At 44.5% G+C, this 72089-nt stretch overlaps 3 protein-coding genes and 1 non-coding gene across 4 annotated transcripts; 2 read left to right on the top strand and 2 right to left on the bottom strand.

Annotated features, from left to right (window-relative positions):
- Positions 1–795: 795 nt before the first annotated feature.
- Positions 796–4729, bottom strand: LOC119317722 (rhamnogalacturonan I rhamnosyltransferase 1-like). Its single transcript, XM_037592217.1, has 8 exons — positions 3791–4729; positions 3100–3167; positions 2900–2988; positions 2611–2776; positions 2220–2509; positions 1934–2138; positions 1648–1805; positions 796–1470 (listed from the first exon to the last, which is right to left on the bottom strand). The coding sequence occupies exons 1-8, from the start codon at positions 4065–4067 to the stop codon at positions 1227–1229; spliced, it is 1497 nt and encodes a 498-aa protein (XP_037448114.1). The 5' UTR covers positions 4068–4729; the 3' UTR covers positions 796–1226.
- Positions 4730–36977: 32248 nt separating this feature from the next.
- LOC119319841 lies at positions 36978–37105 on the top strand. Its single transcript, XR_005154664.1, has one exon. It is a non-coding gene; the product is annotated as a U11 spliceosomal RNA (small nuclear RNA).
- Positions 37106–37447: 342 nt separating this feature from the next.
- LOC119317721 lies at positions 37448–40662 on the bottom strand. Its single transcript, XM_037592216.1, has 6 exons — positions 40153–40662; positions 39977–40077; positions 39283–39380; positions 38427–38635; positions 38271–38326; positions 37448–37801 (listed from the first exon to the last, which is right to left on the bottom strand). The coding sequence occupies exons 1-6, from the start codon at positions 40541–40543 to the stop codon at positions 37742–37744; spliced, it is 915 nt and encodes a 304-aa protein (XP_037448113.1). The 5' UTR covers positions 40544–40662; the 3' UTR covers positions 37448–37741.
- A 28151-nt stretch (positions 40663–68813) lies between these two features.
- LOC119317720 (dof zinc finger protein 4-like) lies at positions 68814–70092 on the top strand. Its single transcript, XM_037592215.1, has one exon. The coding sequence runs from the start codon at positions 68939–68941 to the stop codon at positions 69812–69814; it is 876 nt and encodes a 291-aa protein (XP_037448112.1). The 5' UTR covers positions 68814–68938; the 3' UTR covers positions 69815–70092.
- The last annotated feature ends 1997 nt before the right edge of the window (positions 70093–72089 follow it).

Genomic DNA, 72089 nt, shown 5'->3' with positions numbered 1-72089 from the left:
GCTACTTAGTAATAGTGGCAAAGAATGGCTACTGAACGTGCTGCTTAATTAATTGTACCAATGCATAGCGTGACCGTATGATTATGCTTATTTGGCGTATTTGGCAATTACGGAATGATCTTACTCATGATAAAGAGGTTATCCGATGGCCATTACGGAATGATCTTACTCATGATAAAGAGGTTATCCGGAAACTGGATCAGCTCAGCCTCGGCTTCTGAAAATTCAGTGATCCCATGCTCCCGTGCCAGCGCAATGCAATGAACAGACTAGACGTATATACCAATGTTAAACGCGCCCGAGGTTGGTTGCTCTTGCGTGAAGGTAAATTCTCCATCCCGATCCCACTTAAAGCAAGGCGGGCGCACGAACCCCGTCGCACGTTGGCGACGTTACTGGCTCCTTGCACGATGCACCTAGGATCGGGTTACACTACACCGGGAGAGCTCAAGACGAGGCAGTAGTGCCATATTGCTGAATTCCTACGATTGCTCTTTTTTTTGGACCGGAAGCTCCTACGGCTGCTCTTGCATCAATGTTAATCCCACCTTAATCCGCGTTTCCTATCCCGGTCCACACTGGAAACGAGATGCCCGTATGCGCACGCCAACAAGTGGACGAGCGCAAATACATGTATAGCATTTCGATGCACCAGGGTCGTTGACAAGAGGACGACTTGTGTTCATTTTACTCAAAACTTTCAGGTTATATACTGTTATAATCTAGCTGATCAAGCAGTATAGAGGTGCAACTTCTGGAGGAGATACAGAGGAAAAGAAGAGGATTGCTATGCCATGATGTCTCTGTTCTTTGTCACACTTTAATTCGGGCATGTTTGGATTACACTCGATCAGCCCCAGTTCCACCGGATGCACAGAGAAACTGAGCTAAAATTCCCTGCCAATCCGAAGGAATCGGGTCTGGACAACGCGATAACGCAACATAAAAACTTTCCTGTAGGAATGATAAGTGTATCGTCTTGCCCTCAACATCTATACAAGAATATCAGCCCTCTTTCAGAACCTATCCCCCCACCCTATAACATCTACACATTCAAGTGAGCGGCTCTGATCTCTCTGCCCCCAGCCACAGGCCTTCCTCTCTAGCACAAGCTCAGCTCCTCAGGACGATGCCTTGCCATTTGCCGCAGGATAATCCCAGTTCAGCCATGGCATGTCACAAAAGAATGGCATGAGCTGGTGCACTCTGTGCCGGCAGGGAAAATGTCACGAGGCCCGGAGAAGGTCGGGATCGCGCAAACACTCCTGAGGGTTAGCATAGAAGTAGTCCTCTTCCTTGGGCTTGTCAGGAATCACCGTCCTTCTCGAAGCTGATCCCATCCGGTTTGCATGGACGGACTTGATTAATTTAGAGAACTCATCCCACGGCAATGAGCCGCTCTTATACCGATCGACCAGATCAACGATAATTTTTCGGTCCAATAAGATTGTTTTCTTGAATCCCATGAACCTGTAGGATAAAAACATGAAATACTACATGAATTTCCTCTATAGTTAACAATCAGGTTAAAGATGCTGAAATGTTCAGATCTAGCATGCACATGATGTCGGATTTTAGCAGTATGAAAATGTTCTGATTAGATTATTTTCGTTACGAAGCAGAGCTATGACCAAATGGAATATATACCTGCGATGCCCCTCGACAACTTTAGCCATGTTCCCATCATATGTTGGAACAAATATGTCGCTTTCCAGTGACACCAAGTAATCGAGTGCGGCCATCTGTGATGAATGGTTCTGAAAGAACCTGAGATCAGACGGTTCCAAGAGCGTCTCCTTTCTCACCTATGCAACAATGTAAATTCATCATCAGCAAAACGGACATAAGAGATATGCAATCATGCAGACCAGTGATAGCTATGAAATGCTGCAAAGATGTAACCATAGATGTACATGCACCAATTGATACATACCACGTTGGGATACGCTGAAGTAAGAGAAGCCATTCTGCGTTTGCCGCCATATATTTCTCCAGCCGCAATGTATATCTGCATACTTCTGTCAACCTTCAATGCTCTGAGGACAAGAGCAATCTCCTCAGGTGTTAATGGGCAAAAGCCATCTTTTCTTTTCACATAAGAGTCAATGACTTTCTCTTTCCACCAGGGGTAAGCATATCTGCGGTTGGCGAGCAACTCAGCTGTTAATATGTAACAAAACACAGATCTACTTGATGTACGAGAGCCGGCATATTTTTACCTCATCCTGGTGAGCTCATCTGCCTCCTCACGCGTGCAACCTTCAGTACAGCCAGAGAACGCCAGCATATCCATTTCATATCGTAAATGAAGGACCAAGAAAGGGCCATTTTTGCGGAGAATTCGAATCACTCGTCTACCCAACTCTTCAATTTGGGGTGTGAACTTCAGTGAACCATAGTTAACTCGGCAACGCAACTTCTGGATATCCAGGGGCAAACCATTATTGGCAAGCCTAGCATCAGTTCGGTTTAGATGGAGAACCTTGTGTTTCTGAATCAAAGGAAGTATCTGTGCCGAAAGAATTTAACAGTAAGCATTTTCACACAAAAAAGTAGCATTGTAAGGTTAAGTAGCAAAAGACACATCTAACAATACAAAAAAAATCTAACCTGATTATGGTAATAGGAGATATCTGACCAACTAATAGGTGGCATTGAGTGAAACATCCCCACTTCCACTCTTTGCTTCATTCTTGGAGGCAATTCTCTAAGTATACGAACCTCGCCTCTCAGAGAAGTTATGAAATGTTCAACGTCGAATATATCCTGAAACTCACTAGAAGCAAAACAAGAGGATATTCGCATAAGTATACAGCCATAGGGGTAAGCATAAAACCAACTCTAACTATGCTCGAAAGCAAATGGGAAAAGTAGAGCTATATCAAAATAGCAAGTGCACCTTGGGTCATTCCAAAATGATGTCTTATCCAACTCGGGAACTATCAGAGTCACATTCAAGTATCTTGCAATGGCAACCATGTCACATATCTGAGTAAACAGACAACGAATGAGAGGGTTATTAGATGCTACTCCATAAAGCATGATGGTCTGCCAGAAAATCAGTTACTGAAAAAAATGGAGAGTTTTCAAGCTGCTTACAGCTGCTCGCATTTGGTTAAGCCCGCCATTGCATGAAACCATCAGATAGCCATTGTTCCTATAAATTCCTAGCAGAACAAACATGGAGACAGTAAAAGATTAGAAAAGGCAAGGACAACTAAAAATCATACGAGCACAATGTACACCATGCGCCGAAACGCGCCGTAATGTGCATAAATTTTCCTAGCAAGTGAACAAAAAATTCTACGCCCAATAGTGTTGAAAATGTAAATTTGACCACATCAATTGATGTCGCGTTGAAATAAACCATGGCATGGCATGTACTACAGACAGAAAATCACCAAATTGTGCCATTATTGAGGCTACTACATGGTTTTTCTATAAAGAAGATAAGCCAACCTATTAATTGATACACTAAGACCAAGCTCGGGTTCATTCATGCCAGTCCCTAAATGCACTACAATTGGTACCAAAAAGGTAAAGGCCAACCCATAAATATCGAGTTCAAGCAATCAAAAATGTCGGTACATGCTTCTTTTCCTCCATTGGGCAATGATTAACCAATTAGAACTACCAATTTGGGATCAAATAACATCTGGAAATTTGCATAAAAAAGGTTGAATTCTAAATCATTGGAGATGACAATGCAAAGCATGGCAAATCTCATCGGCGAATTGTTGCAATCCCAAGAACGACAATGCGGAGCAGAGTTGGTAGTAGTAGCACTTACTCCTTGGCGGCAAGACGGCCTTCTCCGCCACGGGCTCCGTCATGGCGAGCCGCGCCGTCCGGCACGACGGCCAGCCCATGAGGACGCGCGGGCCCCACGTCTCCCCGACGGCCGTGAGCTGGACGAGGCAGGTCCAGAGCAGCACTGTGGTGGTGGCGCGGAGCACCCACAGCTTCATCATCCGCGACCGCGCCACCGCGGCCACCACAGACGGGAGTCTCAGCTTGCCCGCCCCGCCCGCCTTGAGGCCCATTGCCGCCGCCGCCTTGCACCCCATCGGAAACACGCACGGGCGAACCACCCTACGCGTGGAGCATCAAGACGCCACCAAGAAGGGAGGGAATCGCCTCGTCTCCAATCAGCGCAGCACGGCGAGGACGACGGCGGACGACGCGAGCACGGGCAATGCGCTGGCTATATATACAGCGCCGCCCGCCGCGTCCAATGGCAGTGCCCCCGAAACCGGCGGGAAACGGGGAGGGATGACGCGTCCCCGCGGCCAGCTAGCGGCAATCCGGCGCCGGTTGCCAATTTTACCCCCTCAGCCTTATCACCTTCCTTATAACGGCCGAATCCGGAATAGGAAACCCCGGCCGGAGATGGGCCACCGCGCCAGGCAGCAAAACACGGCCCGCGCCACGTCGAGGCCGTCAGAGGCGAGCGGGGAGAGACGGCCGGTGAATGCAGTGTGCCGGCCGGTGGAATGGTGGATCTCGGCTCGCCCGTGCCCTGCCGCGGGGCTCGGAAGCAGGTGACGAGTGGGAGAATGCGGGGCGTGAGGCGAGGAGGAGGAGCGATTCGCGTGCGGGGCGTGAAGTTATTTTCGGGCCCTCGCGTCGGTGGTTTTGGTTATATTCATGCGTGGGCGGACGTGTCCGGGTGGCCGGCGGTGGGTGGCGCCCGGAAATGCACACGGCGGAGTGGGGAGCAGGAGCGCACGTGGGCGGTGCGGAGCTCGGGGCAGCGGAAGCTGAGGCGGGCCGGGACGGCTGTGATGGACGCCCTTGAGCCCGGGTCAGGGGGGGTGGGGAACTGCCGCCGCGGATGCCGTTAGATCGCGGCGGGCCCACGGTGCAGGCGGAGAGGAGCAACAGTGGTCCCGTCGTCACGTGTTGGTTAAGAGCAGTGACGGTGAGAGATCACATCCCCAGGCGAAGTCACGTGTCTCGGGACTCGGAGCGTCAACCACGCCTAGCCTAGGAGAGGTAGGGAAAATATGATTTTTTGTTAAAAGAGACCGCCTGCCGGATCCAAATGGCAAAAAAGACCACCTCTGGATAGATTTGCAAAAGAGGCCCCCTTGCCGTGGCGCAGGCGCGCCAAGCGACACGTGCCACCTGCCGCCACGACGTGAGGCGGCCGGCCCCGCCGCCATGCTGCCAGGCGGCCAGTCCCTGGCAACTGAAATCCAGGCCAGCGACGGAACGGAGCTGGGTATGGGGGGGCATGCCGCCACCTGATGAGGCGGCCAGCACTGTAGTCCTGGGAGCGGCACTGTAGCGATGCACTGCTGCTGCAGGGCCATGCCACCACCCGTCGAGGCGGCCGGCACTGTAGCTGCTACGCGCTGCACTGTAGCGGGACGAGCTGCACTGCTGCTGCTGTACATATATATTACCTTTAAAATAATTTGTGCATATATATTACCTTTAAAATTGTTCTAACAATACTCTCACTTATGATGAATCAATAGGTCTTCTCTGTAAGTTTATCAAGTCAACCGAACCGCAGGTTGTTTCCTCTTCATTTCTATTTATCAAAACCCATATATTCTAGTGGACATGATGACACACGCAATGCTAAAATTAAAAATAAATTGCATCAAAGGTTGAACCCTGCAATCTGTGTAGCATATATGCGAGACAAATTAGTTAATTAGTAATATAGTGCCCGCCCACGGCAGGCCGCGTGCAGCAGCAGCAGTGCAGCTCATCCCGCTTTGCACCAGTAGCAGTGCCAGCCGCCTCAACTGGTGGCGGCATGGCCCAGCAGCAGCAGTGCACGCTACAGTGCCGCTCCCAGGGCTACACTACCGGCCGCCTCATACGGTGGCGGCGTGGCCCATCATACCTAGCTCCGTTCCGTCGCTGGCCTGGATTTCTGTTGCCCATGACTGGCCGCCTGGCAGCGTGGCGGCGGGGCCGGCCGCCTTACGTCGTGGCGGCAGGCGCCACGTGTCACCTGCCGCGTCTGCCGCCACGACGAGGGGGTCTTTTTTGTCAATCTGATTTAGAGGTGGTCTTTTTTGTCATTTCAATCCGGCGGGTGGTCTCTTTTGACAAAAAATCAAGAAAATATCAGGTGATACCATGCCTTAGATGCTCCCATGATACAAGCTTCTGATCCGTCGGATCTTAGATCCAACGGCTCCTAATAGGTTCTGAAAGGTTGTCGTACTTGTTCGCAATTTTTAAACTTTAAAAGGGCTTTTTTGCAAAATGTTGAAAGCCTTCTGGAAGCCGTTAGATCTCAGACCCAACGTCCAACGGCTCCTAGGAGCTCGTATCATGGGAGCATCTAAGGAGGTAGTACTAACCAGACAGTGGAAAAATGAAGCCGTAATCTCAAGCAAGAGAACGATTTTGACTCCTACATTTGGCAAGCGATGCATGTTGATGTAAAATCATCGGATGATTAGTTTCTGTTAGAAGTTGGGCGCGCTTTGCTGGGTTGTTGGTGTTGTTGAGATTCTGAACAAAAATACTCGTTTTGTTTTAAAATACTCCCTTCATTTCCTTATACAAGGTCACAGAATTACAGATATTAAGATAAAATTTAATGACTGCTTTGCAAGTCCGCTTTTTTTTTGTTAACTGGAATCATTAATACGTCGACATGCATGCAAGGAAGGAATTAGAAGGAAGTAGCACAATGTCATTATGACTACATGCATGCAAAAAAATTTAACTTTCTAAAGAACTAATACCCCTTGTATTTTAGAACCGGTGGAATATATAGTTTGGCGGATGACGGACGATGGAGTGTGATTTATATTTATTTATAATGCGGTTATTTGGTGGGCTTTTTCATGATGTGATCCTATGTTATGCGCTAATCAACTCATATCTTTATGGGTAAATTTCTGTGTTGGTGGCTACATGTATTATATTGGTGCTATAGTATCATCACATCGTGGCGCTTCTTTTTTCTAGGTGGTAAGAGGATGCACAGGGTTGATATGTTTTTCTAGCCGATTGTTGTTGATTGATTTCAAAAATCGTCTTCCCGATCAAAGTCGTAAATCAAATTCAAAATTGAATATCTCAACGGAATAAAAGAGGTTCAAATTAGGAATATGGTGAGTGCTCCTTGAAAAATTATTGACCCGATCAAAATCAGGTGACCAAATTCTAAACTAAACACATCAATTAATTGTGAGGACTTAAAAATTAGAAAGCATAGTGTATAGTACATCTATATATATACCAATATAAAAAGACCTAAATAGGCAGATCCAATTAATCTCAGCCATCGAATCATGTCAATCCAATGACCTAGACTGCTTCAATGTCGAGCGCTCAATACGTTTAGCGTGCAATTACTTTCATGCCAAAATAGTGTTAATCACATAATAACATGCAAAAAATATCCTACATAATATCCGCATGCATTTAATATACTTTGAAATTAACGTGCATTGCACATACACATTGACTAGTAATATAAAAGAATAAAATGAGAGTTTTGAGAAATTGTTAACTTGATCAGAATTGGCTGACCCAATTCCAATTGGACACCTCAATTGATTGTGAGGCTTTTTACCCCTAGGGAGCTCAGTGATATACTAGAAGGGTTGGGTGCGCTTTGCTGCGCCGTTGGTGTTGTTGAGATTCTGATTTTTTTACTCATTTTGTTTTAAAATATAAGATGTATTACTTTTTTGAAGTCCAAACTTCTTTGAGTTTGATCAAATTTATGAAGAAATATATCAAAATTCATGATATCAAATTGGTGTTATTAGATTCATAATGAAATGAATTTCCATTTTTTGGCTTAATATTGTGGGTGTCGATTTTTTTGCTCTAAACTTGGTCAAAGTTAATGAAATCTAACTCTCTAAAGAACTAATGCCCTTTGTATTTTGAAACTGGTGGAATATTTAGTTTGGCGGATGGGGGAGTGTAGCGACCAGACCTCAAACGGTCCAATCTCTGTGCTCCGGTGTCATCCCTGGATCAGTAATACTGACACCACACGGTACTTGAAGGATTTATAACAGAGTATCAATCACATACTTATTACATCGAGTGTCTCAAAAGAGTACTTATTACAATAAATATGGCATAAGGCCATCTAATAACGATAACAGCGGAAGGCTTGGAAAATAAGTGAGTCCATCAACTCCAACGGCATCACTGAGTATAGAACCACGACCTAAAAGCACCTTACTCGTCGTCTGAAAAGTCTGCAACATAAACGTTGCAGCCCAAAACGGGTCAGCACATGGAATATGCTGGCAATGTAATGCATAGAGAGCAATGAAAAAATAAGGCTATACTACATGCATATTTGGCGGGTGGAAAGCTCTATGGTTACAGTTTTGCGTAAAGCCAATTTTTCCCTACTGTAAAGGAATAAATTTTATTTAACTATCATGGTGGTTGTTAAAACATTGAGAGTGTAGATACCCTCTCAATCCCAATTAAACATCATCATTAAAAACCCAATAAATTAATTAGAGTAACATGATGAGATTCACATGATAATCCAAGTACTAGATACTCAAGATGTCCATAACCGAGGACACGGCTAACCATGATTAGTTTATACACTCTGCAGAGGTTTGCGCACTTTTTCCCACAAGACTCGATCTCCTCCGTTGGGATTCTCGCACTTCATGGTGTTTGAGAAACGGATGACCGAGACATAGTCTTTTAGAAGCGCTAGCACCTTACGATCGGGTTGACCGTTACACCTACTTTCCCCTACATCTGCTAGTCTACCACTGTAAGAGTTCGCACAACTTAATCAACTATGTTAGAGCCCATAGTAGCTTGTGGCTGCACACAGAAGTTTCTAGTATGAATAATTTCATGATCCCTTTGAGCCTGGGTGGCGGTCCAAAAGAAAAATAGGCAATCGCTGGAATACCCAGGTCCCTCAATCCACCCAGATGTGTGTTTAAGTTGCCATCTTAGATAAACCATTAATTTAACAATCTCACATCTGTCATAGATACACTCACCCAATCCACGTCTACTAGCATAGCATGGCAATATAAGCAAATATAGAAGTAACTCCCAAGGGTTTGATAATAACACAGGTAATAGGTACTACCTCATCTACTTCCCAAAAACCACAATTTAATTAGATCATAATCATGCAATGTGTGAGGATTGATCTAATGCAACAAAACCAGGTAGTAGGAGGTATGATCAAAGTGTTACTTGCCTTGCTGATGATCCGCAAAACCTAGCGATTCGAAGTAGCAAGCGGCGCACTCCGGGTACTCTATCGCAAACAAACAAGCATACAATAAGTACTCAACTAATGCACAGGTAAAACTCAAATAAGAGATCTAACCAGAAAGTTCAACTTAAGAACTCCGTTTGACAAAAAGAACCAAGTCAAATGAAGCAACGAAAGACAAACGGCAAAAGAAACAAGCTTCGTTTACTATTCTGGATCTAGGTCAAATTTTACAGAGGCAAAAACTTGTTTGAGTTGGTTAAACGGAAAGAGGGTTTCGACATGAAACTCCAGGCGCTTGAATCGTCTGATTCCGATAAACGAGCGAAAAGTTATACTAAAACGAAAATCGGATCAGAAATCGCGATCAGAAAAATCGCGGAATAAATCCGAGAAAAAGAAAAATGACGAACTGATTAACGAACGAACGTTCATTATCTGGATCTTAACAATGTACGCGTTCGTTAAAATGAACGAACGAGCGAATGCTCGATTGACCTTGTCGGCGACGGCGGGGCTCCGGCGGCGGTGACGGCGGGCGGGGCGCGACGGCGGCGGCGGCGGCTAGGCTCGGGAGCGGCTTAGGGTTAGGGCGGCGGTGGCTTGGGATGATTCAGGCCCGGGGCGTGCTATATAAAGGCCCCCCCTAGGAGTCCGGGCCAAACACGGCCCGTAGTCGGTTCACTCTTTTTTAAAAAAAAAATATTACGCGTAGAAAAACAAACAAAAGGAATACTAAACGGACTTCAAAAATTCCGAAATAAATTTTCCTCGGCTTCTAAAATCAAGCCGCATAGAATGAACATTTATTTGGGACCTAAATGCAATTTTGGAAAAACGCATATTTTTTCTAAATTTAAATAAAATTGCAAATAAATCCAAAATAAAATCTTATTTGATTTTATTATTAAATCCTCAATATTTCTTTATTTTGGGAAAGTCATTTTAATCCCTCTCTTATATTTTTTATAATAGAAATAATTGAAGGTAAAATAAATAAAATTAAATGATCCTATTTTTAAAATTTAAGAAAACTCAAATATGAAAATAACAAAATCCCCAACTCTCTCCGAGGGTCCTTAAGTTACGTAGAATTTGTAGGATCAACTAAAATGCAAATAAATATGATATGCAATGATGATCTAATGTATAACATTCTAAATTGAAAATTTGGGATGTTACAAACCTACCCCCTTAAGATGAATCTCGCCCTCGAGATTCGGGTTGGCTAGAAAATATGTGAGGGTGATCCTTCAGCAGATCTTCCTCTCGCTCCCAGGTGGCTTCATCCTCCGTGTGGTGGCTCCACTGAACTTTGCAAAACTTGATAACCTTGCTGCGGGTGACTCGGTTGGCATACTCAAGAATCTTGACTGGTTTCTCGTCATAGGTCAAATCACTGTCCAACTGAATCGCTTCCAGTGGCACTGTGTCTCTCAGCGGTATATCACCCATCTCTGCGTGGCACTTCTTCAACTGGGAAACGTGGAATACATCGTGAAGTCCTGACAATCCTTCAGGCAATTCCAACTTATAGGCTACTTCTCCCATACGCTCCAAAACCTTGTATGGTCCTACAAAATGTGGCACTAACTTTCCCTTAACTCCAAAGCGCTCAACTCCTCGAAGTGGAGATACTTGAAGATAAACTCGGTCTCCGACTTCGTAAACTGTCTCCTTGCGTTTAGAATCTGCGTAGCTCTTCTACCTGGACTGGGCTACCTTGAGCCTATCGCGAATCAATTTCACCTTCTGTTCAGACTCCTTAATCGGATCCGGTCCAAACAACTGGCAGTCTCCAACTTCATCCCACGACAATGGGGTCCTGCACCTCCTTCCGTATAAGGCTTCGAAAGGGGTCATCTTCAAACTGGATTGATAACTGTTGTTGTAAGAGAACTCTGCGTATGACAAATTCTCGTCCCAACTAGATCCGTAATATAGCGCACAAGCTCTCAGCATATCCTCCAAAATCTGGTTGACTCTCTCTCTCGGTCTGTCCATCTGTCTGCGGATGGAAAGCTGTACTGAACTCTAGCCTGGTACCCAAAGTTTCATGCAACTGATTCCAGAACTTTGAGGTAAACTGGGTTCCTCTATCTGATACAATGCTCCTTGGAACTTCGTGCAGACATACGATCCTGGTCATGTATATCTTTGCCAACTTGGCACTAGTGTAGGTAGTCTTCACTGGGATGAAATGAGCTACATTTGTCAAACGATCGACTACAACCCAAATCGAGTCATAGCCTAAAAGAGTTCTGGGCAATCCTGTGATAAAATCCATGCCTAACTTATCCTACTTCCATTCGGGTATTGGTAATGGCTGTAGCAATCCTGCTGGCTTCTGATACTCTGCCTTTACTCTCTGACATACATCACAAACTGCTACATACTCCGCAATATCCTTCTTCATTTCGGTCCACCAGAAAGTATCCTTCAAATCCAAATACATCTTGGTATTTCCTGGGTGAATCGAATATGGTGAATCATAGGCCTCCTGCAGAATTAACGTCCTGATCTCCGGGTCATTGGGCACATAAACACGGTTTTCAAACCATAAGGTATCGTGCTCATCCTCATGAAATTCTTTAGCTTTTCCTTTGCTCATTTTCTCCTTAATAGAAACAATCTCCTTGTAAGTCTTCTGGGCTTCTCTGATCTTATCCATCAAGGTAGACTGAATCTCCAATACTGCTACATAGCCTTTCGGAACTATCTCCAAACATAGCTCACGAATATTTTTGGCTAACTCCCTTGGTAATTCTCCCGCCATTAAGGTGATGACATGACTTTTACGGCTCAGCGCATCGGCTACTACGTTAGCCTTTCCAGGGTGATAATGCAATCTCATATCATAATCCTTGATGAGCTCCAACAATCTCCTTTGTCTGAGATTCAACTCCTTCTATGTGAAAATGTACTTCAAACTCTTGTGATCTATGTACACTTCACAATGGTTTCCAATGAGAAAGTGTCTCCAAGTTTTCAATGCATACACTACGGCTGCTAACTCCAAATCATGCATGGCATAATTTAACTCATGCGGCTTAAGCTGTCGTGAGGCATATGAAATAACTCTTCCTTCCTGCATAAGCACTACTCCAAGTCCTCGACACGAAGCGTCACAATACACCTCATAATCATTGGTCTGATCCGGCAAAATCAAGACTGGTGAGGTAACCAAACATTTCTTCAACTCCTGTAAACTAGCCTCACATTCCTCAGTCCATTTGAACTTGGTATCCTTCTTCAACAACTCCGTCATAGGCTTCGCAATCTTCAAGTAATTTTCAATGAATCTCCGGTAGTATCCTGCAAGTCCAAGAAAACTCCAGATCTCTCCAACTATTGTTGGTGCTTCCCAACTTGTCACCGTGTCAACCTTGGTGGGGTCTACTGCTATACCTTCTCCGGATATAACGTGTCCTAGGAATCCAACTTCCTTCAACCAGAATTCACATTTGCTAAACTTGGCATATAACTGATGTTCTCTGAGCTTCCCAAGTACCAAACGCAAATGCTCCTTATGCTCCTCTTCATTCTTCGAGTAAATCAGAATATCATCAATGAACACTACGACGAACTTATCCAAAAACTCCATAAGCACTTTGTTCATCATATTCATAAAATATGCCGGTGCGTTAGTCAGGCCAAATGACATAACGGTGTACTCGTACAGCTCATACCTGGTGGTAAAAGCCGTCTTAGGTATATCCTGTTCTCGAATCTTCAACTGATGGTATCCTGATCGCAGATCGATCTTGGAAAATACCTTAGCTCCTTGCAATCGATCAAACAGATCATTGATCATCGGTAGTGGGTACTTGTTCTTGATTGTTACTTCATTCAACCCTCGATAATCAACAACCATCCTTAACGATCCATCCTTCTTCTCCACTAAAAGTACTGGCGATCTCCAAGGTGAAGAACTTGGGCGAATATAACCTTTATCTAGTAACTCTTTAATCTGCTTCTTAATCTCCTTCAAATCCTTTGCGGGCATCCTATACGGTCTCTTAGATATTGGTATTGTGCCTGGCGAAAGCTCAATGAAAAACTCAATGTCTCTATCCGGTGGCATGCCTGGCAACTCCTCTGGAAATACATCAGGGAAATCCTTCACTACTGGTACTTCCTCCTGCACAACTACTGTTAACGAATTTACTTGAGTCCTTTTAGGCACATGTCGGGATACATACTTGATCCTTCTTTCTTCTGGGGTGGTAAGCAAAATTGACTTACTGGTGCAATCAATGTTTCCTCCATACATCGACAGCCAATCCATACCCAGAATTACATCCAAACCTTGTGATTCCAAAATGATTAAATCTGAGGGAAACACATGCCTACCTATACTCAATGGCACTTGAAAACATCCCTTACTGGCCATATACTCCGCTCCTGGTGAGCTTACTAACATAGGTGTTCTAAGGATCTTAGTGGGCAGGTTATACTTATCCACAAATCCCCGTGATATGTATGAATGCGATGCACTAGTATAAAAAAACGATTGCAGTAAATGGCTTAACCAAAAACTTACCGATTACTCCATCCGGCTGCTCTTCAACCTCCTCCACGTTAACGTGGTTCACCTGTCCCCTATTGAAAGGGTTCGGCTTCTTCTCAGAGCTTCCATTGCCATTTCCATTCTGGGATTCAGGACATTCATTGGCATAATGTCCGGTCTTCTGGCACTTAAAGCAAGTGACTTGGCTCAGGTCTCTTTGGGCTAGGGTTGATGGGTTGGTACGGTTCTGGCCATTGCTTCCTCCATTCCCATTACCATTCTTGGGGCCATTATGATTGTGCGAGCTACCTCCTCCATGAGTATGCTGAAAATGTCCTCCCGGTCTAGGGTAAAACGTGGCTTCTGCTGAGCTCCAGAATTGTACTTCCCTTGTCCATACTTCCTCTTGCGGTTCTCAATCTGCTACTGCTTCCCTTCAATCATAAGAGCACGATCTACCAACTCCTGGTAGTTGTTGAAGGTTGCTACCATCAACTACATGCTCAACTCATCATTCAGTCCTTCCAAAAACTTCTCCTGCTTAGCTGCATTCGTAGCAACGTCATCTGGGGCATAACGTGCTAGCTTACTAAAGTCCTCCACATACTGGCCAACTGTCCGTCCTCCTTGGCGCAAGTTGCAAAACTCTCGCTTCTTCATGGCCATAGCTCCTGCTGAAACATGGGCAGTACGGAAAGCCTGCTGGAACTGGTCCCATGTGACAGTGTCGATAGGGAAAGTGGCTGTGAAATTCTCCCACCATGATGCTGCGGGTCCGTCAAGCTGATGTGCGGCAAACTTCACCTTTACTGCATCGGTGCATCCTGCTGTGGTCAACTCCCTTGCTGTCTTGCGGAGCCAATCATCTGCTACTATAGGCTCGGTGCTACTGGAAAACACCGGCGGATTCAGCCTAAGAAAACGGGCTAAGTGATCAACAGGTGGTGGTGGTGTGGGTTGTTGTTGTTGTTCCCCTAATTCTGATTCTGGACTAGCAATTGCGTTAATGTATTCTGCTGCTGGATCAACTAAGTGAGCTCCGGTGGGAAGGTAAATCCGGGGTCACGTCTCTGAGGCATCTGAGGGGTTTAGAAAAGATGAGATTTAAGAATAGAGAGGGGTCTAAAAAGAAAACACTACCCATATGCACATGAGGCAATTGCAAACAATATCACTTCATTCAATCAAACAAGGGCATACAATCGGTCTAACTATCGCAAAAGTGCTCGGACTACTATATTTACATGGTTGACTACTACTACTGTTGGGGTGGTCTACTAGAAATATTCTTCGGTTGCAGACTCCATGATATCTGCTCCAGCTTCATCAACATAGTCATCATCGCTATCATCTGGATCCGAGTCGGTGTCGTCGATGATGATGTAGTCTTCCGGGCGATCTTCTTGGGTTCTTCGTCTTCATCTATTGGTATAGGGCCTCCCATAAATATTTCGATCTTCATTGTTAGGTCGGCATTCTTATCCACTAGTACTTCGATTTCCTCTTCATAATCTTCACTTGTAGCCTTGAGTTCTTCCTCCAGTTCCGTGATTCTTGTCCTCGCCTTCTTCAGATCTATCATATCTGCACACATCTGGTTCTCCTGTCGTCGAATGTGCTGGTTTAACTCCTAGATGAAGCTGCGATGGATCTATCCTTCTTGGTGCTGATCATCTCCCATTGCTCATCTCGGCGCCCACAAATCTGCTAGATAGTATCCTTGAGATCATTGCGGTAGACTTCTCCAATACGTCCCATGGCGATGTGAGCTGCCATGCTTTTTCCTAGACTCCAGGTTGGTGCATCAAAGGAAAATTCTATGGGTTCAGTGACTAGCATGAACGTCCTTCCTGGAACTTGAACTTGAATCATCCAGCACTCCTCTTCAGGTAAAGTGGCGTTGTAGGTCCCGGTGAAGCTTGGTACTCCGATGTTCAGATATCTAGTGACTTCCTTCAAGTGACGTCCAAAGGGTGTATCTTCATCTTGTTCCTTGCATCCGCCATCCTAAAAGAGTAGAAAAGATGAGATGTCAGAATGAGAAGAGTGAGTAGTGATCTAGGGATTTAGCTTAGTGGTCATGTCCTACAGTCAGCGTGTGTTCCGATACCATCTTGTAGCGACCAGACCTCAAACGGTCCAATCTCTGTGCTCCGGTGTCATCCCTGGATCAGTAATGCTGACACCACACAGTACTTGAAGGATTTATAACAGAGTAGCAATCACATACTTATTACATTGAGTGTCTCAAAAGAGAACTTATTACAATAAATATGGCATAAGGCCATCTAATAACGATAACAGCGGAAGGCTTGGAAGATAAGTGAGTCCATCAACTCCAACGGCATCACTGAGTATAGAACACAACCTAAAAGCACCTTACTCATCGTGTGAAAAGTCTGCAACATGAACGTTGTAGCCCAAAACGGGTCAGCACATGGAATATGCTGGCAATGTAACGCATAGAGAGCAATGAAAAAATAAGGCTATACTACATGCATATTTGGCGGGTGGAAAGCTCTATGGTTACAGTTTTGCGTAAAGCCAATTTTTCCCTACTGTAAAGAAATAAATTTTATTTAACTATCATGGTGGTTGTTAAAACATTGAGAGTGTAGACACCCTCTCAATCCCAATTAAACATCATCATTAAAAACCCAATAAATTAATTAGAGTAACATGATGAGATTCACATGATAATCCAAGTACTAGATACTCAAGATGTCCATAACCGGGGACACGGCTAACCATGATTAGTTTATACACTCTGTAGAGGTTTGCGCACTTTTTCCCACAAGACTCGATCTCCTCCGTTGGGATTCTCGCACTTCATGGTGTTTGAGAAACGGATGACTGAGACATAGTCTTTTAGAAGCGCTAGCACCTTACGATCGGGTTGACCGTTACACCTACTTTCCCCTACATCTGCTAGTCTACCACTGTAAGAGTTCGCACAACTTAATCAACTATGCTAGAGCCCATAGTAGCTTGTGGCTGCACACGGAAGTTTCTAGTATGAATAATTTCATGATCCCTTTGAGCCTGGGTGGCGGTCCAAAAGAAAAACAGGCAATCGCTGGAATACCCAGGTTCCTCAATCCACCCAGATGTGTGTTTAAGTTGCCACCTTAGATAAACCATTAATTTAACAAGCTCAAATCTGTCATGGATACACTCACCCAATCCACGTCTACTAGCATAGCATGGCAATATAAGCAAACGTAGAAGTAACTCCCAAGGGTTTGATAATAACACATCTAATAGGTACTATCTCATCTACTTCCCAAAACCCACAATTTAATTAGATCCTAATCATGCAATGTGTGAGGATTGATCTAATGCAATAAAACTGGGTAGTAGGAGGTATGATCAAAGTGTTACTTGCCTTGCTGATGATCCGCAAAACCTAGCGATTCGAAGTAGCAAGCGGCGCACTCCGAGTACTCTATCGCAAACAAACAAGCATACAATAAGTACTCAACTAATGCACAGGTAAAACTCAAATAAGAGATCTAACCAGAAAGTTCAACCTAAGAACTCCGGTTGGCAAAAAGAACCAAATCGAACGAAGCAACGAAAGACAAACGGCAAAAGAAACAAGCTTCGTTTACTATTCTGGATCTAGGTCAAATTTTACAGAGGCAAAAACTTGTTTGAGTTGGTTAAACGGAAAGAGGGTTTCGAGACAAAACTCCACGCGCTTGAATCGCCTGATTCCGATAAACGAGCGAAAAGTTATACTAAAACGAAAATCGGATCAGAAATCGCGATCAGAAAAATCGCGGAATAAATCCGAGAAAAAGAAAAACGACGAACAGATTAGCGAACGAACATTCGTTATCTGGACGGGCGAACGCTCGCTAATTAACTAAATCGAAAAAACCGATCTATCTAAAAAAACGGTTTTTCTAAAAAAACGGCGGCGGCGGCGAGATCGACCTCGTCGGCGGCGGCGGGGCTCCGGGGGCGGCGACGGCGGGTGGCGGCGCGGCAGCGGCGGCGGCGGCTGGGCTCGGGCGCGGCTTAGGGTTAGGGCGACGATGACTTGGGCTGATTCGGGCCCCGGGGTGCGCTTTATAAAGGCCCCCCTGAGGAGTCCGGGCCAAACACGGCCCGTAGTCGGTTCACTCTTTTTTTTAAAAAAATTATTACGCGCAGAAAAACAAACAAAAGGAATACTAAACGGACTCCAAAAATCTTGAAATAATTTTTTCCGGCTTCTAAAATCAAGCCGCACAGGATGAAAATTTATTTGGGGCCGAAATGCAATTTTGAAAAACGCGCATTTTTCCTAAATTCAAATAAAATAGCAAATAAATCCAAAATAAAATCTTTTTTGATTTTATTATTAAATCCTCAATATTTTTTTATTTTGGGAAAGTCATTTTGTTCCCTCTCTCATATTTTTATAATAGAAATAATTGAAGATAAAATAAATATAATCAAATGATCCTATTTTCAAAATTTGAGAAAACTTAAATATGAAAATAACAAAATCCCAAACTCTCTCTGAGGGTCCTTAAGTTGCGCAGAATTTCTAAGATAAACCAAAATGCAAATAAATATGATATGCAATGATGATCTAATGTATAACATTCTAAATTGAAAATTTGGGATGTTACAAACCTACCCCCTTAAGATGAATCTCGTCGTCGGTATTCGGGTTAGCTAGAAAATAGGTGAGGGTGGTCCTTCAGCAGATCTTCCTCTCGCTCCCAGGTGGTTTCATCCTCCGTGTGGTGGCTCCACTAAACTTTGCAAAACTTGATAACCTTGCTGTGGGTGGCATACTCAAGAATCTTGACTGGTTTCTCCTCATAGGTCAAATCATTGTCCAACTGAATCGCTTCCAGCGGCACTGTGTCTCTCAGCGGTATATCAGCCATCTCTACGTGGCACTTCTTCAACTGGGAAACATGGAATACATTATGAACTTCTGACAATCCTTCGGGCAATTCCAACTTATAGGCTACTTCTCCCATACGCTCCAAAACCTTGTATGGTCCTATAAAACATGGCGCTAACTTTTCCTTAACTCCAAAGTGCTTAAGTCCTCGAAGTGGAGATACTCGAAGATAAACTCGGTCTCCGACTTCGTAAACTGTCTCCTTGTGTTTAGAATCTGCGTAGCTCTTTTGCCTGGACTGGGCTACCTTGAGCCTATCGCGAATCAATTTCACCTTCTGTTCAGACTCCTTAATCAGATCCGGTCCAAACAACTGGCGGTCTTCAACTTCATCCCACGACAATGGGGTCCTGCACCTCCTTCCGTACAAGGCTTCGAAAGGGGCCATCTTCAAACTGGATTGATAACTGTTGTTGTAAGAGAACTCTGCGTATGGCAAATTCTCGTCCCAACTAGATCCGTAATCTAGCGCACAAGCTCTCAGCGTATCCTCCAAAATCTGATTGACTCTCTCTCTCTCTCTCGGTCCGTCCATTTGTCTGTGGATGGAAAGCTGTACTGAACTCTATCCTGGTACCCAAAGTTTCATGCAACTGATTCCAGAACTTTGAGGTAATCTGGGTTCCTCTATCTGATACAATGCTCCTTGAAACTCCGTGCAGACATACGATCCTGGTCATGTATATCTTTGCCAACTTGGCACTAGTGTAGGTAGTCTTCACTGGGATGAAATGAGCTACCTTTGTCAAACGATCGACTACAACCCAAATTGAGTCATAGCCTGAACGAGTTCTGGGCAATCCTGTGATAAAATCCATGCCTAACTTATCTCACTTCCATTCGGGGATTGGCAATGGCTGTAGCAATCCTGCTGGCTTCTGATACTCTGCCTTTACTCTCTGACATACATCACAAACTGCTACATACTTCGCAATATCCTTCTTCATTTCGGTCCACCAGAAAGTATCCTTCAAATCCAAATACATCTTGGTATTTCCTGGGTGAATCGAATATGGTGAATCATGGGCCTCCTGCAGAATTAACGTCCTGATCTCCGGGTCATTGGGCACATAAACACGGTCTTCAAACCATAAGGTATCGTGCTCATCCTCACGAAATCCTTTAACGTTTCCTTTGCTCATTTTCTCCTTAATAGAAGCAATCTCCTTGTCAGTCTTCTAGGCTTCTCTGATCTTATCCATCAAGGTAGACTGAATCTCCAATGCTGCTACATAGCCTCTCAGAACTATCTCCAAACATAGCTCACGAAGATTTTTGGCTAACTCCCTTGGTAATTCTTCCGTCATTAAGGTGTTGACATGACTTTTACGGCTCAGCGCATCGGCTACTACGTTAGACTTTCCAGGGTGATAATGCAATCTCATATCATAATCCTTGATGAGCTCCAACCATCTCCTTTGCCTGAGATTCAACTCCTTCTGTGTGAAAATGTACTTCAAACTCTTGTGATCCGTGTACACTTCACAATGGTTTTCAATGAGAAAGTGTCTTCAAGTTTTCATTGCATGCACTACGGCTGCTAACTCCAAATGATGTGTGGCATAATTTAACTCATGCGGCTTAAGCTGTCGTGAGGCATATGAAACAACTCTTCCTTCCTGCATAAGCACTGCTCCAAGTCCTCGACGTGAAGCATCACAATACACCTCATAATCCTTGGTCTGATCCGGCAAAATCAACACTGGTGAGGTAACCAAACGTTTCTTCAACTCCTGGAAACTAGCCTCACATTCCTCAGTCATTTGAACTTGGTATTCTTCTTCAACAACTCCGTCATAGGCTTCGCAATCTTTGAGAAAATTTCAATGAATCTCCGGTAGTATCCTGCAAGTCCAAGAAAACTCCGGATCTCTCCAACTGTTGTTGGCGCTTCCCAACTTGTCACCGTGCCAACCTTGGTGGGGTCTACTGCTATACCTTCTCCGGATATAACGTGTCCTAGGAATCCAACTTCCTTCAACCAGAATTCACATTTGCTAAACTTGGCATATAACTGATGTTCTCTGAGCTTTCCAAGTACCAAACGCAAATGCTCCTTATGCTCGTCTTCATTCTTCGAGTAAACTAGAATATTATCAATGAACACTACAACGAACTTATCCAAAAACTCCATAAACACTTTGTTCATCGTGTTCATAAAATATGTCGGTGTGTTAGTCAGGCCAAATGATATAACGGTGTACTCGTACAACCCATACCTGGTGGTAAAAGCCGTCTTAGGTATATCCTGTTCTCGAATCTTCAACTGATGGTATCCTGATCGCAGATCGATCTTGGAAAATACCTTAGCTCCTTGCAATCGATCAAATAGATCATTGATCATCGGTAGTGGGTACTTGTTCTTGATTGTTAATTCATTCAACCCTCGATAATCAACAACCATCCTTAACGATCCATCCTTCTTCTCCACTAAAAGTACTGGCGATCCCCAAGGTGAAGAACTTGGGCGAATATAACCTTCATCTAGTAACTCTTTAATCTGCTTCTTAATTGTAACACCCTCGATGCGACTATATCTCCCACGTGTCGAGGCACGACTTAGAGGCATAATCGCATTGAAGGCATATGTCGCAAGTAAGGCAATCTTCACAACATCCCATGTACTATAAATAATAAAGGGGAGATAACATAGTTGGCTTACACTCGCCACGTCAATCAAGGTACATAAATAACATTACATCATCCAAACACTCATGGCTCGACTACAACGCCAAAATAAAAGATAACCCAACATGCGACACGGTCCCGATCACCCCCAACTGGGCACCACTACTGATCATCAGGGAAAGACACATAGTATCGTTGAGAGTCCTCGTCGAACTCCCACTTGAGCTCGAGCGCGTCACCTGGAGCAGAATCATCAGGCCCTGCATCTGGTGTAATAGTAATCTGTGAGCCACAGGGACTCAGCAATCTCGCACCCTCGCGATCAAGACTATTTAAGCTTAATAGGTATGGCAAGGTAAATATATGTGGAGCTGCAGCAAGCGACTAGCATATATGGTGGCTATCCTGTTCGCAAAAGAGAGCGAGAAGAGGAGGCAAAGCGCGAGCGAGAATCTAGAGAACAACCTGCGCAAGCATTACTCCAACACCGTGTTCACTTCCCGGACTCCGCCGAGAAGAGACCATCACGGTAACACACTCAGTTGATTCATTTTAATTAAAATAAGGTTCAAGTTATCTAGAACCGAACATTAACAAATTCCCATCTGCCCATAACCGCGGGCACGACTTTCGAAAGTTCAAATCCCTGCAGGGAAGTCCCAACTTAGCCCATGACAAGCTCTCACGGTCAACGAAGGAATAGACCTCCTCCCGAGACGTTCCGATCAGACTCGATATCTCAGTTCTTCAAGACACTTCGACAGGTTAAAACAAGACCAGCAACACCGCCGAAATGTGCCGACAAATCCCGATAGGATCTACACATATCTCGTTCTCATGGCACACTCAGATGAGACTAGCTACGAGTAAAACCAACCCTCAAGTTGCCCCGAGGTGGCCCCGCAGGCAGCTCAGTCGGACCAACACTCAGAGGAGCACTAGCCCGGGGGGGTTTAAAATAAGATGACCCTCGGGCTCCGGAAACCCAAGGGAAAAAGAGGCTAGGTGGCAAATGGTAAAACCAAGGTTGGGCATTGCTGGAAAAGCTTTAATCAAGGCGAACTATCAAGGGGTTCCCATTATAACCCAACCGCGTAAGGAACGCAAAATCCGGGAACATAACACCGATATGACGGAAACTAGGGCGGCAAGTGTTGGGTTTCGTAGTAATTTCAAAAAATTTCCTACGCGCACACAGGATCATGTGATGCATAGCAACGAGAGGAGAGTGTTGTCTACGTACCCAACGCAGACCGACTGCGGAAGCGATGACACGACGTAGAGGAAGTAGTCGTACGTCTTCACGATCCAACCGATCAAGCACCGAAACTACGGCACCTCCGAGTTCGAGCACACGTTCAGCTCGATGACGATCCCCGGACTCCGATCCAGCAAAGTGTCGGGGAAGAGTTTCGTCAGCACAACGGCGTGGTGACGATCTTGATGAACTACAGCAGCAGGGCTTCGCCTAAACTCCGCTACAGTATTATCGAGGAATATGGTGGCAGGGGGCACCGCACACGGCTAAGGAATCGATCACGTGGATCAACTTGTGTCAACTTGTGTGTTTAGAGGTGCCCCTGCCTCCGTATATAAAGGAGGAGAGGAGGGGAGGCTGGCCGGCCAAAGGGGGGAGGCGCAGGAGAGTCCTACTCCCACTGGGAGTAGGATTCCCCCTCCAATCCTAGTCCAACTAGGATTCCTCGGAGGGGAAAAGAGGAGGAGGGGGCCGGCCACCTCTCCTAGTCCTAATAGGACTAGGGGAAGGGGGGGCGCGCAGCCCATCTAGGGCAGCCCCTTCTCTTTTCCACTAAGGCCCACTATGGCCCAAATAGCTCCCGGGGGGTTCCGGTAACCCTCCCGGTATTCCGGTAAAATCCCGATTTCACCCGGAACACTTCCGATGTCCAAACATAGGCTTCCAATATATCAATCTTTATGTCTCGACCATTTCGAGACTCCTCGTCATGTCCGTGATCACATCCGGGACTCCGAACAACCTTCGGTACATCAAAATGCATAAACTCATAATATAACTGTCATCGTAACCTTAAGCGTGCGGACCCTACGGGTTCGAGAACAATGTAGACATGACCGAGACATGTCTCTGGTCAATAACCAATAGCGGGACCTGGATGCCCATATTGGCTCCTACATATTCTACGAAGATCTTTATCGGTCAGACCGCATAACAACATACGTCGTTCCCTTTGTCATCGGTATGTTACTTGCCCGAGATTCGATCGTCGGTATCCAATACCTAGTTCAATCTCGTTACCGGCAAGTCTCTTTACTCGTTCCGTAATACATCATCTCACAACTAACATATTAGTTGTAATGCTTGCAAGGCTTATGTGATGTGTATTACCGAGAGGGCCCAGAGATACCTCTCCGACAATCGGAGTGACAAATCCTAATCTCAAAATACGCCAACCCAACATCGACCATTGGAGACACCTGTAGTACTCCTTTATAATCACCCATTTACGTTGTGACGTTTGGTAGTACCCAAAGTGTTCCTCCGGTAAACGGGAGTTGCATAATCTCATAGTCATAGGAACATGTATAAGTCATGAAGAAAGCAATAGCAACATACTAAACGATCAGGTGCTAAGCTAATGGAATGGGTCATGTCAATCAGATCATTCTACTAATGATGTGACCTCGTTAATCAAATAACAACTCATTGTTCATGGTTAGGAAACATAACCATCTTTGATTAACGAGCTAGTCAAGTAGAGGCATACTAGTGACACTCTGTTTGTCTATGTATGAACACATGTATTATGTTTCCGGAAAATACAATTCTAGCATGAATAATAAACATTTATCATGATTATAAGGAAATAAATAATAACTTTATTATTGCCTCTAGGGCATATTTCCTTCAGTCTCCCACTTGCACTAGAGTCAATAATCTAGATTACACTGTAATGAATCTAACACCCATGGAGCTTTGGTGCTGATCATGTTTTGCTCGTGGAAGAGGCTTAGTCAACGGGTCTGCAACATTCAGATCCGTATGTATCTTGCAAATCTCTATGTCTCCCACCTGGACTAGATCCCGGATGGAGTTGAAGCGTCTCTTGATGTGTTTGGTCCTTTTGTGAAATCTGGATTCCTTTGCCAAGGCAATTGCACCAGTATTGTCACAAAAGATTTTCATTGGACCCGATGCACTAGGTCTGACACCTAGATCGGATATGAACTCCTTCATCCAGACTCCTTCATTTGCTGCTTCCGAAGCAGCTATGTATTCCGCTTCACATGTAGATCCCGCTACGACGCTTTGTTTAGAACTGCACCAACTGACAGCTCCACCGTTTAATGTAAACACGTATCCGGTTTGCGATTTAGAATCGTCCGGATCAGTGTCAAAGTTTGCATCAACGTAACCTTTTACGATGAGCTCTTTGTCACTTCCATATACGAGAAACATATCCTTAGTCCTTTTCAGGTATTTCAGGATGTTCTTGACCGCTGTCCAGTGATCCATTCCTGGATTACTTTGGTACCTCCCTGCTAAACTTATAGCAAGGCACACATCAGGTCTGCTACACAGCATTGCATACATGATAGAGCCTATGGCTGATGCATAGGGAACATCTTTCATATTCTCTCTATCTTCCGCAGTGGTCGGGCATTGAGTCTTACTCAATTTCACACCTTGTAACACAGGCAAGAACCCTTTCTTTGCTTGATCCATTTTGAACTTCTTCAAAATTTTGTCAAGGTATGTGCTTTGTGAAAGTCCAATTAAGCGTCTTGATCTATCTCTATAGATCTTAATGCCTAATATGTAAGCAGCTTCACCGAGGTCTTTCATTGAAAAACTTTTATTCAAGTATCCCTTTATGCTATCCAGAAATTCTATATCATTTCCAATCAGTAATATGTCATCCACATATAATATCAGAAATGCTACAGAGCTCCCACTCACTTTCTTGTAAATACAGGCTTCTCCGAAAGTCTGTATAAAACCAAATGCTTTGATCACACTATCAAAACGTTTATTCCAACTCCGAGAGGCTTGCACCAGTCCATAAATGGATCGCTGGAGCTTGCACACTTTGTTAGCTCCCTTTGGATCGACAAAACCTTCTGGTTGCATCATATACAACTCTTCTTCCAGAAATCCATTCAGGAATGCAGTTTTGACATCCATTTGCCAAATTTCATAATCATAAAATGCGGCAATTGCTAACATGATTCAGACGGACTTAAGCATCGCTACGGGTGAGAAGGTCTCATCGTAGTCAATTCCTTGAACTTGCCGAAAACCTTTTGCGACAAGTCGAGCTTTGTAGACAGTAACATTACCATCAGTGTCAGTCTTCTTCTTAAAAATCCATTTATTCTCAATTGCTTGCGGATCATCGGGCAAGTCAACCAAAGTCCATACTTTGTTCTCATACATGGATCCCATCTCAGATTTCATGGCTTCAAGCCACTTTACGGAATCTGGGCTCACCATCGCTTCTTCATAGTTCGTAGGTTCATCATGATCTAGTAGCATGACCTCCAGAACAGGATTACCGTACCACTCTGGTGCGGATCTTACTCTGGTTGATCTACGCGGTTTAGTAGTATCTTGATCTGAAGTTTCATGATCATTATCATTGGCTTCCTCACTAACTGGTGTAGGTGTCACTGAAACAGTTTTCTGTGATGAACTACTTTCCAGTAAGGGAGCAGGTACAGTTACCTCGTCAAGTTCTACTTTCCTCCCACTCACTTCTTTCGAGAGAAACTCCTTCTCTAGAAATGATCCATTCTTAGCAACGAATGTTTTGCCTTCGGATCTGTGATAGAAGGTGTACCCAACAGTTTCCTTTGGGTATCCTATGAAGACACATTTCTCCGATTTGGGTTCGAGCTTATCAGGTTGAAGCTTTTTCACATAAGCATCGCAGCCCCAAACTTTAAGAAACGACAACTTTGGTTTCTTGCCAAACCACAGTTCATAAGGCGTCGTCTCAACGGATTTTGATGGTGCCGTATTTAACGTGAATGCGGTCGTCTCTAAAGCATATCCCCAAAATGATAGCGGTAAATCAGTAAGAGACATCATAGATCGCACCATATCTAGTAAAGTACGATTATGACGTTCGGACACACAATTACGCTGTGGTGTTCCGGGTGGCGTGAGTTGCGAAACTATTCCACAGTTTTTCAAATGTACACCAAACTCGTAACTCAAATATTCTCCTCCACGATCAGATCGTAGAAACTTTATTTTCTTGTTACGATGATTTTCAACTTCACTCTGAAATTCTTTGAACTTTTCAAATGTTTCAGACTTATGTTTCATTAAGTAAATATACCCATATCTGCTTAAATCATCTGTAAAGGTGAGAAAATAACGATATCCGCCACGAGCCTCAATATTCATCGGGCCACATACATCGGTATGTATGATTTCCAACAAATCTGTTGCTCTCTCCATAGTACCGGAGAACGGTGTTTTAGTCATCTTGCCCAAGAGGCACGGTTCGCAAGTACCAAGTGATTCATAATCAAGTGGTTCCAAAAGTCCATCGGTATGGAGTTTCTTCATGCGCTTTATACCGATATGACTTAAACGACAGTGCCACAAATAAGTTGCACTTTCATTATCAACTCTGCATCTTTTGGCTTTAACATTATGAATATGTGTATTACTACTATCAAGATTCAATAAAAATAGACCACTCTTCAAGGGTGCATGACCATAAAAGATATTACTCATATAAATAGAACAACCATTATTCTCTGATTTAAATGAATAACCGTCTCGCATTAAACAAGATCCAGATATAATGTTCATGCTCAACGCTGGCACCAAATAACAATTACTTAGGTCTAATATTAATCCCGAAGGTAGATGTAGAGGTAGCGTGCCGACTGCGATCACATCAACTTTGGAACCGTTTCCCACGCGCATCGTCACCTCGTCCTTTGCCAGTGCCCGCTTATTCTGTAGTCCCTGTTTCGAGTTGCAAATATTAGCAACAGAACCAGTATCAAATACCCAGGTGCTACTGCGAGCTCTAGTAAGGTACACATCAATAACATGTATATCACATATACCTTTGTTCACCTTGCCATCCTTCTTATCCGCCAAATACTTGGGGCAGTTCCGCTTCCAGTGACCAGTCTGCTTGTAGTAGAAGCACTCAGTTTCAGGCTTAGGTCCAGACTTAGGTTTCTTCTCTTGAGCAGCAACTTGCTTGCCGTTCTTCTTGAAGTTCCCCTTTTTCTTCCCTTTGCCCTTTTTCTTGAAACTAGTGGTCTTGTTAACCATCAACACTTGATGCTCCTTCTTGATTTCTACCTCCGCAGCTTTCAGCATTGCGAAGAGCTCGGGAATAGTCTTGTTCATCCCTTGCATATTATAGTTCATTACGAAGCTCTTGTAGCTTGGTGGCAGTGATTGGAGAATTCTGTCGATGACGCAATCATCCGGAAGATTAACTCCCAATTGAATCAAGTGATTATTATACCCAGACATTTTGAGTATATGCTCACTGACAGAACTGTTCTCCTCCATCTTGCAGCTATAGAACTTATTGGAGACTTCATATCTCTCAATCCGGGCATTTGCTTGAAATATTAACTTCAACTCCTGGAACATCTCATATGCTCCATGACGTTCAAAACGTCGTTGAAGTCCCGATTCTAAGCCGTAAAGCATGGCACACTGAACTATCGAGTAGTCATCAGCTTTGCTCTGCCAGACGTTCATAACATATGGCGTTGCTCCTGCAGCAGGCCTGGCACCCAGCGGTGCTTCCAGGACGTAATTCTTCTGTGCAGCAATGAGGATAATCCTCAAGTTACGGACCCAGTCCGTGTAATTGCTACCATCATCTTTCAACTTTGCTTTCTCAAGGAACGCATTAAAATTCAACGGAACAACAGCACGAGCCATCTATCTACAATCAACATAAACAAGCAAGATACTATCAGGTACTAAGTTCATGATAAATTTAAGTTCAATTAATCATATTACTTAAGAACTCCCACTTAGATAGACATCCCTCTAATCCTCTAAGTGATTACGTGATCCAAATCAACTAAACCATAACCGATCATCACGTGAGATGGAGTAGTTTTCAATGGTGAACATCGTTATGTTGATCATATCTACTATATGATTCACGCTCGACCTTTCGGTCTCCGTGTTCCGAGGCCATATCTGCATATGCTAGGCTCGTCAAGTTTAACCTGAGTATTCTACGTGTGCAAAAACTGGCTTGCACCCGTTGTAGATGGACGTAGAGCTTATCACACCCGATCATCACGTGGTGTCTGGGCACGACGAACTTTGGCAATGGTGCATACTCAGGGAGAACACTTCTTGATAATTTAATGAGAGATCATCTTATAATGCTACCGTCAATCAAAGCAAGATAAGATGCATAAAAAGATAAACATCACATGCAATCAATATAAGTGATATGATATGGCCATCATCATCTCGTGCTTGTGATCTCCATCTCCGAAGCACCGTCATGATCACCATCGTCACCGGCGCGACACCTTGATCTCCATCGTAGCATCGTTGTCGTCTCGCCAATCTTATGCTTTCACGACTATCACTACCGTTTAGTAATAAAGTTAAGCATTACATCGCGATTGCATTGCATACAATAAAGCGACAACCATATGGCTCCTGCCAGTTGCCGATAACTTGGTTACAAAACATGATCATCTCATACAATAAAATTCAGCATCATGCCTTGACCATATCACATCACAACATGCCCTGCAAAAACAAGTTAGACGTCCTCTACTTTGTTGTTGCAATTTTTTACGTGGCTGCTACGGGCTTAAGTAAGAACCAATCTCACCTACGCATCAAAACCACAACGATAGTTTGTCAAATAGACTCCGTTTTAACCTTCGCAAGGACCGGGCGTAGCATACTTGGTTCAACTAAAGTTGGAGAGACAGTCGCCCGCAAGCCATCTCTGTGCAAAGCACGTCGAGGGAACCGGTCTCGCGTAAGCGTACGCGTAAGGTTGGTCTGGGTCGTCTCGTCCAACAATACCGCCGAACCAAAATATGACATGCTGGTAGGCAGTATGACTTGTATCGTCCACAACTCACTTGTGTTCCAACCGTGCATATAACATCAACATCAATAACCAGGCTCGGATGCCACTGTTGGGTTTCGTAGTAATTTCAAAAAAATTCCTACGCGCACACAGGATCATGTGATGCATAGCAACGAGAGGAGAGTGTTGTCTACGTACCCAACGCAGACCGACTGCGGAAGCGATGACACGACGTAGAGGAAGTAGTCGTACGTCTTCACGATCCAACCGATCAAGCACCGAAACTACGGCACCTCCGAGTTCGAGCACACGTTCAGCTCGATGACGATCCCCGGACTCCGATCCAGCAAAGTGTCGGGGAAGAGTTTCGTCAGCACAACGGCGTGGTGACGATCTTGATGAACTACAGCAGCAGGGCTTCGCCTAAACTCCGCTACAGTATTATCGAGGAATATGGTGGCAGGGGGCACCGCACACGGCTAAGGAATCGATCACGTGGATCAACTTGTGTCAACTTGTGTGTTTAGAGGTGCCCTGGCCTCCGTATATAAAGGAGCCAAGGGGGGGAGGAGGCGCCGGCCAGGAGGAGGTGGCGCAGGAGGAGTCCTACTCCTACCGGGAGTAGGACTCCCCCCCCCCCCAATCCTATTCCAACTAGGATTCCCAAGGGGGAAAGAGGGAGAGGGGTGGACGGCCACCTCTCCTAGTCCTAATAGGACTAGGGGAAGGGGGGAGGCGCGCAGCCCCCTTGGGCTGCCCCTTTCTCCTTTCCACTAAGGCCCATGATGGCCCATACGGCTCCCGGGGGGTTCCGGTAACCTCCCGGTAACCCGGTAAAATCCCGATTTCACCCGGAACACTTCCGATGTCCAAACATAGACTTCCAATATATCAATCTTTATGTCTCGACCATTTCGAGACTCCTCGTCATGTCCGTGATCACATCCGGGACTCCGAACAACCTTCGGTACATCAAAATGCATAAACTCATAATATAACTGTCATCGTAACCTTAAGCGTGCGGACCCTACGGGTTCGAGAACAATGTAGACATGACCGAGACACGTATCCGGTCAATAACCAATAGCGGGACCTGGATGCCCATATTGGCTCCTACATATTCTACGAAGATCTTTATCGGTCAGACCGCATAACAACATACGTTGTTCCCTTTGTCATCGGTATGTTACTTGCCCGAGATTCGATCGTCGGTATCCAATACCTAGTTCAATCTCGTTACCGGCAAGTCTCTTTACTCGTTCCGTAATACATCATCTCACAACTAACATATTAGTTGTAATGCTTGCAAGGCTTATGTGATGTGTATTACCGAGAGGGCCCAGAGATACCTCTCCGACAATCGGAGTGACAAATCCTAATCTCGAAATACGCCAACCCAACATCGACCATTGGAGACACCTGTAGTACTCCTTTAAAATCACCCAGTTACGTTGTGACGTTTGGTAGTACCCAAAGTGTTCCTCCGGTAAACGGGAGTTGCATAATCTCATAGTCATAGGAACATGTATAAGTCATGAAGAAAGCAATAGCAACATACTAAACGATCGGGTGCTAAGCTAATGGAATGGGTCATGTCAATCAGATCATTCTACTAATGATGTGACCTCGTTAATCAAATAACAACTCATTGTTCATGGTTAGGAAACATAACCATCTTTGATTAACGAGCTAGTCAAGTAGAGGCATACTAGTGACACTCTGTTTGTCTATGTATTCACACATGTATTATGTTTCCGGTAAATACAATTCTAGCATGAATAATAAACATTTATCATGATTATAAGGAAATAAATAATAACTTTATTATTGCCTCTAGGGCATATTTCCTTCAGCAAGAGTGGAACAAAACACTAGGCGAGAGGCTGAGCCTTCCACCCTTTACCAAGTATATAGATGCATTAAGATAATAAGATAATATAATGATATCCCAACAAGCAAATAAGGTTCCAACAAGGAACGGTCTCTAATCTTCACCTGCAACTAGCAACGCTATAAGAGGGGCTGAGCAAAGCTGTAACATAGCCAATCAACGGTTTGCTAGGACATGGTGGGTTAGAGGTTTGACATGGCAATTTGGGAGGCTTGAAAGCAAGTGGTAGGCATCGTAGCATTGGCATAGCAAAAGAGCGAGCAATCTAGCATAGCAAAGATAGTAGTGATTTCGAGGGTATGATCATCTTGCCTGCAAAGTTGTCAGAGTTGACTGGATCCTCGAAAGCAAACTCAACGGGCTCCTCGAAAGCGAACTCGTCTCCCGGCTTTACCCAAACAAGACAAACAAGCAAACGGAACACAATCAACCACGTGCAAAGCTCAAACAATATGATATAATGATGGTATGCTATGCGGGATGCGATGCGGGATGCATATGCAAGATTTGACAAGGGATGCATTAACCTGGCCTCAACTTGGAAATCCAAGTGTGCCACTGGAAAGATGAGATGAAATCGCTTGAAACGATATAAAGAACGCCGGAATCGGAGCTACGGTTTGGAAATGACAAGGAATACAAAAATGACCACGTTTTGCGATTTACAGCAAGTAGCCATCTAAATGCAACAAGATGAACATGCTACAGCACCCAAACATGGCATCAAAATACATGGCAGGAATCCATTCATGAAGATTAACAAAAGTCTAGCACTGAGCTAGGGCCAAATCATCCATTAACAGGTTCAAACAAGCATGGCAAAAATGCATTTGACAAACAGATTTCAGACTTAGTGAAATTAACACTTGTCTGGGATTTCAGATCAGATAGCACTTTTTAGAGCAACAAAACTACATGCTACAGGACCTGAACATGGCAAAGTAAAGCATGGCATAGAGCTACTCAAAGAGCTTAACAAAAGTCCCTTAGTGACCTTGAGCCAAAAGGGATCAGAGAATACAATTGCAAGCATGTGAACATGGCAAAAACATAATCAGTTTTTAGACTTAGTGAAAACTGGCACATGCTGAAACATATCTCAAGTAGGCATGTTTACGAGCTCGATGCACTCACTACGGAGCAAGTCATGAAAAGCTAAGCATACATCCATCAAGAATACACAAAATGCAAGCTATACATGGTAAGAACAATAGCATAGCATGCATGGATCAACTACAACATCATCGGCAAAATTGCTAACAAGTAGACAATCTGCCCGGAATCACGAAGTAGCAAAAGTAGAGCTCGATTGACTCAATCTAGGGTGCTCCATAATTGCAAACAAAGACATGGATGGATAGAGCACTACAAGATTAATAAAACATCCTTACTGATCATCCTCAAAAGAAGCACGGATCACTAGGAAACAACATGAACATATGGCCATATGAGATAAACAGGTCAAGGACTTAGTGGAAATGCTAAGTCCCTGAAAACAGAAATACCAAGTGCCTCACTTTGCAAGCTTGTGCTAGTCACCACACACATCACAAAAAAACATGGGTTGCACCTCTGCAAAAGATGGCAAAACCCTTAACAAAACATATGTAGAGCTCATGGGCATATCATGCACACAATAATCATGGCAAAAATGACAAATGCCTAAATGGAGCAGCAGATCTGACAATTATCTCAAGTAGCACTCTTCTAACAGCATTTCGGGCATCAAGATGAACTCAAATGAAAATGATGCAATGAAATGAAATGATGTACTCTCTGAGACGAACATTTTGATATGCTATATGCCAAAAACGGAGTTACGGATGAGGAGTTATAGCACGATGAACAGGAGCATATGAACTAAGGTTTCGGGCAAAAAGTCAACCCAGACGAGATCCAGATCTGGATCTGGCGCGTTTCCCAAGGTTGGCCGGAGTGAGCTCGCCGGAGTTTGAAGTCGGCCGCCAGAGTTTGTTGGGGAGGCGGCGTGGGGCTTGCCGGAGTCGGTGGCCGGCCGGATCTCGCCAGATCCGGGGCCGGGGCGGCGTTTGGACGAGGCGGCGGGGCGGTGGTCGCCGGCCAGGGGCGGCGGAGAGCGGTGGTCGCCGGCGAGGGGCGGTCGCCTGCGCGGTGGCGCGCGGACGCCGGCGCGGAGGCGGACCGGGGCGGCTCGGTGAGGACCCAGGCGAGGAGGCGCGGTGGACGCGCGGGCTCCAGAGGGCCAGCAACGGGCCTCGCGGGCCTGGCGGTGGAGGGAGCGGCCGGTGCCACGTGGCGGCGCCTCAGTGGCCGCGGGTGGCGGCGGACGCGGTGTCCGGCGCGGCGGACATGTCCGGCACGCGACGGGGTAGGTGGACTAGGGTTAGGGTGGAAGAAGACCCGAGATTTCGGAGGAGGGGCTATAAATAGGCATAGAGGGAGTTAGGAGTGTCCAAATGAGGTGCGGTTTTCGGCCACGCGAACGTGATCGAACGCTCTAGATGATGGAGAGAGTTTTGGTGGGTTTTGGGCCAAATTGGAGGGGTGTTGGGCTGCAACACACACGAGGCCTTTTCGGACCCTCGGTTAACCGTTGGAGTATCAAACGAAGTCCAAATGGTGCGAAACTTGACAGGCGGTCTACCAGTAGTAAACCAAGGCCGCTTGGCAAGTCACGGTCCAATCCATCCCCACACACGAAAGAAAGGAAGAATAGACCACCGGAGGAGAACGAAGCGCCGGAATGCAAAACGGACAACGGGGAAAATGCTTGAATGCATGAGATGAACATGTATGCAAATGCAATGCACATGATGACATGATATGAGATGCATGACAACGATAACAACACACGGAGACAAAGACCCGAATCCGAGAAAATAAAATAACTTAACGCCGGAAACGGCAAGAGTTGGAATACATATTGGGAAAGTCATATCCGGGGTGTTACATTAATCTCCTCCAAATCCTTTGCGGGCATCCTATACGGTCTCTTAGATATTGGTATTGTGCCTGGCAAAAGCTCAATAAAAAACTCAATGTATCTATCCGGTGGCATGCCTGGCAACTCCTCTAGAAATACATTAGGGAAATCCTTCACTACTAGTACTTCCTCCTACACAACTCCTGTTAACGAATTTACTTGAGTCCTTTTAGGCACATGTCGGGATACATACTTGATCCTTCTTCCTTCTGGGGTGGTAAGAAAAATTGACTTACTGGCGCAATCGATGTTTCCTCCATACATCGACAGCCAATCCATATCTAGAATTACATCCAAACCTTGTGATTCCAAAATGATTAAATCTGGGGGAAACACATGCCTACCTATACTCAATGGCACTTGAAAATATCCCTTACTGGCCATATACTCCGCTCCTGGTGAGCTTACTAACATAGGTGTTCTAAGAACCTTAGTGGGCAGGTTATACTTATCCACAAATCCCCGTGATATGTATGAATGCGATGCACCAGTATCAAAAAGAACAATTGCAGTAAATGTCTTAACCAAAAACTTACCGATTACTGCATCCGGCTGCTCTTCAACCTCCTCCACGTTAACGTGGTTCACCTGTTCCCTATTGAAAGGGTTCGGCTTCTTCCGAGAGCTTTCATTGCCATCTTGAGAAATTGTTGACTTTTTTTGATATCTTGAGAAATTGTTGACTTGGTTAAAATTGGGTGACCTAATTTTAATTGGACACCTCAATTGATTGGGAGGCTTTTTACCTCTAGGGAGTTCAGTGATATATAGTAGTAGATTTCTATGAGAGCAGTATGGATGGTCGCCGCGCGACCGCGACCGCGACCAGCGTATAGCTGCGCTGGTTTTCACGTGCACAACGGTGAGTCGCTCCGAAGAGAGAAAGGAAGATGACACTACAGGTCATAGTGACCGGCTGGCGATGGCGCTGCCAGTTGGGGATCCGACCCATTTGCCTTCCGGTAGTGCGCAAGGAAGGAGTCATCACCCTTCGTGCATGAACGAGAACCAGGGATACGTGCATACATTCATTCTCCCATGAATTTAGGCCTCCTTTGGTTTGTTGGATTTTTATAGGAATTCTATAGGATAGGATTTGCAAAGGAAATTTTTTTTTGAAGCCCTTTGGTTTGTAGGAATGGATTCATATTCCTATGTAGGATAGGAATCAATCATTCACATTTTGGAGGGAAAAAACATTAGCCTAAACTCAATGGAAAAAAAAATCCTATCCTATGCACCAAATGACATCTCTTTCTCTATAGGAATTGACATGCATGTCATCTCACTTTCTATGATTTTCCTATTCCTATAAAATTCCTATCCTATGAACCAAAAAAGACCTAGGATTTTAGGCTAATGTTGCAGGGTTGACCTTACCATTCCATCATAAGTACTCCCTCCATTCCACAATGTAGTGCTGCCTTTATCCCCGTGCTTCAACTTTGACCGTAAATTTAACTATCAAGACCGATTGCGGCAGGAGCAAACATTATATCAGTGAATTCGTATTCGAAAGAAGTTTTCAATTATATAATCTTTTCTCCCGCCGCAGTTGGTCTCGTTGGTTAAATTTATGGTCAAAGTGGGACCTCGGGAAGCGCGGACGCACTATAAGGGTGCTTGGATACGTTTTAGTCTCATGACTAAAAGTAGTGGGACTAAAACTTGCTAGCCTCACCCATGCTTGGATCCAAATAGTAAAGAGACTAAAACCAAGTTATTGGGCATTTATTATCCTCCAAACCCTTCAATCCAGAACTCGCATGTGTTAAAGAAGAGGAATTAAATGAGAAGAGAGAATGCTAATACATATTTTAGTAGGTTTCCTATGACTAAAAAATTTTAGCCTTAAGACTAGTCCTAGCATCTCTTTAGTCAGGGGTGCTTGAAACTTTAGCCTCTAAAAAAGACTATTTTTAGTCACCCTTGGATCCAAGCACCCTCTATTTTGAAACGGAGGGAGTAGTGCATAATTGCAAATCGCAAAAGGTCAAGGGACGGCATGTGAACGCGTGCACCGCACCGGCCGCTCGGTACTGTTCGGTTGCGGTTGCGGTTGCGGTTGGGTGCTACCTCCCTCATCCTCATGTGCAGCGCCTGCATGGAGCGGGGCTGGAAGAACACGGCACGGGGTGCGTGGCAATGGAGATGCCGTCAGCGTGTCTGTATACATCGAGAGTCCAGATGAAGATGCCAAGGCAGCCAGCAGGAAGCAAACGAGGTAACGGCCATGAGAGACTGACTTCAGGGGGGCCCTTTTTTCCTCTAATCATCTTCTCGTACCAGTAGAACACTCACGAGCTGTCCACACTTGCTGAGTCTTTTGTCCAAGGGTGCGCAGAGCCCTGGGACCATTCAGGATTCAGCCGTTCCAAAATCTCAACGTGCACGTGAACGAGAGGTACAGACGAACAGTGTAGTACGAGACAGAGTAGTTTCACGCCCTACTCTGCAGAAGCTGTGCCTGTCTGTACCGCTTCTCTTCATTTTTAAAAGAGAGAAACAGTGCGTGGTGTACACTGTACTCTGCGACGCGCTCGCTGAAAATTTTCGCCCATGCGCGGCGTGATTTTCGCGACAGGAAGCATATCGTGGGCCGTCCTTCCATTTTTTTCGAGAAGAAATATCGTGCGGCCGGCCTAAGGAACAAGCTTTGGGCTATGGGCTGCTGGCCAGCCTTTGGAGAGAGGTCGGCCCATACTCGCCCGACCGCGCTGGGATGCTCGCGCCGCGCGGCGGAGGCGCCGAGCGCTGCTGAATAATCCCACATCGGGGAGGGAGCGAGTGGCGCGGGCAGGGGAGGGGTACAAGTAGGAGGGGAATGGGACGGCTGCAGCTCAAAAAGGGTCGGTTGGCTATGTATGCCACGTCCATCCTTAGCTGATGGGTGCTGTATGGCTATCAAGACATATGGCCGACATAATTTGTGGGACTCAATAGGGTTGGCTCGTCATGGCCGACCCTCCATACCTAATCTCAAATAGTTCAAACCTAATTGTAGTCGTCGGGGCAACGTGGTTGCCCACCAAGAAAAATCAATAGTGTCTTCACGATTGTAAATCAAACTCTCTCACAGGGCTGAATTTTATCTATGTCGAAACTCAAATTTGGCGCAAACATCACGCACTCAAGTACAAAATAATTCGTTTTCTAGTCCGTCAGTTTTTGCCAACGCATTTTGATGAAGATTTTCTTTGGGAAACTAGGGAATGCGCTTCATACTTGAGAGTTTTTGATGGAAGTTTTACAGACCCTTTCGATTCGAACAAAACACACTATGGTCACTTAGACGACGAGGATCGCCCTCCGTGCAGAATAAAAATGGAATCTTATTTCACATGAGAAGTCAATCCGGGCTTAATTTTAGTTCACCGCACTCTGAGGAATATAACAGTGTAGGAAGAATAGAGAACACCCTAGTAGAAACAAAAAGGAACGCCAGAGCAGGGGTACCAGTTTTCTAGACTTCAATCGCAACAAGAATAGCATTTGCTTCAACGGGACACGGCAAAGATGCAAACATTCCAATGTACAGCCGCAGCTGGGACTCGGTAGCTGCGCGCTAGCGCCATCTGTGTAGACTTGGGAAGGCGTCACGTATGATCACAGCAACTCCTTCGCATTTTCTGCCTTCTTATCCTCGTCACCGTCACTCTCTAAGCCCTGCAGAAGCACGGAGCTGATGTTAGCATCAACCATACAGATGTAACGGCAATATCTTATATGCCTCAAGCATGTCAAACACACACGCAAGTGATACACAACATCTCAAGAGACACCTAAGTAGCCTAGTGGTAGAGCACTAAGCTTCCAGCTGTTAAAGCAGTAGATTCATGCCCCCACTAAGGGTCGAGCACTAATCTGGAAGTCAAAGATATGTGGTATCACCTGCAAATGCTTTTCTTGTACAGTACATCACAGCAGAACAAGAAACGTGTAAAGGCTATAGAATGATCACCACGCCTCACATTGGTAGTAGCACTAGAACAAGGAATTCCAAATGTACAATGTCTTGTCCAATACGGTTACCGCACATCAAAACTGCATTCCATGGGTATGAAACACTAGACCAATACCATCTTATAAACTGGCTAGTGACGGTATCTATTTTACGGGAAGCAGGTGTACTTACTGAGGCACCATCTATCTTATCAAAGTCATCGTCTAGCTCATCATCATCGCCAGCATCTGCAAGTGACGACACAAAAAATAAATCACATACAAGAAATGCAGCAACATGTAGCAATTAATTGGATAGGATCAGGGTGCAGGTAAATGAATAGCGTACCAGGACCCTCATCATCACTGCCTAGATCTCCAAGAAGAAATACATCCAGATCCTGCTCTCGATTTGATGAGGTAGATGTCTTGCTTGGCACCTTCGTGTCTTTCTCTTCTGAAGTTGTAGCTTGTGAGGTCTGTGATATTTCCTTCTGGGCAACCATTTTTTCCTCCTCGGCTTTCACTTTCAGCTCCTCAAAATATTTGGTTTCGTAACTATGTGGGTTACATTTCAAGTCAATAAGCTATAGAGGATCAACACTAGTGCCTAGTGTGCAAGAAAATTATGCTCAAACTAACACATGTAGCATTATAGCACTTGGAAAGCAAACCATTTTTAGCTCAACTAGAAAAACATCGACCCTGGTTTCATGAGGCAAGTCAAGTTTGTTATAAGCCCAAAATAGAGTGGCAAAAAAACAAAAAATCACTGCTTGTAACATAATTCATTTATCATATACAAGTGTTCCATTGGGTAACTGAATCGTGGAATTTCACAGACTAAATAATCAGAATATATATTTTTTAGTTCCTTCAACAAGTGCAAGACCAAGGATAAATCACAAACCATCCAGATTCTAGAAATAAAAAGATTGTTCAAATTCCAATATGCAAGATCCTACAGGTTGAATTGGACACAACAAAATTTGAACAAATAATTCTGGCAGAATATCTATTGTGTGTATTCTGAAGAAATAATCAGTCCAAACTACCTATAGGTGGCAAATGTGGCAATGTAGAATCCATTCTGTTAAGACAAACGTATGATGCAGAAGTTTGGCCCGTGTTGACCAATGACCACAATATGTATTAGGATTTACATAGCATGAGCCAACATGAAGCAAGAAGAGTAGAAGACTTACGGGGTTACATAGTTGTTTACTAGCAAGAAATAAACTCGCCAGAATTTACGCTCTTTCATGTATCTTGGGCACAGCTCATATCTGAACTTTGAAATTTCCTGAACATAAGATAGCGCTGGTGAATAAAATTTCGCCAAAATACAAAATTAGAGACTCAACACAAAAAACTAGTATGCAGGTTAACAGGATAATAAATTAATAGCCCAACAGAGCCTCAGCGATCTGGACCAGCAGTAAACTTGTAGCAACAAATGACAGAACAGAGATCTTATTGAACTATAATCCTAAAGAAGACAAGGTCATGGCAAACCATTTTATCTAGTACATTCTGATTCATGCAAAGTAGGAAACACAAATACCATTGAAATTCCCCGAGTGTTGATAAGTCGGTAATGTACTAGTTATTGAGTTAGCTCTAAGCCTCTAACCGTCACACCAATCAAAAATCAATCTATTGTCCAGAATAACAATCACTCTAATACTCTAAATTATTTGAAACTAAAAACATAGTTTTCACCCTTTTCTGGTCTCAATATACACATCTAATCAGATTTGGAAGCAAACACAGAAGTATGTGTGTCTGTTCATACGTGCATTCACCGACAGGCCATACATCGAGCCACATAAACCCAATCTCCCATGGACATACATGCATTAAACCCCCATTGACTGAAATGGTTAATCGAGACAAAACCTTGACGGCCGAGAGGACGAGAGTGGCGTGCCTAGCCTGCCATTCGTTCAGATCCTGACGCACATTCGACACCGTGGGCACATCAGACATCTCCGGCTCATCTGTGCAACACAAATCTTATCATCAGTCAATCCAGTGCCTCGAATCCCCTAAACCCAACCATGAGTGAACCGCACCTTGCAAGGGGAAGTCGCGGAACGTGCTTATGGTCATGCCGTTGACGAACGCGCGGAGGTCTTCGGTGATGCCGTAGCGCTCGAGCTCGGCGGCGTCGGGCTCCGACTCGGCCGCGGAGGGGAGGGGCGAGATCGCGGGGATGGGCGGGATGGAGGGGACGGGGATGTCCGAGGCGAGGTGCATGATCTGGCCGGCGAGGAGGTCGGCCTGCTTGGTCGCCTCCGCGGCCATCTCGCGGGACTTGATGGCGGTCTCCGAGAAGATCTCCTTGGACTTCTTGGCCGTCTCCGACACCAGCACCGACGACCGCTTGGCCGCCTCCAGCGACAGCTCCTGCGACCGCTTCGCCGCCTCGCCGGCGAAGGACCGCGCCCTCTCCCAGAGATCCATCGCGCTTGGGAAATTCTACAAGGTTCGGTGTCGACTCACCGCCGTCGACTTCGCTGACGTCGGTGTGGGTCTTGGTTTTTCTTTTTCTTTTGATTGACAACTCGGTGTTGCTTGAGAAGTGGGAAGATATTGGATATTTTGCGAATCCTCCCTCTTATAGCTGTGATAATTAGGGGCAATCCTTTCTGGTTTTTCTTTCTTTCTAAATGGCAATCCTTTCTGGTCGAAGTACTACTAGACTGCTACCCACGTTCAGTGCTAACAGTAACTCCAACGCGCTGACCTAAATGGACGTGTACTTCGTCCGTTTTTTATCCATTTGGGTCGGTTGCCCGCTCGTTGTCCGCCTATGTTGGAGCGGTGCACTTAATTCTTGTTCACGCATGGAACAATTTAAAGTTAGAAAGGGCCCACGGCCAGAGATCGCCAGAGATCATGTGGCCATCGCTCAGAGTTCTCGTCGGCGGCCATGCCAATGGCCGACATACATGCTAGCCTAAAAAAACATCACAAAGTTCATACTGGTGCATTTACCAACGGTTGGCACACATGCAGCACACAAAAATGGGTTGGAGTTCAATCACGCCTTTCTCGGTCGTGGTCATGCCGTCACACTTGCCGGTATAAAAAATCTTCGTCATAGATCAGTCATCAAGTTTGAGCATGTCGGCTTGCATCTTCTCGAACCAAGGCCCCTTCCTCAGGGACACCGGCTCAAGTCCACCTTCATGATCTCCACCCCTTCACCATGCAAGCGAGCTCCACTTCTTTTGCTTTGGTCTTGGCTTTGGTAGCCTCGATCTTGAGCATCTTCGCTTGCATCCCAGCCTCCATATCAAGCTTCTTCGCTTGCATCTTCGCCTCCATCTCAAGCTTCTTCCTTTTTATCTCCATCTAAGCCTTCATTTGCTCTTCTTTGTCTTGCCAACGCGCTCCTTCCTTATCCTTTTGGGTCATCATGCCTTCCAAAGTTGCTTGCAAGGCAAATGATGCTGCATCACGCTTGTCCTCTCTCTTGGAGTTGGTCTTTCCCCGCGGCCACAGCTTCTCTCCCTCACCATGCTCCTCGGCGGCTTTCTCCCCTCCATTCTTCATGAGGGCCGCATATTGCTCCTTGAATTTCTCATCACCTTTTATGACCATCCAACAATGGGTAAGAGTGAACGGGTTGTTCCCATGTTGTGACTTGAAAGCTTCAAAAGCTTGAAATGTCTACAAATGAAGATATGAATGCATATGGGCATTGGACATACAAGCATGAAACAAAGGTGGAGAAATGTATACCATGTCTTTGATGCTGAGGACACTCAACAGACGACCCTCGATGCTCTCAAGGGTGGCACAAAACTTGTTGCACTCTTGTTGTATGACCATCCAACACTTCGAGAGGGATACCCACCCACGCTTCCTCTCCATCTTGTACATCGCGAACTTCTTGTGTTCATGAAATTGGTGATGAACTCTTAGCCAAAAGGTTGATACCTTTTGCTCGGCGCCAATCTTGAGGTATTATCCAATGTCCCTCCAACATTCACAAAGGAGTTTGTCCTCATCCTTTGTGTATGCCTTCGTCCGAATGCTTTGGCGCTTATTTTTGGATTGGCTTTGGAGGTGAGCTCGTCGTCAAACAAAGGCTCCCCCTCAATGTCCACTTCATCTTCTTCTTCTAGGCCGTAGTCATCCGGGAACTCATGGGCTAGCGGGAAAGCGCTGCCCATGTGAAAGCGCATGTTTACTCCCAAAGGGGGGTGAATGGGAGATTTTTAGAAATTCGTCAAACTCGAATGAATTTGACGAAGATAAGAGTGAAGAAACATAAACGCAAGGCAACTAATTCATCACAGTAATGGAAAGCATGCATACAAGATAAATATGGATGAAGAACATGCGATCATACAAGCGTACAAGCGTGAGGAAGATGAACTGAAGAAATGAAAAACAATATGATGAAAGTCTTCAGTTTAAATTCTTTAGAAGGTAGATCATAAATTCTTCAGCAGCGGAATGACGTAGAGGTAAGGTGGGGAATTTGAAACCAGGTAGGCTCGGTGAAGGCACGTCAATTTGGTAGACCAATTCTAGTTATTGTATCAACTGTATGTCTGGTTGAGGCGGCTGAGATGAACTCAGAGGACACTTAGTCCTTATCATATTCCTCTTGAGCCAATGTCACTTAGACCTCGCCCAATCACTCGTGGCAAGTCTTAGACTTCCAAAACCTTCATAGACTTGTTCACCAACACACCACAATGACTCTTGGGTGCTTAGAACATGACGCCTAACCGTCTGAAAGAATGACAGTCTTCAACGGTAACATGTGTTGGATCACACAGACCAATCTCTTTAGTGATACTCAATCACTTTGGCTATGGTTGGGTTTTTCCTCACTTGTGATTCTCTCAAAGTCGTCAGAGGATGGGGTTGCTCTCAAATGACAAGCGTCAAGTGTTGGAAATATGCCCTAGAGGCAATAATATTTGTATTGTTATATTTCCATATTCATAATTATAGAGTTTATATTTTATGTTATAACTACTATGATCCTGGAATATGTGATTCAGTGAAAAACTCATATGCATGTGTGGAATAATAAATGGTTAAATAAAAGGTTCCTAGTCTTGCCTCTAGGACTAGCTCAAGTGTTGTTGGTGATCACATTTTCTGGATCTTAGGATATCATTTAAAGTGTTAAACGATAGTCCTAAAACAACTTTGAGATTACGACGTTGGAAGAACAATCGTATTGAATCAACCCAAACATGTTTGTTGTGAAATGAATTAATATCATCTGTATTCAATTGTAATAACACAAAGTGTTAACATGTGATTTTGCTCCTTAGACCATGAGAGTATCATAGTCACTTCTTACCGTGCGATGGGCTTTGGGGTTGCTCAAACGTCACCTATAACACAGTGATCATAACGATAACTTACAGGTTCGTCGGAAAGTTTGACAAGTGACCGGATAGCTCGAGAGTGGGATTTGCTCCTCCTACGATGGAGAGATATTCTTAGGTCCCTCTCGGTGTGACAGCATCAATCGTAGTCTGGCCATACACACATGACTTTGTGATGTCTACTACACAGCCTATTCTTGTAGACTCGTGTTGGGGCTCCAAGCCCAGAGTTTTGTAGGACAGTAGTGATACGTCCATTTTGCATCATGCTTTTATATCAATATTTATTTGCATTATGGGCTGTTATTACACATTATGTCACAATACTTATGCCTATTATCTCTTATTTTACAAGGTTTACATAAAGAGGGAGAATGCCAGCAGCTGGGATTTTGGGCTGGAAAAGGAGCAAATATTAGAGACCTATTCTGCACAGCTCCAAAAGTCCTGAAACTTCACGGATGATGTTTTCCAAATATATAAAAAAATACTGAGTGCAAGAACCTCACCAGGGGGGCCACACCCTTCCCACTAGGGTGGGGGCGCGCCCTACCCCCTGGGCGCGCTTTCCTACCTCGTGGGCCCCTTGGTGGCCCTCCGGTGACCATCTTCTGCTATATGGAGTCTTTCGATGGGAAAAAAATCCATAAGCCATCTTCTCAGATGAAACTCCGCCGCCACGAGGCGGAACCTTGGTGGAACCAACCTGGGGCTCTGGCGGAGCTGTTCTGCCAGGGAAACTTCCCTCCGGGAGGGGGAAATCATCGCCATCGTCATCACCAACGCTCCTCTCATCGGGAGAGGGCAATCTCCATCAAAATCTTCACCAACATCATCTCCTCTCAAAACCCTAGTTCATCTCTTGTATCCAATTCTTGTCTCCAAGTCCGGGATTGGTACCTGTGGGTTGCTAGTAGTGTTAATTACTCCTTGTAGTTGATGCTAGTTGGTTTAATTGGTGGAAGATCATATGTTCAGATCCTATATGCACATTAATACTCCTCTGATTATGAACATGAATATGCTTTGTGAGTAGTTACGTTTGTTCCCGAGGACATGAGAGAAGTCATGCTATTAGTAGTCATGTGAATTTGGTATTCGTTCGATATTTTAATGAGATGTATGTTATCTCTCCTCTAGTGGTGTTATGTGAACGTCGACTACATGACACTTCAGCATTATTTGGGCCTAGAGGAAGGCATTGGGAAGTAATAAGTAGATGATGGGTTGCTAGAGTGACAGAAGCTTAAACCCTAGTTTATGTGTTGCTTTGTAAGGGGCTGATTTGGATCCATATGTTTCATGCTATGGTTAGGTTTACCTTAATACTTTTGTTGTATTTGCGGATGCTTGCAATAGAGGTTAATCATAAGTGGGATGCTTGTCCAAGTAAGGGCAACACCCAAGCACCGGTCCACCCACATACCAAATTATCAAAGTACCGAACGCGAATCATATGAACGTGATGAAAATTAGCTTGACGATATTCCCATGTGTCCTCGGGAGCACTTTACATCATATAAGAGTTTGTCCAGGCTTGTCCTTTGCTACAAAAGGATTGGGCCACCTTGCTGCACTTTATTTACTTTTGTTACTTGTTGCTCGCTACTAATTATCCTATTACAAAACTATCTGTTACCACTTATTTCAGTACTTGCAGAGAATACCTTGCTGGAAACTGCTTATCATTTCCTTCTGCTCCTTGTTGGGTTCGACACTCTTACTTATCGAAAGGACTACGATAGATCCCCTATACTTGTGGGTCATCAAGACTCTTTTCTGGCGCCGTTGCTGGGGAGTGAAGCGCTTTTGGTAGGTGGAATTTGGTAAGGAAAAATTTATATAATGTGCTGAAATTTACTGTCACTTGTTACCATGGAAGGTAATCCTCTGAGGGGCTTGTTCGGGGTATCTTCACCCCGACCAGTAGAGCAAAGAGTTGCTCCTCAACCTACTGAAAATGAAAATGAAAATGCTTGCTTTGAAGTTCCTTCGGGTATGACAGAAAAACTGCTAGCTAATCATTTTCTAGGAGATGGAACAAAACATCCTGATGTACATCTGATATATGTGGATCAAGTTTGTGGATTATTTAAGCTTGCAGGTGTACCCGGAGATGTTGTTAAGAAGAAGGTCTTTCCCTTATCTTTGAGGTGAGACGCATCAACATGGTATAGGCTATGTGTTGATATGAGGTCTTGGAATTACAAACGATTGAAATTGGAATTTCATCAGAAGTTTTATCCTATACATCTTGTTCATCGTGATCGCAATTATATATATAATTTTTGGCCTCGCAAAGGAGAAAGCATCGCTCAAGCTTGGGGGAGGCTTAAATCAATGTTATATTCATGCCCCAATCATGAGCTCTCAAGAGAAATGATTATTCAAAAATTTTATGCTCGGCTTTCTGGTAACAATCGCACCATGCTTGATACTTCTTGTGTTGGCTCTTTTATGATGAAGACTATTGAATTCAAATGGGATTTATTGGAAAGAATTAAACGCAACTCTGAAGATTGGGACCTCGACAATGGTAAGGAGTCAGGTAGACACCTAGTTTTGATTGTGTTAAATCTTTTATGGATACCGATATTTTTCGTAAATTTAGCACTAAATATGGACTTGACTCTGAGATAGTAGCTTCTTTCTGTGAATCTTTTGCTACCTATGTTGATCTCCCCAAGGAGAAGTGGTTTAAATATCATCCTACCATAGAAGTAAAAGTAGTTGCACCTATTAAGGTTGAAGAAAAGACTATCACTTATAATGATCCTATTGTTCCTACTTCGTATGTTGAGAAACCACCTTTCCCTATTAGGATCAAGGATCATGCTAAAGCTTCAACTGTGGTTTGTAAAAGCAATTAAAACATATACACCTCCTGAGCAAGTTAAAGTTGAACCTAATATTGCTATTATTAAAGATCTCTTGTCTGATAATATTGATGGGCATGTTATTTATTTCTGTAATGAAACTGCTAGAATTGCTAAACCTCGTGATAAAGATAAACCTAGACCTATAGTAGGCATGCCTGTTATTTCTGTTAAAATAGGAGATCATTGTTATCATGACTTATGTGATATGGGTGCTAGTGCTAGTGCAATACCTTATTCCTTATACAAAGAAGTTATGCATGATATTGCACCTGCTGAGATGGAAGATATTGATGTCACAATTAAACTTGCCAATAGAGATACTATTTCACCAATGGGAATTGTTAGAGATGTTGAAGTCTTGTGTGGGAAAACTAAATATCCTGCTGATTTTCTTGTTCTTGGTTCCCCACGAGATAGCTTTTGTCTCATTATATTTGGTAGACCCTTCTTAAATACTATTAATGCTACCATAGATTGCAAAAGAGATGTTGTTACTACTGGTTTAGATGATATGACTCATGAATTTAATTTTTCTAAATTTAGTAGACAACACCGTGAAGAAGAATTACCTAGTAAGGATGAAATTATTGGTCTTGCTTCTATTGTCGTACCTCCTAGTGAACCTTTAGAACAATATTTGCTAGACCATGAAAACGATATGTTTATGAACGAAAGAAAGGAATTAGATGAAGTATTCTTTAAATAGGAACCTATGCTGGAAAAAAAATTACCTGTTGAAATCCTAGGGGATCCTCCCCCACCCAAGGGTGATCCAGTGTTTGAGCTTAAACAGTTACCTGATACTCTTAAATATGCTTATCTTGATGAGAAAAAGATATATCCTGTTATTATTAGTGCTAACCTTCCAGAACATCAAGAAGAGAGATTATTGAAAACTCTGAAGAAGCACCGTGTTGCTATTGGGTATAGTCTTGATGATCTTAAGGGCATTAGTCCCACTCTATGTCAACATAAAATTAATTTGGAAGAAGATGCTAAACCAGTTCGTGATCATCAACGCCGGCTGAATCCTAAAATGAAAGAAGTGGTAAGAAAGGAGATACTAAAGCTCCTTGAGGCAGGTATAATTTATCCCGTTGCTGATAGTCAGTGGGTAAGCCCTGTCCATTGTGTCCCTAAGAAGGGAGGTATTACTGTTGTTCCTAATGATAAAGATGAATTGATTCCTCAAAGAATTATTACAGGTTATAGGATGGTAATTGATTTCCGCAAATTAAATAAGGCTACTAAAAAGATCATTACCCCTTAACTTTTATTGATCAAATGCTAGAAAGATTGTCCAAACATACACATTTTTGCTTTCTAGATGGTTATTCTGGTTTCTCTCAAATACCTGTGTCAGCCAAAGATCAATCAAAGACTGCTTTTACATGCCCTTTTGGTACTTTTGCTTATAGACATATGCCTTTTGGGTTATGTAATGCACCTGCTACCTTTCAAAGATTCATGATGGCTATATTCTTTGACTTTTGTGAAAAGATTTGTGAGGTTTTCATGGACGGCTTTTCCGTCTATGGATCTTCTTTTGATTACTGCTTGAGCAACCTTGATCGAGTTTTGCAGAGATGTGAAGAAACTAATCTTGTCTTGAATTGGGAAAAGTGCCACTTTATGGTTACTGAAGGTATTGTCTTGGGGCATAAAGTTTCTGAAAGAGGTATTGAAGTTGATAAAGCCAAGGTTGATGCTATGGGAAAGATGCCATGTCCCAAGGACATCAAAGGTATAAGAAGTTTCCTTGGTCATGCCGGTTTTTATAGGAGGTTCATTAAGGACTTCTCAAAAATCTCTCGGCCTCTAACTAATTTATTACAAAAAGATATACCATTTGTCTTTGATGATGATTGTGTAGAATCATTTGAAATACTTAAGAAAGCATTGATTTCTGCACCTATTGTTCAGCCACCTGATTGGAATTTACCCTTTGAAATTATGTGTGATGCTAGTGATTATGTTGTAGGTGCTGTTCTAGGACAAAGAGTTGATAAGAAACTAAATGTTATTCAATATTCTAGTAAAACTCTAGATAATGCTCAAAGAAATTATGCTATTACTGAAAAAGAATTCTTAGCAGTTGTATTTGCTTGTGATAAGTTTAGACCTTATATTGTTGATTCTAAAGTAACTATTCACACTGATCACGCTGCTATTAAATATCTCATGGAAAAGAAAGATGTTAAACCTAGACTTATTAGATGGGTTCTCTTGCTACAAGAATTTGATTTGCATATTGTTGATAGAAAAGGAGCTGAGAACCCCGTTGCAGACAACTTGTCTAGGTTAGAAATTGTGCTTGATGACCCACTACCTATTGATGATAGCTTCCCTGATGAGCAATTAAATTTCATAAATGCCTCTCATACTGCTCCATGGTATGCTGATTATGCTAATTACATTGTTGCTAAGTTTATACCACCTAGTTTCACATACTAGCAAAAGGAAAAGTTCTTCTATGATTTGAGGCATTACTTTTGAGATGACCCACATCTTTATAAAGAAGGAGTAGATAGTGTTATTAGATGTTGTGTACCTGAGCATGAACAGGAACAAATCCTATGCAAGTGTCACTCTGAAGCTTATAAAGGACACCATGCTGGAGATAGGACTGCACATAAGGTACTGCAATCTGGTTTTTATTGGCCTACTCTCTTCAAGGATGCCCGTAAGTTTGTCTTATCTTGTGATGAATGTCAAAGAATTGGTAATAATAGTAGACGTCAAGAAATGCCTATGAATTATTCACTTGTTATTGAACCATTTGATGTTTGGGGCTTTGACTATATGGGACCTTTTCCTTCCTCTAATGGATATACACATATTTTAGTTACTGTTGATTACGTTACTAAGTGGGTAGAAGCTATTCCAACTAGTAGTGCTGATCATAACACTTCTATTAAAATGCTTAAAGAAGTTATTTTTCCAAGATTTGGAGTCCCTAGATATTTAATGACTGATGGTAATTCACATTTTATTCATGGTGCTTTCCGTAAAATGCTTGCTAAATATGATGTTAATCATAGAATTGCATCTCCTTATCACCCTCAGTCTAGTGGTCAAGTAGAATTGAGTAATAGAGAGCTCAAATTAATTTTGCAAAAGACTGTTAATAGGTCTAGAAAGAATTGGTCCAAGAAACTTGATGATGCATTATGGGTCTATAGAACTGCATATAAAAATCCTATGGGTATGTCTCCGTATAAAATGGTCTATGGAAAAGCATGTCACTTACCTCTCGAACTAGAACACAAGGCTTATTGGGCTATTAAAGAACTTAATTATGATTTTAAACTTGCCGGTGAAAAGAGGTTATTTGATATTAGCTCACTCCATGAATGGAGAACCCAAGCCTACGAAAATGCCAAGTTGTTTAAAGAAAAAGTTAAAAGATGGCATGACAAAAGAATACAAAAGTGTGAGTTTAATGTTGGTGATTATGTATTGCTATACAACTCTTGTTTAAGATTTTTCACATGAAAACTTCTCTCTAAATGGGAAGGTCCTTACGTTATCGAGGAGGTCTATCGTTCCGGTGCCATAAAAGTCAACAACTTTGAAGGCACAAATCCGAAGGTGGTGAACGGTCAAAGAATTAAACATTATATCTCAGGTAATCCTATAAATGTTGAAACCAATGTTATTGAAACCGTAACCCCGGAGGAATACATAAGGGACACTTTCCGGAACGTTCTAGACTCCGAAAAGGAATAGGTATGTGGTACGGTAAGTAAACCGACTCCAAAACAATTTTTAAGGCAATATTTCTCCGTTTTGGAATATTTAAAAAATAGAAAAATAAGAAGCAGTCCGGAAAGGACACGAGGCCTCCACAAGGGTGGAGGGCGCGCCCTACCCTACTGGGCGCGCCCCCCTACCTCGTGGGCACCTCGTGTGCTCTCCGGACTCCTATTTCTTACACGTTACGTATTTGGTCGGTAAAAATTCATTATATAATCTCCCGGAGGTTTTGACCTCCGTATCATGCAAATATCTCTTGTCTTTGTTTCGAGCTGTTTTCTGTCAGGGTTGTCAAGGCCAGGCACTATGTCGTCTCGCTCCTCCTCCAACCATGAGGGCAACGATGCTTGGCTAATGAAGATAGAGCTGAAGAGAGAAGAACCCATGGAGATCAACAAGGATGAAGGGATCAAGAAGGCCATGGAGGACCAAGTTCCGGCAACAGAAAATACCCTTCAACTGGATCACAATCTTCTTACCCCAACAGAAATCGAAGCTTTCAAGATGATTGAGTTAGATCATATACAAAATAAGTATCTCACACGTGAAATTTTTTTGTTGAAGGAGCATATCATCGCACTCAAGGGCATTATCGGCAAGTTAGAAGACCTCCTACGCTCAATGTGCGACTATCCATCATCGACATCCCCACCTTCTTCACCAACAAAGGAGACATAATCACATGGGTATGGGCACTCCACTTGGCAACTGCCAAGATTGGGGGAGTGCCCCGGTATCGTATCACCATCACTTTTATCTTTACCTTTTTTCTTAGTTCGATCCTTTTGGTAATATCTTGATCTAGTAGAATAAAAGTTCTTAGTATGATCTAGTTGTGAGTTTTGCTTTATTATCCTTCTATGTAATCGAGTCCGTGAGCTATATAATAAAGATTAGTGTTGAGTCAAGGGCCTGATTATTTTACCATGATCCTAAAGGAATAAAAGAAAAGAGAAAGAAATAAAAAGAAACAAAGAGATCATAATATGGAGAGTAATGAGCTCACATAGAAAGAGTATGATGAATAAAAGTTATTGAGGGTTGATAAACACAGTTTTGGTCATCGTTGCAATTAATAGGAAGTAATAAAGAAAGAGAGGTCTTCACATATAAATATACTATCTTGGACATCTTTTATGATTGTGAGCACTCATTAAAATATGACATGCTAAAGAGTTGACATTGGACAAGGAAGACAACGTAATGGGTTATGTTTTCTTACATCTGAGATAAATTATATTGTCTTGGATCTTCCAACATGATGAGCTTGCCTTTCCACCTCATGCTAGACAAATTCATTGCACCAAGTAGAGATACTACTTGTGCTTCCAAATACCCTTAAACCAGTTTTGCCATAAGAGTCCATCATACCTACCTATGGATTGAGTAAGATCCATCAAGTAAGTTGTCATCGGTGCAAGCAATAAAAATTGCTCTCTAAATATGTATGATTGATTGGTGTGGATGAAATAAGCTTTATACGATCGTGTGATATGGAAGTAATAAAAGCGACAGACTGCATAATAAAGGTCCATATCACAAGTGGCAATATAAAGTTACGTTCTTTCGCATTAAGATTTTGTGCATCCAACCCATAAAAGCGCATGACAACCACTGCTTCCCTCTGCGAAGGGCCTATCTTTTACTTTTATCTCCTACATTGCATAAGAGTCATGGTGATCTTCACCCTTCCTTTTTACATTTTATCCTTTGGCAAGCACAATATGTTGGAAAGATCTTGGTATATATGGCTAATTGGATGTGAGTTTTCATGAACTATTACTGTTGACATTACCCTTGAGGTAAAACGTTGGGAGGCAAAACTATAAGCCCCTATCTTTCTCTGTGTCCGATTAAAACTCCATACCCATACGTATTGCGTGAGTGTCAGCAATTGTGAAAGATTATATGATAGTTGAGTATGTGGACTTGCTGAAAAGCTCGTATACATTGACTCTTTCCTATGTTATGATAAATTGCAATTGCTTCAATGACCGAGATTGTAGTTTGTTAGTTTTCAATGAAGTTTACGATTCCTACTTGATATTGTGATTGAATTATTACTCTAGCATCAGATATTATATGACAAAGAATTATGTAAGTTGTTGTTCTAAGAATGATCGTGATGCCCTCATGTCCGTATTTTATTTTTATCGACACCTCTATCTCTAAACCTGTGGACATATTTTTCGATTTCGGCTTTTCGCTTGAGGACAAGCGAGGTCTAAGCTTGGGGGAGTTGATACGTCCATTTTGCATCATGCTTTTATATCAATATTTATTGCATTATGGGATATTATTACACATTATGTCACAATACTTATGCCTATTCTTTCTTATTTTACAAGGTTTACATAAAGAGGGAGAATGTCGGCAGTTGGGATTCTGGGCTGGAAAAGGAGCAAATGTTAGAGACCTATTCTGCACAGCTCCAAAAATCCTGAAACTTCATGGATGATGTTTTCCAAATATATAAAAATACTGAGCGCAAGAACCTCACCAGGGGGGCCACACCCTTCCCACGAGGGTGGGGGGCGCGCCCTACCCCCCTGGGCGCGCCCCCCTACCTCGTGGGCCCCCTGGTGGCCCTCCGGTGGCCATCTTCTATAATATGAAGTCTTTCGATGGAAAAAAAATCATAAGCCATCTTCTCGGACGAAACTCCGCCGCCATGAGGCGGAACCAATCTAGGGCTCTGGCGGAGCTGTTCTGCCGGGGAAACTTCCCTTCGGGAGGGGGAAATCATCGCCACCGTCATCACCAACGCTCCTCTCATCGGGAGAGGGCAATCTCTATCAACATCTTCACTAGCACCATCTCCTCTCAAAACCCTAGTTCATCTGTTGTATCCAATTCTTGTCTCCAAGTCCGGGATTGGTAGCTGTGGGTTGCTAGTAGTGTTAATTACTCCTTGTAGTTGATGCTAGTTGGTTTAATTGGTGGAAGATCATATGTTCAGATCCTATATGCACATTAATACTCCTCTGATTATGAACATGAATATGCTTTGTGAGTAGTTACGTTTGTTCCTAAGGACATGAGAGAAGTCCTGCTATTAGTAGTCATGTGAATTTGGTATTCGTTCGATATTTTGATGAGATGTATGTTGTCTCTCCTCTAGTGGTGTTATGTGAACGTCGACTACATGACACTTCACCATTATTTGGGCCTGGAGAAAGGCATTGGAAAGTAATAAGTAGATGATGGGTTGCTAGAGTGACAGAAGCTTAAACCCTAGTTTATGTGTTGCTTTGTAAGGGGTTGATTTGGATCCATATGTTTCATGCTATGGTTAGGTTTACCTTAATACTTTTGTTGTATTTGCGGATGCTTGCAATAGAGGTTAATCATAAGTGGGATGCTTGTCCAAGTAAGGGCAGCACCCAAGCACCGATCCACCCACATACCAAATTATCAAAGTACCGAACACGAATCATATGAACGTGATGAAAACTAGCTTGAAGATATTCCCATGTGTCCTCGGGAGCGCTTTACATCATATAAGAGTTTGTCCAGGCTTGTCCTTTGCTACAAAAGGATTGGGCCACCTTGATGCACTTTATTTACTTTTGTTACTTGTTGCTCGCTACCAATTATCCTATTACAAAACTATCTGTTACCACTTATTTCAGTACTTGCAAGGAATACCTTGCTGGAAACCGCTTATCATTTCCTTCTACTCCTCGTTGGGTTCGACACTCTTACTTATCGAAAGGACTATAGATCCCCTATACTTGTGGGTCATCAAGTAGCAATTTTCCCTCAAGCGGATGACCTAAGGTTTATCAACCCGTGGGAGGCATAGGATGAAGATAGTCTCTCTCAAACAACCCTGCAATCAACTACAAGAAATCTCTTGCGTCCCCAACACTCCCAATACAATGGAAAATTGTATAGGTGCACTAGTTCGGCGAAGAGATGGTGATACAAGTGTAGTATGGATAGTAGATATATGTTTTTATAATCTGAAAATATAAAAACAACAAGGTAGTAAGTAGCAAAAGTGAGCACAAACAATATTGCAATGTTTAGAAACAAGGCCTAGGGTTCATACTTTCACTAGTGCAATCTCTCAGCGGTGCTAGAATTATTGAATCATATAACAATCCCTCAACGCGTGACAAAGAATCACTCCAAAGTTCTTATCTAGCGGAGAACATAAAAATGTTGTAGGGTACGAAACCACCTCAATTTTACCTCTTCTGATCAATCTATTGAGCGATCCCTATAAGTGTCACGAATGGCCCTAGAGTTCGTACTAAAATAACACCATATGATACACATCAACCAACTCTAATGTCACCTAGATACTTCAATGTCACCACAAGTATCCCTGAGTTGATTATTCGATATGCATCAAACAACTTCAGATTCACAATATTCAATCCAACACAAAGAACTTCAAAGAGTGCCCTAAGGTTTCTACCGGAGAAAGAAGGACGAAAACATGTATCAACCCCTATGCATAGATTACCCCAATGTCACAATAATCCATAAGTTGAATACTGATACGTCTCCAACGTATCTATAATTTATGAAGTATTCATGTTGTTATATTATCATTCTTGGATGTTTTACAATCATTTTATAGCAACTTTATATCATTTCTTGGGACTAACCTATTGATGCACTGTCCATCGAACATAGAGAAAGATAGAGGCTTAATGTTTCGCCTCTTAACTTATTTATCATAAAGATAATTGTTAACAATAATAGTTCACGATCAAATATACTTGAATGGATATATGTGATTGGATCTTTCCCCACCACATGATGCTTGCTAATGTCGCTTGAAGCTATGTCGGTATTTCCCCAAAGAGGAAGGGTTGATGCAGCACAACAACGGTAGGTATTTCCCTCGGATATGAAACCAAGGTTATTGAACCAGTAGGAGAACCAAGCAACACAACGTAAACAACCCCTGCACATAGATAACAAATCCTCGCAACCCGACGTGTTAAAGGGGCTCTCAATCCCTTTCGGGGTACAATGCCTCAAGTGGCAAACAGACGTGAGATAAATTTGTAGTAAATTGATAGATCGAATGCTAAATAAAATAAATAAGGATAAATTGCAGCAAGGTATTTTTGGGTTTTTGGTTTAGTAGATCTGAAAATAAAAGCAAGAGAAAAGTAGATCGCAAAGGCAAATAATGAGAAAGAAGACCCGAGGGCCGTAGGTTTCACTAGTGGCTTCTCTCGAGAAAAATAGCAAACGGTGGGTGAACAAATTACTGTTGGGCAATTGATAGAACTTAAAATAATTATGATGATATCCAGGCAATGATCATTATATAGGCATCACTTCCAAGATTAGTAGACCGACTCTTGCCTTCATCTACTACTATTACTCCACACATCGACCGCTATCCAGCATGCATCTAGTGTATTAAGTTCATGGAGAAACAGAGTAATGCAATAAGAACGATGAAATGATGTAGACATGATCTATTTATGTAGAGATAGACCTCATCGTTTTATCCTTAGTAGCAACGATACATACGTGTCGTTTTGTTGGGGAACGCAGTAATTTCAAAAAAATTCCTACGCACATGCAAGATCATGGTGATGCATAGCAACAAGAGGGGAGAGTGTTGTCTACGTACCCACGCAGACCGACTGCGGAAGCGTTGACGCAATGTAGAGGAAGTAGTCGTACGTCTTCCCGATCCGACCGATCCAAGCACCGTTACTCCGGCACCTCCAAGTTCTTAGCACACGTACAGCTCGAAGACGATCCCCGGGCTCCGATCCAGCAAAGCGTCAGGGAGGAGTTCCATCAGCACGACGGCGTGGTGACGATCTTGATGTTCTACTGTCGCAGGGCTTCGCCTAAGCACCGCTACAATATGATCAAGGTGGAATATGGTGGCAGGGGGCATTGCACACGGCTAAGGAATGATCTCAAGGATCAACTTGTGTCTCTGGGGTGCCCCTTGCCTCAGTATATAAAGGATGGAGGAGGAGGAGGCCGGCCAAGGTTGGTGCGGCCAAGATGTGGAGTCCTACTAGGATTCCAAGTCCTAGTAGGAGTCCACCAAGAGGGGAGGAAGGGAGAAGGAAGTGGAGGAGAAGGAGAGGTGGCCGGCCCCCTTTTCCCTAGTCCAATTCAGACTAGAGGGGAGGGGGGCGCAGCAGCCCCTTGGCCCTTTCTCCTCTTCCCACTAAAGCCCATCAAGGCCCATTGCTTCTCCCGTAACTACCCGGTACTCCGAAAAATACCCGAATCACTCAGAACCTTTCCGATGTCCGAATATAGTCGTCCAATATATCAATCTTTACATCTCGACCATTTCGAGACTCCTCGTCATGTCCTCGATCTCATCCGAGACTCCGAACTCCTTCGGTATATCAAAACTCATAAACTCATAATATAACTGTCATCGAAACCTTAAGCGTGCGGACCCTACGGTTCGAGAACAATGTAGACATGACCGAGACATGTCTCCGGTCAATAACCAATAGCGGGACCTGGATGCCCATATTGGCTCCTACATATTCTACGAAGATCTTTATCGGTCAGACCGCATAACAACATACGTTGTTCCCTTTGTCATCGGTATGTTACTTGCCCGAGATTCGATCGTCCGTATCCAATACCTAGTTCAATCTCGTTACCGGCAAGTCTCTTTACTCGTTCCGTAATACATCATCCCGCAACTAACTCATTAGTTGCAATGCTTGCAAGGCTTAAGTGATGTGCATTACCGAGAGGGCCCAGAGATACCTCTCCGACAATCGGAGTGACAAATCCTAATCTCGAAATACGCCAACCCAACATCTACCTTTGGAGACACCTGTAATGCTCCTTTATAATCACCCAGTTACGTTGTGACGTTTGGTAGCACCCAAAGTGTTCCTCCGGTAAACGGGAGTTGCATAATCTCATAGTCATAGGAACATGTATAAGTCATGAAGAAAGCAATAGCAACATACTAAACGATCGGGTGCTAAGCTAATGAAATGGGTCATGTCAATCAGATCATTCAACTAATGATGTGACCTCGTTAATCAAATAACAACACCTTGTTCATGGTTAGGAAACATAACCATCTTTGATTAACGAGCTAGTCAAGTAGAGGCATACTAGTGACACTAAGTTTGTCTATGTATTCACACATGTATTATGTTTCCGATTAATACAATTCTAGCATGAATAATAAACATTTATCATGATATAAGGAAATAAATAATAACTATATTATTGCCTCTAGGGCATATTTCCTTCACGTTTCCCTTTCTGTCACTGGGATCAAGCAACGTAAGATTGAACCCACTACAAAGCACCTCTTCCCACTGCAAGATAAATAGATCAAGTTGGCCAAACAAAACCCAAATATCGAAGAAGAAATATGAGGCTATAAGCAATCATGCATATAAGAGATCAAAGAAACTCAAATAACTTTCGTGGATATAAAAAGATAGATCTGATCATAAACTCAAAGTTCATCGGATCCCAGCAAACACACCGCAAAAGAGTTACATCATATGGATCTCCAAAAGACCATTGTATTGAGAATCAAGAGAGAGATGAAGCCATCTAGCTACTAACTACGGACCCGAAGGTCTACAAAGAACTACTCAAGCATCATCGGAGAGGCACCAATGGAGGTGGTGAACCCCATCCGAGATGGTGTCTAGATTGGATCTGGTGGTTCTGGACTCCGCGATGGCTGGATAAATATTTCGTCAACTCCCCTAGGGTTCTGGGATTTTGGGGGTATTTATAGAGCAAAGAGGCGGTCCGGAGGGCACCCGAGGTGGGCACAACCCACCAAGGCGCGCCTGGGCCTCCTGGCACGCCCTGGTGGGTTGTGCCCCCCTCAGGGCACCCCCCAGGCGCAACCAGGGCCCATTGTGTTCCTTCTGGCCCATAAAAATTCTCCGTAAAGTTTCGTGGCATTTGGACTCCGTCTGATATTGATTTTCTAGAATGTAAAAAACACGGAAAAAACAAGAACGGTCACTTGGCACTATGTTAATAGGTTAGTACCAAAAAATGATATAGAGTTCTCAATCCCCCTCAACCATTCAAACACAAGCCATGGCTAGCCAAATCCTCGGGTGTCCTCCATACAATCAACTTTCTGGGGGAGCTTGTTTCATTTTATTTTTTTTATTTTGATTACTACACTGGCCATCATGATTACCAGCCTCTCTCGTGCAATGACAGGCGAATAAACATTCATCGTGAGAATAACCCGCTTAGCATGGAAGATACTGACCACCCCGGACACACAAAATAGATGTTTATTTGAAGACTTAGAGATGGCACATGCAAAATTACTCGAAACAGCAGGGTAATACCGTATATAGGTATATATGGTGGACACTCATGGAAAAAACTTGGCTCAAGGATTTTGAATGCACAAGCAGTATTCTCTCTTAGTACAGAAGCTTTGGCTACCAAAAAATTCTAAACAAGCACCACATGTTGGAGAATCCATAACTATATAACTTCGACGCAAGTATACCCAACCATAACTCATTATGTTGTATTCCTTGTCCAGCTTCAACTAATTTGCTCAAGTTTGAAAATAATTAATGTGTATTCACAATCATAAAAGATGTCCAAGATAATATATTTGTATGTGAAAATTCTCTTTCTTATACTAATCATTCATGAATTGCTTGTATGCCCAATATTGTGATTGTCAAACTTCAATAGATTTTACTTTATAAACCCAATGTGAAATTATTATTAGATATGATACAAGTATATGAGGCACATATAATTTCAACTTTGTGATATTCAATTCATTCAACAATTTACTCTTAGGATATGTGTGAAGCACAATAATAAATGACAAATAATTAAGTGAAGATCAAATGAGTAGTTAAATAATTAAGTAGCTATGTGAGGATTTTCTCTTATTTCAAAATTTTCAGATCTTAAGTATTTTATTCAATAAGCAAACAAAGCAAAATAAAATGACATTGCAAGAATAGCACATCTCAAGCGAAGAAGCGAAAATATCATAGCACATCTCCATCCTAGCCCAACCACACTTTCTATTCCAATTAAATCTTCATTTTCCTATTAAAGTAATAATCCTTTTGCCTTAGGTTGTAAAGGAACATGTATTTTTGCCTTGCCAATAATTCTCACAAAATTATCATAAATCCTTTGACTCATCTGAACCTTGGATATGTAAAATTATTCAAGATCCCATGCTCATGGTGAGCACACCATCCAATTCTTGTTTCTGGACATATTTTTGAGGTTGTGAAGGAATTGTATTTTACGTATGCGTCCACCACGCACTATGTCGTGCGATGACGCCGATCACATCTTTTATGTTGGGCAATGCAGGTAGGAATTTGGATTGCAGCGTCCTCGGTAAGTTTTTCTAAAACATCACATGTGTTCCAAAAGTACTTTCGCAACAATACCTGTGTTGCAAAAAGGTGAATATTGAGAAAGATAAATTCTGCAACATTATTTATGTTGCAAAATAAAAGCTACAATAAAACTTTGTTGCAAATTTTTTTCCAGAATAAGACATTTGTTGCAAAAAAAGTCTGCAACAAGACATGTGTTGCAAAAAAGTCCGGAACACAACAAATGTTGAAAATGTTTCTGGAACAAAATCTCTGTTGCGAAGTAGAGAAATACATCCACCCGTTAGATTGCGTCAGATTCGACGACTTGTAACGCGGCGGATTTTTTTAAAAGATCCATCGACCGACGTGTAGCAGCCCGCCCAATTTTATATTGCTTTTGTAATTCTCGAAATTAATCCTGGCCCTAAACCGACTTATATCCTTTGAGCATGCCAAATCACATCATTTTGCCAAAATAAATTAACTCTTTATATTTCAAACTCGATTAACCTTTTTTTGCATCAATATTTTTTTTCAATATCGGTGAACTTTTTTTAAAAAAATTGATGAACTTTTTTTAAAAATTTGATGAACTCTTTTTCAGGATTCATGAACTTTTTCAAAATCCGTGAATTATTTTGAATTCACGATTTCGTTTGTTTTTGTGAATTTTTTTAAATGCACTTTTTTTTAGCATCTGTAGCCTTTATTAAATTTGAATGTTCATAGGGATACAAATGATATCGGGCGTAGTTACAAGCCACACATGGCGCCCGTTAGACAAAGAAACAGCAGGTTTCGCAAGAGTATGCGCTTCAAAATTAAACTTCCTATTCTCATGAACAAAACGAATATCCTGAAAATAAGTAGAGAGATGACTAATCTCACGCAATATAGGAGCTCCCCCTAGGAAAATCACTCCCTAGGGGAAAAAAGTGAAATCTACAAGGGCCGGCCCACCAGAGTTGGCACCTGGGCGACATGGAGCTTCCCTAGCGCCTGAAATGCCAAATTGGAGCTCCCCCTAGGAAAATCTTATCCGCCGCTCGCTGAAGCAAACTGTCGACCAAACGCACACTCAAGAGAGGCGAGTGGTCTGGGATGTTAAAACAGGTGCTCATATAGAAAACAGGTGATCATATAAAAACGTTCAAGTTTAAAGCTCCAAATTTCAAAAAATGTTCGCATTTTCAAATATTGTTCATAAATTCAAAAAAGTATATGTATTTTTCAAATATTGTTCAGTAATTTCAAAATTATTTGTGTTTTAAAAAATTGTTCATTATTTTTCCTTGAACATTTCATAACTTTTATTTCAAGATTCTATAAAATGTTTCTGTTGTAAAACTTGTTTGTAAATTGAAAAAAATGTTTGCGTCTTCAATTTGAAAAATGTTCCTCTTTTCTAAAATTTGTTCAGAAATTTGAAAAAATGTTTGAGTCTTCAATTTTTTGGGGGGAGTTTGAAAAATGTTCTTATTTTCTAAAATTTGTTCAAAAATGTTAAAAAACATTCTGAATTTTATAAAACCTTCATGTTTTTTCAAATATTGTTCATAATTTAAAAAATTCACATTTATCCAATATTTTTCAGGAATTTAGTTAAAAAAATCATGTTTTGAGAAATTGTTTACATTTTTCTTTAAAATGTTTATTTTTTTCAAGATTTTAAGAAATGTGTCCCTTTGAATAATTTTTTGCAAATTGGAAAAAAATATTCGTGTCTTCATAATTTGTTGGGAATTAGGAAAAATATTGCAGTTTTTCAGAAATTTCAAAACATATTCATGTTTTCAAAATTATTTTGGAGTCGGAAAAATGGTTTGCCAATTTCAAAAAATGTTCCTATTGGATTTTTTGGTATTTTAGAAAGTGTTCCTATTTTGAAAAAATGTTCGCTTTGGAATTTTTGAATTTTTTTAATTTGGCAATAAATTTGTAAAGTGGTCCCGTTTCGTAAAACATTCACTTTTTTCCAAAAAAATGCTTGACGATGGAAATTTCAAAAATATTGCGGGGCCGTGCTGGAGTGTGTTCTTAGGCCTTGTACAATGGGAGGTGCTTAGGGGAGGTGTTTAGAAAAATAAACCAGGCTTTCCTTAAGCACCGGTGCTTATTTGTACAAGGTAGACGCTTAACTAAGCGTCTCTCCTATAGAAATAGGCACCGGTGCTTCAGAAAAAATCGATTTATTTTTTTAAGCACCTCTCTAAGCATCTCCCATTGTACAAGACCTTAAAGGGTTAGCGCTGCCTTGTAGTATTAATGTTGGCTAGTTGAACTGGTACCCTCGCGAACCTCTGTACTTTGAGATATTTGCGGCTGAGAGCGGCAGATAGGAGCTCCTCTCCCCCAAACCAAGCCAGGGCCGACCAGTGCTTTTGCCAAGGTGCATGCAACTATGGGCTGCAAGGTGAGGTACTGTGGTTCTGCCCAACTCATCAAATATTCTGTGGAATTTGCTGAATAAAGCTTGGTTTATCGCTCAAAAAAATCAAATGCCACCTATCAACTATTTTTTTTTTCAAATACGAGCGCTAACCCCAAAAAGAGTCAAATACCACCACTAAGCCGCATGTTATTTTGTTGGAAAGTTGGGCCGAAGTTTGTGAACTCGAGAACTTTCTTAGACAAACAAAAGAATTATCTAAGAAAAACTTATCTCAAAAACAAAAGCCACAAAGCCGCTTTTTCTCAGAGGGAGGGAGAGAAAAGCCACCCTCCGAATGAAATGTTCATCATTGCAGAAATCCCTTGGGAATTTCACAGTAGTTTCAGTTGGTTGGAGCCACAAAGTGGTTTTTATAGAAGAAGAAACGTTGTTCCTTGTACGGTGGTCAGTGAAGGTGTGTGCACCTGTCATTAATCCAGAAGCTTCTCTCAGTGGGGGTTTGCATTAAAAAAACATCACTCAGCCCCCTCCCATCTGAGCGCAGATGCTCGATTCGTTCCCTCACCGAGCATCAAGCGGAGGGGCCTAGCTCGATTAGAAAGTCCCCAGCTAGAAGATAAGGGTCGGCCTTGCTGATCTTGTCTCCACGCCCACAGAAGCCTCCATTCCTCCCACGAATCCCGGCCCGGACGCGAGCACGCAGCCGCGGGAATCAAACAACAGTGCAAGGGGAACAAGAACAAAATGCCATCCACGCCCGTGGCCGAGCCCGTTCGGCTCTGGGCGTGTAGCCGTTCGTGCGTTCCAAGTCAGGATTCTTCTTGGCGATCGCAACTTGCCTCTGGCGTATCGACTCCCCCACGTCCACTCACGCACGGGCCATGCGCGACCCATGCGTCCATTCACGCACACGCTGTTGGGTTGGAGAGATGACACCATGGACGGGACGGGGTCCTAACGATTCTCTTCTCTAGGCCTACCAGAAGGTCGTCAGTAGCCCTCAAGCACCGTCCGTCATTTTGGCATCTTCTTGCCACCCCTTTGACGCTACGGCCTATGGTAGACAGGCATGGATGGACGAGTCACTCGGCAGAGGGAGCCGAGCCGTGGCGAGCAAATCCCGCGCCACCAGGATATGCCAATTTGGTGGCTTGCACCTGTAAGGTTCCTCTCCTGGCAATGAAATCTCCGGGTCACTACCTAGCTAGTGGTCACTTCCCTGTGGCCAAGGGCGTGCAATAACAACTACTGATAAGTGAGCCCTGACGACGGCAACGCACGCGCATCAGTTGTGCTTTGGAGTTTGACGCGAGGGGGACAAAAACTCGCACGATTTGGCCCGTAATCCCCGCTGTTTTCGGCTCATTCGGATGAATACTCATACCAAAGCCATCCGTTTTCATGCCGTAAAAAACCAGAGGTTTGGATGTAGCGTCAACCGGGCGGAGGCCGGCCGACGTCCTAGCAACGATAAGCAGTTGTGTGAGAATCTGCACCGCTGCAAGTACGGCATGGCATGAGCCGTACGTACGCGAGCCTGATCAGCTAGCAGCGCGCGGCTTAGTGAGGACCATACCGGCATAACCACGAGGGCGCCTCTCACTGTCAGGACGCGCCACGAGAGGCAACTAATTAGGCCACGACTCGGCGAGAGGACCACGACGAATCGCCATTGAACCCCAAAAGGCAAAAGGCCTAGCTTGGCTCGGCCGCCCCTCTTATCTCCCCGAGTCCCCACGAGGGCCACGGCCGTATATATCTCAGTCCCAATCTCGGGGCCTCGCCGCAGCAGCGTCCCGTCCCCGTCGCCCGGATATCTACGCGCGCGGCTGCAACTGGGCGATCGGTATGTGCATCCGATCCGAGCACGCTGAACTGCATGGCACGAGGGGTCGAATCCCGCGGGGCATCCGGCGCGTGGTGCCCCGGGGAGCCGAGCATTAAGGCGGGCCGGCAATAGAAGTTTGTTAGGCACGACAGCAAGGGCGGCGCGTGGGCGGGCTTCGCCGTTGAGCCGAGCGTTGCGGCCGGCATGAATACGCGCACCGGCGATGGCAACGGCAGCGGCAGCCTCCTTTCCGTAACGGGCTGAGCTTTCCGTGAACAGCTCGTTGGTTGTAAGAAAGCCCGAGAGATACTGGAGAAACCGACTGCACACGAGATGTATATATAATCGAGCATCGATCGATCGACGGAGTAAGAAGATCTCCGGGGCCGGAGGTGAGGGCGAGGCCGGTACCCGTTGCCGGCCGGCCGGCCGTGGCGTCGCTGGCGCGGCGATTCACGCGTGTCTCCGGGGATCTACGTACGTACGAGAGCGACGGGTGAGGACGTCGATCGCCCCCCGCCGCGCCCTACCGCGCTGTCCGTTCGGTTTCCTGTCACGCTGTCGACTCCTGCGGTTTGCCTCCCCCCTATCGCTGCTCTGACGTACCCCCCTCTACGACCTAAACCTACACCGTTGCTGCGAAATTCACTGCCTCTAGGCAGGTGAGCGGGCGCCGTCAGTACCCATCACGACGAGGCATGTACGCACGGACGGACCCTAACCCTAGTTAGCTCCACAAGTTTCAGCCGGGTCGGCATGCATCATCAGAAGGGAAACGACTCGGTCTCCGCAACTAGATTGGTTTTGTCAATTGTGCCTCCGCTATAGCTCGTTAGGTGCGTACGCTCTGCATCTGTGCTCCTGCTATTCACTGGTCACAGATTCACCAAACAGTCATTAAGCCTAGGCTACTGCTACATGATCTACTAACAGTTGCTTGAGCAGTGCTGCTAGATCTCGACCGATCGATCGATCTAGCTCCGGCGACGGATGGATACGCGTCGACAAGCACCGAGTGAATGTGGCCGTTTGACCTAACAAATTAACCAGCAGTACAGCGACAGGCTCCTGTTTGGATCGACCCCGCTCATCTTTCTTCCTAGATAAGAATCATTGTACCGGCTGATTGCTCCGTCGGCGTAAAATTAACCCTAGATAATCCAGTTCCGCTTGTTGACGCTCAGCCAGATCGATGGGAGCCAATTGTCCCAGACGTCAGAGTTGGATCCTAGTTGCCGCCAAGCATGCACGCACGCCCTGATTCATGCTCCTCGCACTGGCCGACCACTACCAAAGGTTCTACGTAAGTACCACCTCTGTTTATTTTTATAAGACGTTTTAGATTTTCAGACACTGTTCAAAAACAGCATAAAGCAAGTTGTCTGAACGTCTTACAAAAACAAACGGAGGGAGTAAGTACGTTCATGTTAGCCACAAAATGCACCGATCCAACTTAGATTCCTTGGGTGATCCGTGCACTCGAATAATCACCGTGGGCCTAGCAGAGCATGCATTATTTTTCATCAGAGACTCGACCGAAGGACCTCGTTGAATATGAAACACACAGTCGGGGACAAGATGTCAGATCATATCGTGAGTGGATCGGCAGCACGTCAGTGTGGTTGCCACTCCTGTCCAGCACGGACGCGCGCACGTACGTGCACCTGCACTGACAGGTGACAGCAAAAGGACAAGGGGCGCTGGTGATGGCAGGCAGGCAGGCCCATCCGACGAAGACGCATGAATATATCTCGTACGTACGGCGGAGACCGTGCCGGAACAGCGCGTCTGGACGTTGTCAAGGCGCACGTACCCCGTCCGGTGGGCCAACGGCGGTGGGAAGCCGGGCGACCCGTCGGACGGCGTATGGCGGTGTACGGCCACACCACACGTCCTGTTCCGAGCATGGGTGGAAGTCCAACGGAACAGTGCGCCGCAGCGTGGCGCGAGCACGCCCGTGGGCAGTGCGCTGGCTGCTCGGACCGCACGTACGGCTTGCGCCTGCTCGCCGAGGTTGATGGCCGGCCCGTACTCGTGCCTGATCCAAGCGCACCATCGCCGGCGGTGGGGGACACCCGGGCTTGTCACGCGCCGTTGTGCCTCCAGAATATTTTTGGACCGGTATTGCTTCGGGTCCATGATGTGCATGCAGAATTCTCGATGCCCTGAACGAAGGAGCGAAACGAAAAGAACTTGTCTAGATCTCAGTCGACTGGATTTTTACCAAGTCTCATTCAAATGATATAACATGTAATAGAGAAAAATAAATAAATAAATTTTAGACGGATTTTAATGTAAGATTTCATGGATACATCATTGACTGAGACTGAACAAAGTATCAGTCGACCGAGACTTAGCAAGATCGAAACCTGGATGGTCATAAGCAAAACCAGGACTTGATTGCTGCTAATTAACCTGCCATATATATACTCATAAAAGAGCTGGGAGGACACGTACAGCACACTCACGAGAGGCACGGATGTCATGCAGGGGCGAGAGAAAATTACTGCTGCATACATGTACGTGCCCTGCGTTCCGGACAATGTCGTGCGTACGTCTCATACCCCGGAAAACACGCATAAACGGACGTACTGCTACTACGAGTACGTACGTGCTAAATAGCTCGCACGGATGAGACGCTGGTAGGACACGGCGGGGCAGGCGGGGGAAAGCGACGGCGCCTTCGAGCGAGCCCGACGCCGACGCGACAGGCGGACGTGTGCGGATGGACAGCAAAACAAACCCCCCACAAGTGCACTCGATCGGCGCAGTGCATCTCAGCGACTCTTCAGCCCAGTCCCCGGCCATGCAGCCACCCTCTGTTTCTTTTCCTCTCCCGGGGCCACCCACGTCGTCCCTTGATCACCAGCGGCGTCGTCGTGTACACATACACCAATCGGTCTGACTCGACGTAGCCACACGTCCACGTACCAATCCGGGCAGGATTAGCACCGGGCCGTACGTGCTAGGGCGCGCGCGGGCGCAACGACCTACCCAACCCGTCGCTGATCGCCATTACTGGCTAGGCTAGATAGCCTGCCGCCCGCGTCGTACGTCGTGGCTAGCCATCGCCTATCGATCGGGGAGGTGGCGCGCGCGCGGCACCGGGCCGGGTCGGGTCGACCGCGGACGCTGCCCGCGCCGCGGCACCGCAGACGTGGCCGGCCGGACGGACGGGGCAGCTGGCCGAGCGGGCGTGATGTGATCGCGCCGTGGTCCTCGTGACGCCGACCGCGGCTCGATCGCGTACGAACGTCCGCTGCCCGCCCAATTAATGTGTCATGGACTACACTCCTGGCGCTACGCACGTACCCTCTGCCAGTTGCCCTCGGAGAAAAACCATGTGCATATTTTTGGTTTTTTGTAAACAAGTTTGATTAGGCACACTCTTTTTAAGATATACGGTCAAACTATGTGCAAATTATGAAATGCAGTGAACTGTGTGGCTGCACGCTCTTCAATTTAAAATACCGTGTTAAGTTGTCTGCAAATTGGGCGAACGCAGCGTACTGTGTGGCTTGTGCAATGACCCTTCTCGCCGGATCGGATTGGTTAGTTAGGAATGTCTGCCATGATATCGTGACAACTAGCGTTCCGAAATGGGGGCCTAGGTGGGCGGTTCTATATAGCCACCTTGAATGGAAGCCGAACTTGTGCAAAAAATCATGAGGAGTTGGTTCGTTCACGGTGTGCCCACTTGCCCTGCATGTTTCGGGCAACACTTCGCAACAAGTAGCTCCACACTCCCATGGCCTTTCCCACAAATATCTGAAATGAGCCCGTTGCACAAAACACGTTAATACCAACAGCTCCTCAATTCGGATAACATAATAAAATGTCAATACTAGAGTTTGAATCGTCACGCCGTGTTATCTAGAACAGTTTTGCTAAAGCACATCTAGATGTGCTATAAGCATTGCACATCTAAATCCTATGTCATTGATCTTACGTTAAGATTCGTGTGGATACTTTCTTTTTCTTTTTTCTTTTCCTCTTTATGCTTGACTCACTCACTTAGATGTGCAATAACTAGAGCACATCTAGATGTGCCCTAGACACACCCTATCTAGAAGGTCCCGAAGGTTGCATTCAGCAACGGTTGTTAGGAGTTTGTTAGCACCCGATTCATAGTTGTATACGCTATCAAGGTAAGGGTACTACGAAGGGTGGAACGCTTCAAGTTATTAGAAATATGTGTCATATGTCACCTGTCAAAAGAAAGGGTCTGGTGCAATGCATGGATACCTGGTCAAATTTGAAATATATCCATTGATACTATTCATTTTTATTTATCTCTTATCGAGTCTAGAAATTTCAAAATCCTCTCTTGCACGCAGAATCGCCTTATTCACCGTTGTTGCTATTACCACGCTATTCACCTCCGAAGATGTTTCCGTCACGTCTACCCTAGCCAACCTCCTATAACTGTAGCACGTTGATACCGTCCTTGACTTCTCTTCAACAAATCTTTTATCTAGCTCCCTCTGGGCTCTGACGATAGCTTATCAACCATCCTCACTGCACTCGCCTCCCCTTGCATGCATCGACAACCCTAAGCTTCATAAACAAGATGACATATCTGGTCACCAACTATGATGTATCCGCTCTTCATTGACCATGACTCCACCGTTGCACCCCTCAAGCAAAGGCCCCCATGAGGACGTTAGGCAATCGGTGGGAAGAAGAAGCATAGGAGGAAGACAAAGAGCTTGATTTATTACAAAAACACACACAATTTAGGATGAGAATTTGAAAGCTTTTATAAATTAGAATTGAATGTTCCACACAGAACCAAGAAATACCCGATTAAACAAATCAAATAAATTTTGAAGTGCAGACTCGAGCACATGCTGCTTAACTTTTCGAGTAATGTCACGACAACAAGAGCGCCACAACTCTATTAGAAGAAGGAAATTAATAACCCTTTTGCTTTACATAAAAATCATAATGGAGAAAACATAGCTGAAAACCAAAGAAATAAATAATGACACGAGTGCACATAGTGAAGCGTCCCGTTCGATAGATGCAAGGTTTCTATACACGCTAGTACGAGTACATCCATGGCATGGAACATTTTTTGTGCAAGGGTATTTTGGTCAACATTTAGAAGCCAGGGGCACTTGCGTAATTTCACGGGCAGCAACGATCCATCGGTTGCTGATATTTACCCGCTATCCTTGTGTGATGCAGAGGCCAAGCTCATTGGGTGGAGCTCTTGGCGCTCCTAGCTCGTCGACAAGCACACCCACAAAGCCACTGATAATAAGCACACAGCAGCGCGCGCTCTTATAGTAGAACGTTCTGAACTCCGCACCAGCCCATGCAAGACTTCCAGTCCATCCCGGGCCTCGCCGGGCGGCTGTTCGGCGGCGCGGCGGCGGCGGACATCCGGCGCGTGCAGGGCCCGGCGTCCCGGTGCGGCGTGTTCTCGCAGGCGGCGTCCGCGCAGCCGGAGGCGGCCGTCAAGTGCCCGCGGTGCGAGTCCACCAACACCAAGTTCTGCTACTACAACAACTACAACCTGTCGCAGCCGCGCCACTTCTGCAAGAGCTGCCGCCGGTACTGGACCAAGGGCGGCGTCCTCCGCAACGTCCCCGTCGGCGGCGGCTGCCGCAAGGCCAAGCGCAGCTCCTCGTCGGCGTCCGCACCGTCGACGCCCGCGGCCACGGACGCCAAGAGCCAGCGGCGCGCGTCCGCGTCGTCCTCCTCCCGCTCCAACAGCGGCAGCGGCAGCGCCAGCCCCACGGCCGCTGCGGAAGAGACGACGACAACGGAGACCGAGCCCCCTCCTCCGCCCACGCCGTCGTCCAACTCCAACTCCAACGCGGTCTCCTTCGCCAACCGCATGACGAACTACCCCTTCGCGGCAGACGTGCCACCTCCGGCGCCGATATTCGCCGACCAGGCCGCCGCGCTCGCGTCCCTCTTCGCGCCGCCTCCTCCACCGCCTCTCCCGGTGTTCAGCTTCTCGGCGGAGCCCAAGATGGAGGAGGCGATCGGGTCACTGCTGCTCCCGGGGCAGGAGGCGTCGCAGGAGCCAGAGGAGCCCACCTGCACCTCCACCGTCGCGGACATGGCGCCGTTCATGTCGCTGGACGCGGGGATCTTCGAGCTCGGCGACGCGTCGCCGGCCGATTACTGGAACGGCGGGAGCTGCTGGACGGACGTCCAGGACCCGTCCGTCTACCTACCCTAGTTTGGCTTAGTTCCTCATCACGATTGCCTTAATTAAGCTGCGGTTAAATGCTTCTTAACGACGACCAACAGCTAGCTGGTAAGTACTATAGCACATGTAATGCTACGTGTACGTACGTACTGCCTGCACTTGTACCGTACCTCTTTGTTCTTGTTGCATTTCTGTGGCTGCACATCACAGGTTTGTGTAAGAAAGCTAACCATTGTGTCGCTACAACCGAATCACATTACCACTTATTCTTGCTACTCTTTAGATTGTGATTGTGTGAACTTCTCCAATGCATGTTGTACCCCTAAATTGTTGGCCTGTCTCAGTATTCTCTCATACTCTTTTCTGTAACATAAATCGCTTATGTGAATTTGGGAAAAATATATAGAATACATAGATTGCGGCGTAAAGTTGTGCAATGTTTTCAAACATATATTTAACTTTTTTCTGCACGGATCACGGTGTCATACACGCATATACCTCATCCGTAATTTCACATATATATTTAAAAAAATCAGAACCTACTTGGAAGTTGGAGCTATATTTTGTCTTTCCAAAACCGGAAAGAGTGTTGAATAATCTTAGAAAACACCGAGAAAGAAAATAAACGAAGAAAAATAGTTTGAATCGGATCAAGGGGCGCAATATTAATCTCCCTTTCCATTATGAAAATTTGATTTGTTTTTCTTCGCGACAAGGCCAAAGCTATATAAGATTGGGGCGTTATAGTTTTCCTCCGAAGAACGCAATCATGTTAGGGCTTTGTCGTCTGGTCGTAGTTCGGTGGTTGATTTGCTGAGTTTATGTTAGGTTATCGTGGTACTTAAATTTCGGGCCTCTCGTTCTCCGGGGAGTTTGTGTTGATGGGGATGGCACTGGCGGGCTAGCTGGCACTTACGTACAGTACTGGTTCTGTGTAGGGTACATCGGTACAGTACAGAGTGCGCGTACATCCGCTGGCCCCAGCGGCCTCGACCGATCGGCATGGCGCGACATACCTGCTCGCGTGCGCCCTCACGCCAACTTGGGCCGGTCCCGTCCCGTGTCCACACCACCACTGCTACTATAGTAGCAGGAGTAGTAGTTTCCCAGGACCAAACCCAAGTGTTTGGCGGGCATCATGATTCATGAGCTAGGTGCAGGTCCGCCGGAAGGCGACGTAAACCGCTGGCGAACCGGTGCGGCGCGCGAGTCAAAGCATTAAGGAGACGGTGGTCCCGTTTCGTCAGCGGGGGTCGTTGTTCCGTTGACAGTCATGGCCGGTGCACCGTACGATTTGTCCGTTGCGTGATTGCGTCCCACCCCAGTACACCCACTCCTGCCCGTCTCGGATCGGGGCTGCGTTGCGTGGCTCCGGCCGGGACACGGGTTCGGGAGGAATAGTCGCCCCTCCTCCCGTCACGCGTCGGCCCGTGCTGCTGCACCCGAGAGTCGTCACGCACGCTCGACCGAACGCGCTGCTCAGATTGCTTGGATTTTGATGGAGAGGACACCAAGGCCCCCGAATCTTGACTAGATGGATTGGCGATCATGTCGCTCAAGATTTTCGTCGAGACTACGTACGAAGTTGACGGGAAACGGAAATCTGCTAGCACGGTGCCCCTGCATATCTGCCAAACTTATACAGTATATCCAGGATAAACACACCATGCATAGATTAGAGCCTAGCTAGACTATCTCTGCACCGGAGAGTCCAGCTACCGGACTAGGGAGCAATGATCGCTTCGGGCTAAAGAAATCTTTAGGGATGCTAAAGAAATCTTGATACGGGTCAGGGTCGACTTATCCACCATTTACGGCCCACGGTCGAGGGGCTGCGTGAAGGAAAAGAATCATCGCATCGTTGTAGCTTGGGCCGAGCTGTGGCAAATTTTCGTGTTTTGAACTTTTTCTGGAACCTATTTAAGATTTGATCTTAGTTTGAATTTTTTTTTAAAATCTGACCCTTTTGCTACCGCCAGAGCCTATAGTGGTAGGGTCTAACAGCTTATCATCAGAGACTTTGGCGATAGGAAACATCGTCACCGTCAACCGGGCTGGCGGTAGCCTGCACAAACCTACTGCCAAGGTGTTTGGCGGTAAGCATGAGCGCGCACTGTGTTCAATACTTACAAGGTTTTTGGCGGTAGGGCATGCAGCCCTACCGTCAGGGACTTTGGCGGTAGGCTGTTATATCCTACCGTCATGGTCCCTGACGGTAGCAAAAGGGTCAGATCTTGAATTTTTTTCAAACTAGAATCAAATTTCGAATAGGTTTCAGGAAAGAGTCGAAACACGAAATTTAGCC

Source organism: Triticum dicoccoides, chromosome 6A, assembly GCF_002162155.2.
Source record: "Triticum dicoccoides isolate Atlit2015 ecotype Zavitan chromosome 6A, WEW_v2.0, whole genome shotgun sequence".
Taxonomy (NCBI): domain Eukaryota; kingdom Viridiplantae; phylum Streptophyta; class Magnoliopsida; order Poales; family Poaceae; genus Triticum; species Triticum dicoccoides.
The sequence above is the reverse complement of the archived record's forward strand: the minus strand, read 5'-3'. Positions and strand labels throughout refer to the sequence as shown.

Coding starts and splice junctions, on each gene's coding strand:
- LOC119317721 (XM_037592216.1), bottom strand. CDS start 40,543: ATGGATCTCTGGGAGAGGGCGCGGTCCTTCGCCGGCGAGGCGGCGAAG. Junction 40,078..40,152: donor CCGCGACTTCCCCTTGCAAG/GTGCGGTTCACT, acceptor TGTGTTGCACAG/ATGAGCCGGAGATGTCTGAT. Junction 38,636..39,282: donor GTAAACAACTATGTAACCCC/GTAAGTCTTCTA, acceptor TAACCCACATAG/TTACGAAACCAAATATTTTG.
- LOC119317722 (XM_037592217.1), bottom strand. CDS start 4,067: ATGGGGTGCAAGGCGGCGGCGGCAATGGGCCTCAAGGCGGGCGGGGCG. Junction 2,989..3,099: donor TTAACCAAATGCGAGCAGCT/GTAAGCAGCTTG, acceptor CTGTTTACTCAG/ATATGTGACATGGTTGCCAT. Junction 2,510..2,610: donor TCTCCTATTACCATAATCAG/GTTAGATTTTTT, acceptor CTTTCGGCACAG/ATACTTCCTTTGATTCAGAA.
- LOC119317720 (XM_037592215.1), top strand. CDS start 68,939: ATGCAAGACTTCCAGTCCATCCCGGGCCTCGCCGGGCGGCTGTTCGGC.